This window comes from Rissa tridactyla, chromosome Z (assembly GCF_028500815.1).
Source record: "Rissa tridactyla isolate bRisTri1 chromosome Z, bRisTri1.patW.cur.20221130, whole genome shotgun sequence".
NCBI classification, from domain to species: Eukaryota; Metazoa; Chordata; class Aves; order Charadriiformes; family Laridae; genus Rissa; species Rissa tridactyla.
The window spans coordinates 63,458,574-63,530,662 of record NC_071497.1 but is presented as its reverse complement, the minus strand read 5'-3'; the positions used below and the strand labels follow the sequence as shown (position 1 = coordinate 63,530,662).

The window sequence follows — 72,089 nt, the reverse complement described above, 5'->3', positions numbered from 1 at the left end:
TCAGTACAGCAGCAGTGCAACAGCAAAAGACGCCTTGTGGCCCCAGAAACAACACACCCAAGTAGAACAGGGCAGCTTACCTCCTTCACGCCTGCTTAGGTCTGACAGTACAGAAACCCCCAGCTATGTAAAGCATTCTGCCAATATGAATTTCTCGAATCATAACAATGTCCGAGCCAGCACTGTATATAATACTCATCAACGGGTGGCTGGGAGACATAAAGATATGTGGGCTGTTCCACTGAATGATAGACTGCTCCCAGGAGCAACCAGACACACTCTTCAAAGACAGAGCAGTGTGTCTTCTACTGCTTCTATAAATGTTGGGGATATTGCACCTTCAAGGCGGACCCAGGTTCCTGAAGGGGATTATTTAACATACAGAGATTTGCATTCAATGGGAAGAGTTCCACCAGTAATGTCTGGGCAACAGAGACCTCTTTCTGCCAGGACATATAGCATTGATGGTCCAAATGTACCTCGACCACAGAGTGCTCGGCCATCAGTGAATGAAATACCAGAACGAACTATGTCAGTTAGTGACTTCAATTACTCACGGACTAGCCCTTCAAAGAGATCAAACTCAAGGGTTAACTCTGAGCACTCTCTATTAGACCCTCCAGGAAAAACTAAAGTTCCTCCTGACTGGAGGGAACAGGTGCTGCGACATATTGAGGCTAAAAAGCTAGAAAAGGTAAAAATAATAATTTTAAAGCTTCTCTATCTTTCTGTTACATGGGTATGGAATAAGTTAAATACTCTGTGTTTTGAACTGCTTTTAATTACCAGTGAAAATGTACTTCTGTTACTGCCTTAAAAAGGCTAAACATGTTTGTGATGAACATCTGAGAAACAGTCAAATGGTAGACTGTAAATGAACTTTTCTCCAAAAGAAAAAGTGTTCCTGTTGTTTTTATATCATACTTGCCAGCTTAGTCCGATTACTTTAGAATACATTGAATAATGTGACATTAATGTGACATTGGTCTGCTGGACTCAAGGCCAGCTGTTTTAAGCCAGGTAATTTTTATTGTAGCATTGTATTCGTATTATACTAAAATATTCCCTTACACTTTTCAGTCTTTCTGTTCTGCCTTTTCCCTCCCTGTTTCTTCTCTTTGTGAACAAGGAAAAGAAAATCAGTAAATTCTGCTTGGAAGTATAGGTCTACAGTTTCAGTTGCTGAAGAATTCAAAAGCCATAATTAACATGTATTTGCTTCCAAACCAGTTGCCTTTTGAAGTTGGGTATCTGACAGATTGTTGTATGAATATTTATTGCTGTGAGATAAGAACACTTAAAAATCTTGTTCATTTCAGGAAATCATAGGAGGTGTTTGATATAACTAGAGATGATGAACAGGATTCTCTATGTAATGTAAATGCTATCAAGAATTTGAGCTGATATGTAGAGCTGAACAATTATATATCTTCAAAGAATTTGAGTAGAGACTGGAAGAATGTAATCTATGCTGTCCAGCTAAACTAGTTTAAAGTGTCATCCCTAAATAAAGGGTAGAATATCATTAGCCTGATCCTGTTTCCTTGGAGGGGAAGTGCAGAAAGCAGCCAAAATATATTTTTATTATGCCAGCTAGATGGATTTTCTTTTTTAATTTCTTTTGAAAGAACGTCATTTGGTTTGTCATTATTATGCTAAATATTTCAATATCCTTCATAGCTAAAGAAATTTAATTGGAGATGGTTGCAAGAATTACTTTTAACTATAATTTTTCTTTGGAAGTCCACGTATTTGGAGGGATGGGTTTGTTTTGTTTGCATTAAGTTGCATAAATTCTGCTGATAGAAAAAGGTAGGTTTTGTTTGTTTTTTAAAGAAGACTGCACAAAAGCTGCACCTCTTCTTCTGATCAAACTTGAGTCGCATACAACGTAAAATATTTTAAGGCTTTCGCTGTACTATGTGGAACTTTGTCCCACAAGGCAGTCATGAACTTCACCATGTTCCAACCCTAATAAAAGGTGCATTGTTTGATCTTCCATTTTCCTGGATGCATATATCAAATCTTACATGAAACGACAGAGAAGCAGAGATCCCAGCAATCGCTAAATGCAGAGGGAAACAAAACTTCAGTGCACTGCTAATGCAGTTTGTTTATAGCTTGTTCTCATATTGACTAGATTTGACATGTTAGGAACAATGTTTAATACACCAGTGATACCTGTTCAGGTACTGTAGCAGTGTAGTCACCTTTACTGAAATGAAATCGATTGCCTGACTTGATTCCCTTTATATCTGTCCATACTTTCTATCATGCTTTATATGTAAACCTTAATTTTTGTTTCCCACTAGAGTGATATAGAATAGCTGCTATTGAGATCTTAGCTGTGCATCTGCTTTAACAGAAATCTGTTTTATATGGGCGTGTTTCTTTTGGTCTGGTCTTGAAGCATTTTAAAGTAGCAGTCTGAGACTTATTTATGGGTTTAAAAGTGAATGTGTGTATAATTGTCTACTTTATATTCTCTGGGATATGATTGACTTAAAAATCTGAAATGAGAAAAATGTACATATGATCCTGTATGGATCCTGTATGGGAGCTGGCAAATATGATAATGTGAAAATTGTAGGAATTTAGTGGGTATTTCTTTGTTCTTTTAGAATAATGGTTTCAGTATTTCTGTTTGTAATTAAAAACTAACTGGTCAGGAGGGGGGGGCTTAGTCTATAAACCAGACTTCTGAAATGTTTTGAAGTCTGAAAAAAATTTCAGTAATTACAGAACTCATTTAAGGAACAAGCATTTAAGGAACAAGTTCAATTACAGAGCTCATTTAAGGAACACTTATTGGAAATTGCTTTGACAGAGCTTTCATGGATTTAAAAAGACATTTCTTTTTTTAAAACATAAGACACAACACTGACAGAAACAGGCATACAAAATTAAGCCTTATGATGAATACTTAATTCATATCTGTGGTTACACACAACAGTATGGGTTAGTAGTATTACCTTTGCTGTGACTTTTCTGAGTCTGTTATTGAATTTAATCATGTTTATTATTTCTATCCAGTGCTTATTAGGAAAGAGGGTATAACAGGGCTTTGGGTATTGGTTTTGTTGTGGGTTTGTTTTTTGTGTTTTTTTCTTCTTGCTAAGCTCCTGAAGTACTTGCTTATTTTGGTTTTTATGAAGTTTAGTACCTGGAAAGAGAGAGAAAGAACGGTGAACCCACTTAAATAACAGGGTCTGCCTCTTGGACAAATTGGAAAGCTAGTTCTTGTTTTATTTATTAGCCCTTTTAACCTGATAGAAGTAGGAAAAAAAAAAACTTTCAAGAGTTTACTTTGCATGAGGAGAGATAAAGGGTAGTTTTAAGTCCAGCAAAAATGATTAATAATGGATTCCAGCCAAGTAACCAGCATTTGTAATCCCTTTGACAAGCTGTAAGGGCGCTTACACCAATCAACTAAAATTATCCATCTGGTTAAAGGAAGGTGAAAACAGTTCATGACACCATAGGTAAATAGAAATTTTGCATATATTCAGGAGAAAAAACTTGCTTACCTGATGCAAAGCGTATTTTATTGTGGGGTAGAGAGAAGAGCTTTTTTAAATATCAAGCTGCTCTCTAGTGGCTATGTAAGCTGTTGGAAAGCATGCAGTCATTTCTGCCCCACCCCCAACCTCATAAATTTAGTTTACGGGTGAGTTTTTAAGAGCAGTAATATATTCCAGCATATTTGCCTTTTTGAGTGTGGCTTGCCGACTTTACTACCTGATACGTTGCAGTGGTCTTCTGTAGTAGTCTTGTTGAAAGTTTTCATTGAGGAATTTAAACTAAAATACTGCCTGTGTAAAAACACTAGTGTCATACACATTTTATTGTGTGGTAAAGGAATTTCTCATCTGTAAATTGCAATAATAAATATCTGCAGCAGTTATCTGCACATATCTATTATATTTCAATGTGCTGAGTAGGCAGAAACAGTTACGGGGCCTGGCTCTGTCCTTTCCTTACATATATGTATATTTTCTTTTTTTGTTGTGGATCTCTTCGGAGTTCATCAGATGTGTGTTTACTTTCAATTCTGTTTTAATCTGGAATTAAGTCCTCTATTTTTTATCTACTTTTAAAACAGTAGAGCTTTCGGAGAAGAGGTCATAAAGTTTGATTCCTACTTCCCAATTCAGAAATCAGAATAGGTGGTTTTATTCTCAAAGTTGCCAGTGTACAGTGCCTTATTAGAAGAAAAAAGTCCAAATGTTTCAGTATTGATATAGAATTGCCGTTTTAATCAAAGTTTGAAAGTTTTTCTTGAATTGATTTTTTTACACTATATACCTAACATGTAAAAATATTACAATTGATATGGCCTCAGATTTTCTCCAAGTTAAGGTTGCTTCAGTGTGTCAAGGAAAGTAACTTCAATGGGTCTGTGCACACAGAAAGTTAAGTGCTTAAGTGTTTATAAGATCATAGCCTGAAAAATATTTTGACACTGATAAATTACACAAATGCTATCTATTCACTAGTTGTTAGTTTAAAATTTTTATTTTAGTTTTAATTTTTTTCTCCATTTTGAATGCACTACTGAGCCATCAATGTGTTATAGTGGTATTTTGTGGAGTTCAGAAGTCAACCCATCACACTTCAAAAGGATTAAAAATTGTGTTCATTTGGAGTGTAAATAACAGTACTGACCTTGCAAACATTTTATGACAGTAGAATTTAAATTATATGTAATTTTCCGTATGTAACTCTTCAACAGGAATGCTGTCACTTATTGAAGAGGCGCTTTTTTTTTTTTTTGCAGGGTCAGAGACCTAAATTCATGCTTTTTTTTTTTTTTTACCCCTTTTGGCTGAAGAATAGTTTCATAATATTTACATTCTTCTTTGGTATAAAATGGTATCTTGCTAGAATTCGATCAGATTTTGAACAAAGCTTCCCCCCCCCCCCCGGCTTGTGTGCTTTTATTCCAAAAGGCTTAAAACATTAATTTTAAGCCTTTCAAGTGTTCCAGAATGCCTTAAGCAAACTTTTTCTAAAGAATCTTAGATAGCCAAGGTGGGAATGAAAAGTGAAGAGATTTCTAGGCATTTAATATAGCCTTAAAGGATAACTTACATCCACATTTAGCTGGCAATTGATTCTAGGTACTGATAAATAAATAAATAGGTTAATACTTCGGGTTAGCAGTTAAGTTACCAGTTAAGGCTGTTCCGAGATACATGGAATGCAGACTCATGTTCCCTGAAGGTACTCAAATTTTATTAATTCCTGTTTTATACCAAAATTTCATAGACTGTCATGACAGACTCTTGCCAGTCTTAAAATTACAACGCTGTTATCCAACAGAAATTTTCCTAGGTAAATTCTAGTAGTTATTGTCTTGCACCTAAGTAAATGCATTAAGACACTTCAATTCCCAAAAGACACCTTTTGAAATCTGAAAATGTTAATTCTCTTGTAAGCTGCAAAACGGAGGATATGTTCTGACTCTTAGCATTCAAAAAGAATGTAAGTAAACCCCCAAACTATGCTACTAGCTGCCTGCATCTAAAATGATTCTATTAGAGGCTGATTTTTTGACTACAAATCCTGATTTACATGCTAAATTTTTATTTTTCCATAGGCATTTTCTCCTTGTTGTATTGTAGCTTTTAATATGTGTTCTTCACTGTTGAAAAAATGATTTTTTTCACAAAAATATAGTGGAACTTTGCATGTGTATTGGTTAGTGTATATCAGTTTAGAGTAACTGAAATAAGATTTCTCAAGCCTCAAATATTTGAATTATCATTTTGCAGACCAATATGCCCTAAGACACTGTAGCAAATCAGATGGAGAATAGAGTTGGTATTTGGAATTAACATTCAAATTTAATCTGAAGTTTAGAATACACTTATTCTGTATTTGATTTTTAATAAATTGAAATAAAAATCAGGGGGTTTAATGGCATCTGCATCAGATTTCCAAAAGTGTCTTCTCTGGTGCAGCAGTGTTCAGGAGTCTCGCTAGGAAATGTACGACTTTCATTGTGCTCATATTGAGAAGAGAAATTAAGAAGAATTCTGTTCACACTCCATATGCCGTACTTTTTCTCTTCCCAGCTAAAAATAGGTAGAGGAAAAATACTTCCTAGATTTTTTTACTGGGAATCTCATCTTGTGTTAAACTAAAACTTTCTTACAACTCCATGTAATTGTAAATAGTATTTGTTCTCTACAGTTTGTACTTGTGGAGAGTTCCTTCTAATTTAGTGCTGAGACACTGTGCCCAATGTAGAGAAAGAAAAATGGTGTTTGCAGTACTTCTTGTGGCTGCCCTAAATCAATTGCACAATCATTTTTTGTACTTCAGAAAAAATCTTTACCAAGAAAGGAGATTTTATAAACCCTTGAGTAAAACTACTCTCAGGCTATGTAATCACCTTGAAGCTCACTAAACTGAGCTAACTGAAATCTTAATTCCTGAACGGACAAGTTCATGTGTCTACAACTTTGAGGGAAGTTCTACTTCCTATTGCAGGTCTATCTTAGATTGTAAATATAAATCTGAATTTAGATTGTCACTATTAATTGACCATCTGTTTGGGTCCTTCTAAGAGAAGAGTGAATCTAGTGGATCCTAGGGATCTTTATGGTAAGATGGTCTGGTAGGGATGCTTTCAGAAGATAACTTTTTAGTCTCACCATGCATTCCTTCTATTTTTATCTGTCTTTTTGCCACTTACAGAAGATGGAGAGATATAGGAGCCTCTGAGAGGAGCTTCCTGTAAGGACACTTCAGGGACTTGCCTGTACAAGTTGGGGAAGAAGGCCACCTGGCTAATTATAGAGACTATTTTGAGAAGAGTTGTAAGAAGATGCTTTGAGGCACTAAGGAGCTAAGGAGAACTGGCTTTGTCAGTTTCATCTGGGTGTTTGGCCTGAAACTTAAGAGGAGCAGTAAGCTCAGATTGAATGTTTAGTAAAGAGAGACCTGAGTGCCAAGTACAGTGTTTCCCTCCCCAGAAGGGAAAGCCTCTGGAGACTTGTCTGGAAGCTTTAAAAATCTCTTGACTAGAGAACAGGGAAGGTGTAGAAAAGAAGCACGAAGAAAGCTCACTTTGCCATTGAGTGAGAGGTCGTCCAAGAGTCTTGGCCAAGAAAAGCCAAGTATTGTCAGTAAATACTGTTTTCCAAGGGAGTTTCCAATGACTGTGCTACCAGACCATCTGGGGAGTATGAATATGCAGAGGCATATGGCTGTGATTATTAAACTAGTTTTAGTTTCACAAGATAAAGGTAGTATAAAAGAGTAAATGTCAGCCTGAAGACTAGTGACTATTTTCGAAGTCGGATTACATAGTACATACAGTCAACACACAAACACCAAAATGCATTTATTCATGTAAGAGTTGTTGCAGTATCTTAATCAAATAATAGGTATTTTGAACTTTTGTATTTTCTTTTTTTTTTTAATTATTTGGAAAAATTAGAAACTTTATAAAAAACCAAAAACGTTGAATTTGGTGGGTTTTTATGCTTTGTGGTATATCTTTTACTATGATCATATTTTTTCATGGGTCTCTGTCACCTTTCCGAGATAGGTTTGTTTTATTTGTCAGGTGGCACATGGGGGATTTTCTTTTTCTTCTTTTGTGCAACCTTTTTATTTTGTTTTGTTCTTACAACTACAAAAGTCCATGGTGGCAAGACATTAATGTCTACTGCTTGCTTTCTCTTACCCTTGACAATACTGCAGAGGTCAGGTTTGCAAGGTAACAAAGCTCAAAACCAAACCACTCTCACTTCCGTCGGTGAGCTCATGTTACCTGTTTGATTGCCCACAGTGGCACAGGGGTGGACTTCAGGGTTTCTTTGGAGCCTCTTTTTCTTTAAAAGAGGCTGGTTCATGTTTTTGTTATTGGAATGCATTGCAGAAGTTGACAGTATTGCAATAGTAAGAAAACCCAGTCAAACAGACAAATCTGTGTAAATTTTTTTGTACTGTATCAGTAATGGAGGGGGGGGGGTGCAGAATGAAACAAAATAATAGCTGGTAATTAGATGGTTTTCTATAGCTGTTTATCTTGACTACCACCTTCTCTTCCTACAACATATTTGATATGCTGCAAATTTAATGAAAACCTAGAAATTTTCATAAGCTGTGCACCTCTGTTGTTTTTCCAGACACGTGAACATTTGAATGACTTTATTTACCTGTAATTCTGCATGTTAACTGCTGAGTGCATGCTGATTTACAGTAAATAAAGGTAAATGAGGGTCACTGAGTTGTGTTTTATACATCACGATGGTACTGTTCTTGCATGGTTTTTATCTTGCATGACAATGGAATATGTTTGTATTAGTCTATGTATAACATGTCCTGTGGTTTATGCATGCTGCACTAATCTCTGTGTTAAATCTGTCCCCTCTTTATTCAGAGCATGCTGTCTAGGTCCTTTAATTCCAATTATGCTGCAGTTAGCAGCTTTCACTATGGCAGCTCTAGGGATCTGCATGGCAGCCAGGGTAGTGTTGCCTTGAGTGTTGCAGACGGAAGAGGTTCTGGTGTGCACATTGTTCGAGTGAGTACCTACAGGAGGCTATTGCAATATATAGAGGGGGAAAGAATAAACTATGAAAGGTTTGCTTAAACTGATAGAGTTATCCTTTTACATATGGACAATGCTTTCTGTAAAAAGAATATATGTACTGGAGTTTTTTTATAGGCATTAAATCAAATACTTTGCCTTCATATGCCTTAAACTTATTGCAAGGCTTTTAAATTTAATGTCACGAAGTTGGGTTTTCTTATTGGCTTTTGTAGATGGTTGAACATAAGTAAAACTGTGTGGTTTCATTGTACATATGTGAAAAAAAAAATTACCATTCTGAATTTTACCTAGGTTGATAAAGGTTTGAACAAAATCTTATTATGCTTTTTCCTCCCTGAAAAAAATTCTGATGATGTAAACTGTACTGTTAAGATAATGTAGGCATTCAAGAAAATTAATATTTGTAAGAAAATGTGAGGAAATGACTCTTTAACTCTGAGCATCCTGAGTGATGATGTGATTTCCATAGTGAGCAAGATAAAGTCAACAGAAGACCTCCTTTAAACATATAAATCCTTGAATAGACAGTCCTTATCATTTGTTGACTTTTCTTATCAATTTGTTAGTGATCAAAGACACCTCTGCAGTTACTAGTTACTAGTACAGGTGTGGTGTCTTGGCTAATACGATTTTCCACATAAACAATGTACTAGTTAAAGAATATAAGGAACAATAAAGTCCTTAAAATGTTTTGTTCTGGGCTTCATATGAGAATTTTTTTATTTTGAATTATGTAAAACCGATCATCTTTACTGTTCCATTCTGTTTAAAGCATCCCCAGGCTTCTACTCCAGGAGACCAATGCCAGGATGAGGTATTTGTTTCAGGACAGCAGAATTACTCATCTGCCACACTTAGTCTCAAAGATGTTCCTCCGGACAGCATGAAGAAAATAGCTGTGCAGGTAATTATCTACATGACACCATGTATAGGATACATTTATTATTATTTGTAAGGATTTTTTCTTTTAATTAGTAGTAGAAATGTATATTGGGATAGCAGTTGAAACTGAGGTTTCTTTAAAATGTAATACCCAGGTATTGAAGGTGGCATAAATTGAATAGCTTCCTCTTTTTGGAAGACAACATAGTTAACTATATAAAGGGGGATAGTTCTCATTTTTCGTCAGCAGGAGCCTTGACATAATTGCAAGTGGAAATTGGAATGACAGATGATTTCAGGAAAGCAATCTGAAGTAGATGAAATCTTTTAAAGAACAAATTTTAAGTCTATTGTGAAGATAAACTAGTATTTTTAGGAGACATTCTGTATTCATCTCTAAGGACCATCTAAACTGCCTTAGTAAGGCAGGATTTACTACAATATAACTAAATGGATACTTGTAAATTATTATGATGTAGCAATTGATTTTCTTTTTATAACTTCAGTAATTTCAGTTGCATTTCTATCAACATTGGATATTGGGAATTTGCATAGCTATTGATACATGCTATCTTTGTAAACTACCTCTGGCAGCACAACAAAAAAAGTTTTCTTCTCATACTTCAGGTTTTCAGAAAAGGCAGTAGAAAATCATGTAAATTGAATGCATCTGATTTGTAAATAAGCTAAAAAAAGTATATATATACACAGTACCATTTCTCAGAATCACTTTGACATAAACTCATCTTAACAGAATAGATTCTATTATGTGTCCATTCGCATAGCATGATTAAAGGTTGAAATTTGCACACTTCAATTATTTACAATATTGAGAGAGTATTTTAATATCCTTGTATCCTATAACTATTGGGATAATGGTGGCAGACAGAAAACATTCTGTAACTCTAGCCCATAGCATTTTTGGAATGTGGGAATCATAACAGTGACTACTTAGAGTGGCATATCAGTGAGGAGGAAGAAGGCTGCCCATCTCAACACCGAGCTGCAGACCTGAACAGTAACTCTGAGGTTTCAGTAAGAAAGGTTGTCATCTCCAGCATCATCCCTAGTGACATGGTTTGACATGTCAAGACACTGCATGTCTTGGCAGTTGTGTACCTTACTGCTATTTGTCTTCATTATACCTATCAAATCAGTGACAGATGTGTTAACAAAAGAATAAGATTTGTTGGGAATCTGATTACAATTTGGATATGGAAATCTTGAGCTTGTATGTGAATTTGCTCAGAAGGTTTTGTTGTGGAGTGGTTACCAAAAGATGCTCAAGGAGCACATAATTTCTGTCTGCTGGCTCTGTGGGATTTTTATTTTGTGTATCTTCTACTGGGAACTGTTACAGAATTTTATGCAATAAAAGTGGAAACTATAATGGTATTGACCAGAAGTGTCAATACCGTCAGTTGCACTGCTAGAAAATAATGGTTGAGATAACTCAGTGAAACAAGTGCTAAAAGCAAAGACTGTCTAACCTGTTCTAGTAGATTAGCATCAGTTTTTGAGATTGTTCTCAGTAGGTCAGACCTGATGACTATAAAAAAAATGGAGTAAAATTGTACATGATCCAGAAGAGTAGTTTTAGCAATGCTCCTAAAATTAAAAGCAGTCAAGTATGAGAAATATTGAAATAATAAAGGAGGGATTGCTGCTTATAAAATGTGTGACATTGAGTATTCATGTTTTATTCAGTTGCCTTTGACAAATGGACAAATGTCCCAGCCTCAAAGACCTCAGGCAAACTACAGCCAAGTCCATCATCTCCCTCCTCAATCATCAGTAGCAAGACATCCATCTAGAGAGCAATTAATTGATTATCTGATGTTGAAAGTTGCCCACCAACCTCCCTATACCCAGTCCCAGTGTTCTTCCAGACAAAGCCATGAGTTGGCAAAGCAAGAGGTGAGAATAAATTCTAAATTTATATGACATCTGTCTGTCAGTGGCAGTGAATTGTTAGATTGTTTATTACCATTTCTCTGTAGATGGTGACAGAAATCATATAGGAATTTATCTCAAGCAGAAGATGGTGTTACCTCAGTGCAATTCTGCTACTGAAATCACACATTCCTTCTAGTTTTGAGCTTTTTTTACTTTTTATGTAAACATTTTGAGAGAGAAATATGGTGGATTTCTAACAGAATGTACCAGAAGCTTAAACTAGCATGTTTTTACTGAGCTAGAAGTTTATTTCTTGACTGCATTTATCCATCACCGACTCATTATTTATCTAGTAACTGAAAAAATACAAAGTAGTAGACAATTTAGAGTACTTTGCATCTATTCATTGCTATCCAGAATGGTTCAAAAACCTGCAAATGTAGAAGTGTGCATACGTATCAAAAGCCAGGATAAAAAAAAGTGTGAGCACCTCATGCATGCCTTGTAATTATCGGTTTTATTTATGATAGACAGATGTGGATAAGAAATTGTTATACAATTTAATCGCTCCTTCATTGTGGCAAGTTGCTTTCAGCTCTTGGGACACAGGATGGGTTTTTTTGTTTTTTTGAGAAATTACTGAGGACTACCTTTTCATTCTGTGTTCAAATGAGAATATACACTTGTGTACAATAAGTTTTCTAGACAACTATTCTGGCAAGACAAAGGGGAGACAGTGTTGGCTACGTAGAGCTTAAGAGTGCAAGTAGGAACAAGATTTGATTTTTAAAATTCAGCTAGGGATAGCAAAGAAATAAAGGGAATGGGTTCTTTCATAGGAACATGTATGTTTGCTGGGGGCATTAAATTCATTTACATAATACCAAAATATATCTGAATTTAAAGCCTACATCAGCTGTGATTATAATAATAGTGATTCTGGAGTAAAACCTGTGTACAATGATACATTATAATATTCTATTGGAATCTTGTTCTGAATTAATATTATGAGACATACTCTCTTGAACTATGATAATGCTTTTTTGAGATTTTTTTTTTCTTTTTAAAGCTTTTGTTCACATGTATTTCTTAGTAATAATTTAATTACAGTAGCTTTGAATGCAGATTTTCAGCCATCTAACTTTGGTTGTAACTTCTTAGATTCGAGTCAGAATTGACAAGGATCCAGAACTTGGGTTTAGTATATCTGGAGGAGTTGGTGGTAGAGGGAATCCATTCAGACCTGAGGATGATGTGAGTATCTTATACTAATGCATCTGAAAATCATTATGATTAATAATGTTTCTAGTGTTGAGCAATGGAAAGGGGGAAAGTATATATATTCTCCAAACCACTAAACTCCAGTACTGCAGGGGAGAAAACTGGGGACAAATAATATGGAAAAGGGAGGTGGTAGCTGACCACGGTGGTCAAGTGACAGCACAGAGGATTATTCCAGCTGAGTGGTTCTTGCACAGTTCCAGATAACAGTCAGCATGTTTGAGATAGTGAATTATGGAGCTTACAATTAGGAAGCCTCTTAAAAGAGAACATGATTTAGCCTACAGACTTATTTCTGGTGGTTGATAATTCATCTTGACATATGCATCTGCCAAATTAAACAAAGGCAAATCAGAATTTGCCTTTCAGTACTCCTTTAAAGGCAATTCTCCTGGATTTAACATCAGAAAAGGAAGGCAGTCACAAAAGCCAGTAGACCTGTAGAATAATATGGCATTCTCTTCCACTTAGGATGGAAAATTGAAAAAATCTTTTGAATTAAATCTGTTTCATGCTATCCTACTATTTGTGAAATAAGTTGTCAAAAATGTTTTCCACCTCTCTTTTTCAAGGGCATATTTGTAACCAGAGTGCAACCAGAAGGACCAGCATCTAAGTTGTTGCAGCCAGGAGATAAAATAATTCAGGTACTGTGGTCATCTAATTGACTAGCATCTGTCTTATACCATTTTGTTTTCAGTTTATGCCTTTTCTAACAGCAAAGTGTTTAATTTTTAGATAGATTACCAGTATCTTTTCCAGAAACATTCTTATGTTCTGGGATGATGCTTTTAATATTCTTCTACCTAACTTTAGGATAAGTGATACAGGCTAGAGCATGAATCAGTTGGATCTTTTTTCCAAACTCTGAACATTTTTCACACTTTCACAGACAAAAAAAACAGGACTACTGTTGTCATTCAAGATGGAATGTGAGCGTTTCACTAAGCTTTACTATCATTCAGTTATTTAAACTTGTGGTCGTTCACATGCAGTATGCTGAATATCGTGCTGTCTGAACACAGCTGCACCTTGCACCTCCATCCTGCAGTCTTTGCTGCCTCTCCCCCGCGTGAGAGGCTGGACGTGCCCAGGGGCCGGCAGAAACTGCCTCTTGGCTCTCTGCTACCTCCTGCCTGACCTGTCTGCTGCAGGCAAGCCATGTAGCTTGCTTCTGGGCTGCAGCCCTGCAGTTCTTTCTTGTAGGAAGTCAGTACCTTTCACGCCTTTTCTGTGTCAGATTTGTTTGAAGTTGTCTAATGAGCTCATAAACTATTTGGGGAGGGGTCAGGGAAATGAACAACGGGATTATATAAGCCTTGCTTTCTTAGGGAAGTGGGCTAACAGGGTGTTTGAACAGCGCTGTAGCCACCCTTAAAGGTGCAGAGCTTGTTAAAAGTTACTAATTATTCACCACATTACTGATTGGAGAATGTTCAGTCAACTCTGCTGCATTTCAATTTTCTAAAAAAAAAAAAAAAAAAAAAAAAAAAAAGGCAAAACCCAAAAAAACCCCTCACCAAACAAATGACAAAAAACCCACTAGTATCTCAATTACTCCACAACATCATGTGAACAGTTCTATAAAACAAAGGCAAACTGAAAACACAGCCTCATCCTTCAAATGAAAGATGAAGGCAAAAAGCAGACAAGAAAACTAAACTGAGATCAAGTTGTTCCAACTGAAAGATGGCTTGGTTTTGAGTATGGTAGATAATTCTGTACTTGTCCTTCCTCATTGGAGCGAGAAGGGTCCTAGTTCTCTTACTGATGTAGATGACTTTAAGGGGTAGGGGTAACCCTCCAACATACGGGAACAAGAAGCATGTTAAACAGTTGAAAATACTGGTAGCATATTTGTAACTTATTTATAGAGTGGAACATGTGTGACAGGTGACCTTTGTTTTAATGGTTTATTCCTATCTTTACAGAGTTTCATTTGTCTGCATGACACTTATAATGAAGTTTCCTTTTGTCACGTTGGCACTGGTTGGGTTTTGCTTTTTGTTTGATGAGGAATTCATAGTTTGAAAAAGAGCAGAAGGAGAAGTTGTATTTGCATGCCTAGACAATTACAGGCTGTTTCATTTCTCATAACTAAGAATGGTTTTTTGTGTAACAGCACATTCTTTATACCCATGATAATCCCAGTGATGATGTAACGACAGTCCAACTCTGTCTTGTTGCCACTTACACAACTTCTGCAGTTTTTGACTGAATATCATCTCTCCCAAAATGACTGTGCTATGCTTGATTTTGCAATGTTCTCTGTAAAACATGCATTAGGCATGCATATTATAAAGTGTGTCTAATAAGTATATCTAATAAAAATATTTTACATGACCAGTGACTAGATAATTGCATTTAAGTCTTAAGATACTGTTGCCTATTAGGTTAGGGCTAGGACATTCTGTGATGATTTGGAAGGGTTATTACTGCTTTTGCTCTCTGAACAGTCTATAAGTAAATCTTTCCCTGCAACCCTAGACCAGATTTAAAACCCACTGCCTTTACAACAAAGGATTCAGCTGGTAGCAACAGCAAGTGGCGTTCAGTGATGGGATGAGGAACCGCAGCCCCAAAATGGCACAGCCAAGGCGCAAACCGCACAACCGGTTCTCTCTGTCGCCACATAAGGGGCAGTAGCTCAGGGAGAAAGGTGGGCTGCGCAGCTGGAAGCAGTAACAGTTTAAACTGAATGAGTGTGTCATTCTGCAAGATTTTACCACCCAGACTGGATGTGAATTTGCAGTAGTGCACCCTGAGAAGTTGGACCCATAGCCATGTTTTCCCCGTCTTTTGTAGTCCACTTAGGCCTGCCTATGTTTGCTAAGCCTATCCCAAGACTGACAGTGTTGTTTAGAGCCATAGGAAAATTCAAGCTGGGGTTGACCTCAGGAGGTCTCACACCCTAAAATGGCACACAGTGCCATTAATGTTTTTTGTTAAAGCCTTCAGTTTATCACAAATGCCATTTCTAATATTCTAATATTTAAACAGGGATGTATCATTTATATCACGTTTGCTTTTTTTGGCATGGCTATATTTAGGCTGATGAATTAGATGTCTGATGTTAGTGGTTTAAAGTTCAGTTTTCTCTTCTGTTTATTTGCAATACCTTTGGGGCAAAATTCTTCCAGGACTAACACATCAGTTCGGTTTCTTGTAGCGTACAGGTACATGTTCAACTCACATCAGCAATGTAATCAGCAAATCTGCAGTGGTTTATTGTCTGCATTCATATAGAACTTGGTTATTTTAAACATTAAAGCTTAAATAAACTAACAAGAAATATGAGACGTGGTCCACTAACATGGCATATAAGACTGTCATTTTCAATTTAAATATTTCTTTTTAGGCTAATGGCTACAGCTTCATCAATATTGATCATGGACAAGCAGTATCTTTGCTAAAGACTTTTCAGAACGCAGTGGAACTCGTCATCGTTCGAGAAGTTTCTTCATAAATACATACTGTGGATTGGGGGAAAAAGCCAGCAGGATTCATTGAAGGACTTACGGGAAACTGAATATTTTGCCTATTTTTATACATGAAAGGAACTTGAAAAGAATTATGATCAAAATTTGTACAGGAAATACTGAACTTGTGGTTAAAGGGGAAAAAAACCACTGTATAGAACATACAGGAAGTCATTTTGGAAATGCATATGGTGAATAAACTTGTTTTTAAGCATTATAACTATCTAAGGATCACTCCTCCAAGAACAAACCTGTGTTGTTTTTTTGTACAGATGGTAGGTTTATTTTTGGATAATACATACACATATACTAAACTTTGTGCAAGGCTTTGCGAAGCCTTGGTTGTAGCCAATGGACAGATGGCAGGGCTGTCTGTCCTGTAGCTGTTTATTGCCTTTATTTTTATTCACCAGATATTAATGTGTTATGCTGAAACCACTTATGTAGATACGGATGGGGATATGAAATGTTGGCTTTGCTATGTGCACATTGTATAGGTGAATGGGTAGATGGAAGGTGGTGCTGGTTGGACAGAATAAAGGTCAGGTGAAACAACTGTCTGCTCAATAGATCTGGAATCAGGAAAGAAGAAAAAGTGTTTAGTTCTGGAGTGTACGTCTACCAGTAGAAAATGCAATAAAAGCTTACGGTGTTGTGTTTTTTTTTTTTTTTTTTAGGAAGACTGTAACTACAAATTTGTGATATTTTGGGGGATTTGTTCTTAATGTAGTCATTGAATATTCATTTGCCACATGTGATTCATGGTTTAGTTGAGTTTTCTTGCATACATAATTTTTTCAACCGTACTGTGGAAATGTGCCCAGAGGTTTTTCTCTGCCATGGAAGTCCCCAATTTTGTGCGAATGGTGATACTTCTATCTTTATAAAAAGTACTCCATTTTAACCTTACAGATTTTAAAAATGAAACTGAAATGGCCAGTTTTTAAGGTTGTTGCCTGTAATATGTATTTAAACACACACAAAGTAAATGATGCAGAAAGGGTTATGAAAGACATCTTGATTTTGTTTGGCCTTTGCATTGCCTTCTTAATCAAAAAGGAAACCATACGCATGGAGCTAGGTAACCAAAGCAAGTTTGTGAAACCTTGAACAGTGATGGAGAATTGCTGTGGTGAGATGGAGAGCAAAGGGAGGGTGTACTTACAACCCACCAGTTCGTAATGATGTTTATTAAAGGGCTGTTCTTACAGGTGACATTAAATGTGAACTAGACACTTCAGAGTCATTAAAGGGTTTCTAACTATATTAATGTAATAGTGATTTACCACAGGCTGCCTTTGTTCCTTATTACTGTATAAAATATTCAATTATGCTTCTATTAATTTGTTTACCAGAAACATTAACTTTATTTTTCTCTTTATCCTTTGTAATTGAATAGAGACTGCATAAGCTGCAGTGATAATTAATACACGGTTGTTACGGACCAGGGAAAAGTGCCATAGAAGACCAATAACTGTTTTTAATCAGGGCTAATGATTAGCCTGTCATTGGAGCAATATTCAGTTATTGCAGTTCATTTTTTAATTATGTATACATTGGTAGTTTGAGACAGGTATAAGTTGCTTTTTTCAACCCATGTGTACAAAAGTAAATGCTTTTGATAAAGCTAGCAAAAACACCAGCCTCCTTTAGTTTTGGAACAATGAGCTGAAAAGAGGAACTATATATAGCTAGCAGTAATAAACAGGCAGTACTTTTTAAATAAGTGAACTCCAATATTATTGCACTTCTTTCAAAGATGTTAACTATTGCTTATTGTACTGTGTATAGTTCTAATAATTTTAATTGAAACCCTTTAACAACTCTTTGTATATTTTAATTCTTTTTAGTTGATTTTCAGTAATATTTACATAGAAAATGATTTTTTTGATATATTAGCAGAAATGTGCTGTATTTTGATAAAATTCACTTATTTTCTGTGTGCTGTTAATCTTCAAAGAAAAGAATGAGAAACATAGCTATATAATGGCAGGCTTTAGTGTTCCCCTTCTAAGATGTGTTTTGTTGTTTAGTTTCTATTTTTTTATTGAAAATGCAAAATGTTCACATCACATGTTCATTACTTTTAATCATGTTATTTTTAGCACACACTGCCTTTTAAAGGGAATGCATACAGACAAGTCCTAAATTACCTTGCTCTTCTACGTAACCTGTATCTTTGGGAAGGGAAAAGTCCAAAAAGCAGAACTGATTCTTTACTGATCGTGGACTGACTTTGTATACATTTTGCAGTACATTTAAATATATCACTGAGAAATTATACTGGATCGTATTTTGCTTTAATAGTAACAGAAGTTTTAAATGTTGTTGTGTCACTTAATTTTCAGATTTCTGTATTACAGGAAAATTCTACCAAAAACTGTTTGGATATGGTAGAACTATAGAAGGTAGAGATTTATAGCAAGAAGTTTAGTACTTCTTGTAGAAATACTTGGCCAAAGCTTGTCTTCAATAAATTAGCAAATTAATCATTTAATAAAACATGGATTATGCTGATTTTACTCAGTAAATGGTGGAGTTTTCAGTGGATTGAAATGTGTGTGTTCCTTCAGTGTCTCTGTGTAAATGTAAACACGTGTCAAACTAGATGATTTTGCAGAAAGTGGGAGAAAAATGTCTCCTGAACTAGTCCAGCCGGGATTCAGCAGGAGGAGAGACAATGTCGGCACTTCTCATTTTGAATGCATCTTAAACTACATTTTGAATAGAATCAAATCCATCAGCAGCCTAAGTTACTCAGCATGGCACTGAGTTGATGCAAACTGTTAATTCTTTCTATTCTTAATAGTTCATTAAAGAATCAGTTCAACTGATGTAATGAAAAGATGAAGTCTCCCACATATTTATTATGTAAATATTTTTTAGTTTCATTTTTGGACTGGAGTTTAAAAAAAATGTGTATATACTTGAAAGCATTCTATGAACACAAACATAGCAATAAACACCACACAGAATCAAACCTTTATGATTATTTTGGGTTTGTTTAGAAATATTCCCTTGTCAACAGCTACAAAATGTTTTTATTGATCAGCATTTATTCAACATTCCAAATTTTTGTATATAATTAGACTGTTTCTGAGGTAACACATGGAGAATAGATAATAAACTAATGCTCTTTAAAGCTGTGTGTAATTGACTTATTTAAGTTCTAGGAAATTCTCCATAACACCATTTTATTCTTCTGTAGTTTCTGTAGACCTTAGTACTCCATCTCAATACACATTGCTAAAGTCTTATGTGTGTTTCTGGCTCTGTGCATCTCAGTGCCCCGGCATCTGCTCTAGGTGATTTCATTGCAAGACGGGGTTGTTCAGAAAAAAGACATACTTTTGTGAATAACCCGGTCTTGCACTGAAATCAGCTGGGGGAGACAGTGGCTTCTCTCCTAAAGGGGTGAGTGGTCTTTATCTGATACAAACTAAGTAGTTACAACAGCAGAGTGGGGCGACTAAGTCAAGGAGCAGGGTTAAAATTGAGAGTGTCTTCAGAGTGCTGTGGTGAGATCTTTAAGGGTTATGCGGTCATGAAAGTGAAGAGCTGTTTACATCCAGTTTCTTGGAAACCGCACAACAATGTCATAACACAAACTGTTCAGTGTTTTTTCCTGTTACCTGTCTTACGTACGTGGATCTGGCATATCAGTATCACGTACTGCTTGACTTCCCACTTCCTCTACACAGAAAACTGACGGTAGCTATAGCAAGTTACAGCCCTGAAGGCCCTGGAGTATCGGGCCTCTCCTTATTTAAGGTTTTCTGTATCTGCTCCCTACTTGGGCTTTGGAATTTTTTCTCTCTTCATTTTTTCCCTGTGAGCTCCCTTTTTGAAGACGTTTTTGTTGTATTTTCTGCCTTTTATGTATCAGACTTAAAATTTATTCTTTGCAGTTTCACAGGTGTTATTTGCTAGCTAAGCCTCATTCCTGTGCAACTGAGCCTCCTACCTTATTTCACAACTCGACAGTTTACTTTTTCATCAAGCACCTGAGAATGCTGGGTCTGACTTGTGATTCTCTGACTGGAGGCGCTTTATCAGAGAGAAAGTGTATTTTTGGTTTGTTATTTTGTTGCCTTGGGTTAATTCAATTTTGGAATGTGTCCAGAAGGTTCTGTTGCAGCATCCATGAGACTACCTTGAAACTGGGGTTCCACTACACCAAGTGTTACAACTTCACTATAAAATTGCCCCTGTCTAAATGAGTTGTTGTTATATGAAAAACTGAAGTAGCCAAACTAAGAGAAGTGAAAAATTCTGCTAAGGTCATAGACTGGTCAACTGAAGTCAGCAGAAGAAAACCCAGGCTTAATGATTGGCCTCAGTGCCTCGCTGGGGCAATATGCCACCTATGGTCCTGCAGCATGGATGAATTCTTGCCTGAAGTGTGTAAAATACAGCTAGAAATTGATTACTTGCTCTAGTGTCCGAATACGTCTTGGCCAGTTTTATTTGATTCTGTGATTTCTCACAGTCTGTGCAATTGCAGCCATATTTTGTCATGAACAGGGACACTTTCAATAAGTTTTGCCTGTGTCATGTATTAGAAAACAAAACAAAAAAATCAAACAACAAAAAAAAATCATTCTCAAAATCTTCCTTTATTCAATTTCTGCCGCTCAGTTGCGTGTAGGTGTTTTTTAGGAAACTTTTTTCAAGTTACAGTATCAAATCATTTCAGCTCTTCTGCCATCAAGTTATCTTTCCCAGAGGCCACCTGAGTAAGGAAATGTAAAAAGTTTTTGAGTGCTTGGGAGTAGATCACTTGTTCTGAATGGTCTTATATAGAAAATTAAAGAATTATTAGAGTATGTATAGTTTTAATTAAAAAAGACAAATCTGCCTCTGCCCTCTGAAAACAAATGTTCGAACGAGTATACTTTATGAAATAAAACATTTCTCTTATTAAGGAAACTAGAAGTGTTTTATAACGTTGTTTTGTGTTAGAGGCTTCCTCGTGAACAGCTGATACTGCATCTAAAAAAGCCTATCACCAGTGACAGGCTTTGGTTCTTTCTTTTGAAAACTGTGAGTCTAAGACTGCATCCTGTGAGGTTAAAAAACAAAGACAAATCATGATGGCAATAACTGATCTAATTTAGCTTGATGTAAATGACTTGTCTTTATTCCTTTAAATTACGTTTGGACCTAGAATTCCTTGTTGCTTGAATACTTTTTCTGCAAGAATTGCACTACCTGTGACAGGAGTTTGTCAGATAATGATGGCTGGCCCCAGGTGCGTCTGTGCCACTGGAGAATCTCAGATCACACAAGTGCTGTATTTCTGGGTTTTCAGGGGCTTGTGGTGTTTTTTCACTCTTCACAATAGGATAAACTTTTAAGTTTCAAAATTGCCTTCAACACGAGACAAAAAACCAACTCTTACCTTGAACGATTGGCTAACACCAATTGAAGGTCAAGTTCTGCCTTTTAACTTGGACTTGAAAGTAAACATCCAAAAAGAAAATCTTACCTTATGCCCTGGCAGGTGATTTTGGAAAAGCTCTACTCACTCCACAGAATTGTGCTTTAAGTGACATCTTGTGTGTTCTCACTCCATTTGAGAAATTTTAGGAGTATGTTCACATTTGTCAGAAAGGAATGAACCTAATGTGCAGTTCCACTAAAGCATTGACGCATACTTACCACGGCAGAGGTCATTCAGGTAGTTCTTGCTTAGCCCATATAACAATGAAGGTTCTTTAGGAATTTAGAATTTTATGTTTGAACTGGAAGTTGCTAAATGTTACTGTTTCACTAAGCAGAATGATCTCCAACGTACAAAAGTATTACTGCAACCAGCTGATGGAAGGATTATGTATCTATGAGGCAGTTGCTCTAGGCTTGGGAACCCACTGTTCTTAGTTCACATTCTTATCCTCCACAAGTAAGCAATAAAATAGCTGATTTCATTTTCTGTGACATGACTCCATCTGATTCTTCTTACAATTAGGAAGACTAAAGAAAACTACTACTGACTTTTGGCAGGGAGAGGAAGCTTTTATAATGATGAGCTAAGAGAAAAAGCCACTGGAAAGTGATAAAAATTAATTTCACATCACATTTCACATCGTATTGCTGTCTTTGTAGTTTATTTTTAAGAAATTAATCTACAGCTTTCTACAGCCATCCATGCTATTCATTTAGTAGCCAGGGCTTTCAGGTTACCCAGGGGAGATGTGCACGCAGTTTATATTCAAACGTATGTGAAAATATTTTTAATTTCTAGACTTGACGTGTTTTTGAAAATGATGTCTAAGATATGTGAGAGTTACTACAACCCCATCACGACTTAGTGAGGTGGATCCCATCTCTCCAAGCAGACATTCATCTGCAGAGAGGATTGGGTGTTGACAGAAACCGAAACTGTGTTCCTGGCCCCAGCTCTGCACCCAATTGTTGAGGCTCGGTACCAGTCCCCTCCTCCTCGTGCCTCTCGTGAGCAGGACTGAGGAGAAGAGCACCGGAGACCCCACACCCCTGACTATTCCCCCAGAGACTGGGGGTGATAGATGCTCTCCTGGTTGCCCCTGCAGGTATTGCTAGTGCCCACATGAGAGAATGGCAGGGGGTCATAGTCAGAGGATCGGACGAGCTTTGGCAGTCTCTCCACAACATCCTGGGTGTGGGTCCCCAGCAAGCAGCAAACTTCTGTAGCCAGTAAGTCATGTCAGCAGACGGGTGCCTGTGGGCCCCGCAGCAGGGAGTCACGCGCTACATCACTCACTGCTTCCTCCAGGTGGTCTGTCCTGGCTCAGGGTCAGTCTGTCCAGATGCTTTGCTTGAAAGCACCCTCGGCTCTTCCTCAGCTTTGAGGGTGGCGAACCTCAGGTGGAGCGGGAGCCTCACGTGTGGTGCCAGAAGACACCAGCTTCCAGCCACCACCTGCCACTGATTTTCCACTTGTGGTTCTGCTGACAGACTCTGCCCAGGTCTGCACTGTGGTGGGCATCCAGAGCTCTTGAAACTGTAGGGTCCCTGAGGAGATCCTGTCTCTCTCCAATGCTGCGCAGCCTGCCAACTTCTATAACTCCTGCTTCGCTGTACAGCTCTCCAACAGCAGCTCACCTCCTGCAGGAAAGGTCCAGGAGAGGCCCCAGGCACTCCCTCTGATTCACCAAGCCCTGGCACAGGCCTCTCCGTCCCTACCACCAGCTAAAGAGTGGGAGCGCCACCCTCCCGAGGCAGGGGCAGCTGCGAGAGAGGATCCAGGCACCCTGCGTCAGCGTCAGCGGCTGCTGCCCGCGCTCGCAGGAAGCTGCCAGAGCTTCCCCAGGCCCACTGCCCACCGCAGCAGGTACCCTCCAGTTTCTCAGAGGGCTCCCAGGAGTCCCCCTCTTCTACCGCTTTCTAAGAGCCTTGCTTCAAGCACGGCATCACCTCCCCTTGCAGCCCAGCCCCTCTCCTCTGTCGCATTCCCCGATTTCCAGCTCTCTGCCTTCTTGCATGTGTTTTTTCCTGATATTTTCTGCAAGAACATGACTTGTATTTCCATACTGCAGTTTGAAATATTGCTTTCTATTAAGGATAAGAATTAAGTACAGAAAAAGAAGCGTCTATTCAGCCTAAAGGAAGATAAAACATGAAATAAACATTACAACCTACATATTTTAGACTACATCAGAAATACTCTGCACAGGGTTTTGTGCATTGCAGAAGTAGGTTGCAGCTGCCCCACTTGAGGGAGAAATCTGTTACGTGCTTATGGGTAAATGTTACTGAGCTGTGAGAGATGCTGTTAACATGTAGCTCGTACTGTCGGGAGTGCGGGCCCTTTCGGCCACTCACGTTTATATGAATACCTGAGTAAAAGGTTTAGAGATGTAATAAGAAAGTACGTGAGAACACGTATTACGCGACTGGGCTGGCAAAGTTCCTGAGAAGGCTGAGAGCAGTTCCCCGTGAAAGATTAAACTGATGAAATGACATAGCTTTTCAGTATGGCCCAAACTTTTGAGCATCAGGAATTAAATTTCTGGTTACAGTGGCCTGCAACATCTACTTTCACAGCTGCACAACACGAAGGGGAATATGGCTCTGCACTGCCTATGTTTCATGAGCATGGATGGACACTGCAAATTGCTGAACTGGTTGTGTTTCGGTATTCTCCAAATCAATGAAAAACCTGTGATGGAATATTTACTCTTGTTTGCCAGACATATGAAAATACCGATTTTGACAAACTTCTCAAGGACTGTCTCTTAAAAGAGAAACTGGTAGCTGATGAACCAGGTGCTCTACTGAGGAATTGTTATTCAATTGCTAATGTTGATGTTTTGTGAAGGAAACTTTGGAGAAAAAAGTAACCAACAAACTGACAAAAAGGGGAAAATGCTTTCTATTGAATTATAAGTATGCACTGACAAAATACGTGATTTGAAAGTATTGTGACATGGCTCCTAACATCATAACATTTTAGCATATTTGATTGTTTTTTGTCTGCAGCAACTTCCACTCACAATAGAATAATCAACAACAGGTTTTGAATATGGAGAAGGTATTTTTGCTGAGAATGTTTCTGCCAGAAGTACTTAAATTGAAAGCCATGGCTCCTCTATGGAGAAAGTGAGGTTTACTAATAAATATTGAAATAGATTTTAACAGCCGGTTAGCTGACATAAATAGTAAATCCGGGGAAAAATGAAATAATCATGTAAAATTGCCTCGTTTGCTAACTGTAACGAGAAATGACTGATGAGGTTGGGGTTGATGCATGCAAGGGTTAGAAACCATGCTGAAAAGCCTCCAAACAGATAAAATCTCCAAATATTTTTTTCTGCTGCACTTTAATTTAAAAAGCTATGAAAACACACTTGGTGATTTGAATAATGGGACTGACTCTGCAGTAAGTGATGTGTGGTGGTCTTTTAATTGTACATAGTAGTTATTCTATTATATTATTTATTATAGCATTAATCAGGATGTGCTTATATTTTTTTAAGACATCTTAAGATACCAAAATAAATTTTCAGCTTTAGTACTTACTGAACTTGATTTGTTTTACAATGTGTATTTTATACCACTTTCAAATAAAAGTTATAAATAAAATGTTAATGTTTATTTGCACTGAGTTATACTCTGTATGTTTTCAAATTTCACAGTTATAAAGGTTTTAATCCTTTTATTGCCAGTGGAAGCCTATTTTCTAGTGCCATGAAGGAGACAGGGAACTAGAACTACTGGCAAAGGGTGACTGTGCCCAGACCTCCGGAGCTTGTTGTGCAGCAGGACATACGCGATTAGATTTTTAAGTGTGCGAGTTACCATTATTCATATTTTTTTCTGTGTCTCAGATAACGAGAATGTGGTTGGCTCCTATAAGCAAAACTGATATTATTTTTCCAACTTAAGATAAAAGAAGTATTCTTTGAAACTCAGCATGTGAGAGCAAATTAAAGCAACTACTTTAGCTGTGACAATACCTGGATTATAATCCCCAAAACAATATCCCAAACCGAAAATGTACTACTGTTGTGATTTTTTCAGTTCCAGGTGATATTAGCCAGCTGAAGTTGATACTCTATGAAGTCCAGTTTACCAAACCAATATATATGATGACAGTAATTCAACTATTGCACAAAAAAAGTGAATTTCATATCTAATGGGTAGGCTGGTACTGTGTTTGCACCCCAGAGTCAGGCACTAAAATAGAAAGGCCCATTTCCACAGTTTCTCCACTATATGTGAAATTATTTGGCTTTAGAGGAATGAAACTTTCCTGTCCTAAATGTATTTAAACTTCTTGCCCTGCTCCTACAAGCTCTGGCTGGAAGGGAGAGGACGTTCTTCCCAATGAATTACAGATTTTTTTTATCCAACTCTTTTGAACTATCTTGTTCAGGTAGGCATTCTGGAGATTTAAAAACACCTTCCCTTTATGTAGAATTATATGCTGTGACTCACAGCAGGATGAGCCTCACAGCAAAGGAAAAAGATGCTTTTTTCCCTCCAGAAATAGCAGGGACCTACCTGAACGGTTCCAACAGCACGTCCTGCCAGAAAAACAGCAAGTAGCAGATCTCATCAGGCACTCAACTAAATTAAAAAAAAAAAAAAAAGAGAATAAAGAAAAAAAACAAAGCTGAATTTTAACATTTCCTTCTTTACACATACATATTCAAACATACTGATTTCAAAAGTATATCATGAAACTTTCAGTTTAATATAAACTTACAAAATTGATATGTAGAATTTTACACAGCTTAAAAGAGGGTCTTCTAAAACCCCCCCTTTGAAGAAGAAATGCTTCTGTAGTCCAAGTAGTGTTTTCTGGAAAACAGATACTACATTTCATAAGTGGCTGAAGAAATGCTGCCCTGAAATGGTAACTGGATGCAGAATCTGTTGTCACATCTCTCTCTTACCTGCTTTGGGTCTGTAAATGATGGCAATAATCTTCTTCGTTCATACATGCTTGAAGATTCAGAGATAAAAATCCTATCCAGATACTATTGGTTGTCAACTAAGTCTGTCATCTTATTTCTGAGTAAGTTTAAAAAGAATTGAAAGCTGAGAAAAGCTACTCCATCTTTGATTTAAGCAATTTTATGGGGAGAAGGGGACTTTCATTATAAAGCACACTCATATAGCTGCTAATATGACTCTTATAACTGGTACTGCTATGCTAAATACAACAATCCTAACTTTTTTTGTGTGTTTGCCGTAAAACAGATGAAAAGCAGATGCCGAAATCTCTCAGCTCTTTCAGTTTACCAATGCCAGTTTATATAGACGACTGCCATCCAGAGGCAGGAACTTTGAAAGGGTTTCATCTGCTTACATTGACTATGAGAGTTTGTCTGTTAATTTCATATCAGTAGGGTTTTAAGATTTCTAGATTAAGTTTCATCTGGGAAAAACAACTACCACTAGAGAAATTTCACGCTAGAAAAATCCTTTTGTCATTTTTCTGGGTAGGGACATAAATTTGGTCTTGTGCTTTGTGAAAAATAGGTCTTGTTAAATGCATTTTATATAATTTTTGAGATTAAAGATATGGTGGATTAGGGATTACTTCACAGAAGTAAGAGTTTATTTTCTCTAAGATGCTTTCCTCTACAACACAACAGTCTTACTTAAAAAACAAACAAACAAATATATATATATATATATATATATATATATACTAAGACCTATAAAAAAAAAAAGAGAAGCTACCTGATAAACCTGAATAGTATAATGATGGAAAGGATGGAAAGACCAGGCTGGATGGGGTTTTGAGCAACCCGGTCTACTGGGAGGTGTCCCTGCCCATGGCAGGGGGGTTGGAACAAGGTGATCATTAAGGTCCCTTCCAACCTAAACAATTCTATGACTCTATGATTCTATGAGTGAAAGGAATTTCTAGCATTTGGGAAGAACTCTGGATTTGTCACAGTTTAGAATGAAGTCTATGGTCTGTGAAGTTAACATTTTTCCAATTTGTCTGTATTTGAAAGTTAGTTCAAGTTAAAAACTGAAGTGTGAATCTGAATTGCATTAGATATTTCAAAAATCCTACTTCCATGTGGTTTTATTCCAAAATAAAATGTGCTGAAATAACTCTAGATGTAGGCAAAACACACACTATTGTTTTCAGATTTTATGGTAACGGCCTACTTTGACAAGAAACAGTTCATACTATCAGAACTGAGATTTTGGCCATGCGCAGAACTTGGCAAGCATCTCTGCATGAATTTATACATTGAATAAAATTCCTGACTGATAACGAAAGGCAGAAAAATATCCCTACCTGGTGCACATGTCTGGGCAAAAACTGAGAAAGTAAGAGTATTATCAGAAGCCAACCTGAACAGACAGTGTCCTGTGAGAAGTAGGAGGAGACTGGCATTTGAATATAATGTCTCTTGGTTAATTCACAAGAAAAGGAATATTTGTGTTGTAAAAGACACATTTGTTTCCTATGTTCTGCATTGCTAATCTATGCAAAATATTGGAATTTTGGTTGTAAGATAAGGCAAATGGTGTTAAGGCATTGCGTGTGGAAACAAACTTAAGTGGCAAAAGCTATACAAATACACTGTCTTTTAGCGGCATTCTAGTACTGCTTGTGAAAAAACATTCAGAATAAAAACACTTCATTTTTATTTGGAGCTCTTCACCAGATAGATACATCTCTATTTTAATCACTCTTATATACTGAAAGATTAACTTAAACATATAAATTCATCATCTTAAATAAAAAAAAAAATTAGTAGACTGAACACAACTTGAATGCTTTAATGAGAACCAAAGGTGCTAGTTATGATTAAATAATGGCAGTATTTTAAACATTTGTACCATTCACTCAAAATTTTCTTGAAGTCTCAATAAGATGTCAAAAGTTCCCTGAATTCAAACTGCATTATACAATGATTATTTTAATGTATTTTTTCCCTAAAGACTGCTGGCTTTATTTTCACTTCAGTGCATAATTGCAGAATTATGAAAGCCTGACTGAAAAAACAGAACGAAGAGTGTGTTGTTTAGCACCCTGCAAATGTATTAATATGAGTTGGTATGTAAATAGCCTACATTGAAACATCTAGTCATTTGACAACTAAATTCAGCTGAGAAATGCCCACTGAAAGGTGTATCAGTCATATGGCTATCCAGCCACCACAGGTGCAGTTCTTTCCCAAACAATATACCTATTGTTTTTTTTTCTTTGTTTAACAGAGTGTTGAGCAAGTCAGGTGAGTAACAGGTGCTACAATACCACACAAAGAATAACCTGTCGATTGAGAAAAATATTATAAAAAGTAGGAAAAGCAGTTTGACATGCAGTTTGACATACAGTTTGACAGATGAAACCCTCTGAGATTAGCCGATTTTGCTGACAGTGATGCAGAAGGTTTCTCAGACAAAGCTTTTTGCAGACTATCCTACAGTTGTACTTAGGTTGGCAATAATATGCTTGATATTCTATGTGCTGCTTGGCCAATACAAAGTATTACTTCATATGATCTACTGAGCAACTCCAGACATTGTCTGCTGCAACATTAACTGGGAACGTGGCAGCTAGGCTTTCCTTGCAGAAATGCTCTTTGTTCTTAATCGCATCTTGGTAGAAATCAAGAGTTGCTCCTTTCTATTACATAAGAACAGAAAAACAAAGAAATTCTTGATGCTTGTTCTTCTATTTGAATTAGTAATGCTAATCTCACTTGTCTCACTTCTTGATCTCATTCCATCAAATCCTGTTCAACACAGTTGTAATTGAGCAAAGCATTGCTGGTTCTCTCTAATTAACAGTTTTGTCAATGACAGTAAGAATTAAAGTCTGTTAGATTCTCTCTCCTTGAAGAAGATACATGATTATGGAAAACATCAGTGAAGTAGTTCAAAGATCTTGTAATATATGTAAAGAACAATTGAAGAACAAACCACTCCACCAACTGTAGACCTGCATTGACTACAGACATTCCAAGCAAGGTAGCAATAATGTGCTACAAAAAAACACTTTTAATGGACATTAAAAGACTTCCTGAGATTACTAAAGAATATCTCCATTATTATAGAAAGTTAACAAAAAGTATTATTCTAAGCTTCTTGTCAAATAAGTGAACTCAGTTCAGGAAAGCACTGTTAACTCTCTCACAATCACAGTGTTCCTGAGACTGGAAGGGCCCTTTGGAGATCACCCAGTCCAACCCCACCCTGCTCAAAACAAATTCAACTAGAGCAGGTTACTCAGGCCAGGTTTTCAGTATCTCCAAGAAAAGAGATTCCAGAACTTCTCCGGGCAACCACTTCGGCAGTCAGCCACCCCCATACTAAAACAAAAGCTTTTTTCTTATCGTAGAATCATAGAATGTTTTGCGTTGGAAGGGACCTTAAAGATCCACCCCCCTGCCATAGGCAGGGACACCTTCTGCTAGACCAGGTTACTCAAAGCCCCATCCAACCTGGCCTTGAACACTTTCAGGGATGGGGCATCCACAACTTCCCTGGGCAACCTGTTCCAGTGCCTCACAATAAAGAATTTCTCCCTGATATCCAATCTAAATCTACACTCTGTCAGTTTAAAACTGTCACCCCTCATCCTATAGCTACACTCCCTGATAAAGAGTCCCTCCCGATCTTTCCTGTAGGCTCCCTTTAAGTACCAGAAGACTGCTATTAAGGTCTCCCCAGAGCCTTCTCTTTTCCAAGCTGAACAACCGCAACTGTCTCAGCCTGTCTTCATAGGAGAGATGCCCCTGATCATCTTTGTGGCCATCCTCTGGACCTGCTCCAACACATCCATGTCTTTCTTATGTTGGGGGCCCCAGAGCTGGACACAGTACTCCAGGTGGGGTCTTCATGAGAGCGGCCTAGAGGGGTAGAATCACCTCCCTCAACTTGCTGGTCACAATTCTTTTGATGCAGTCCAGGATGCGGTTGGCTTTCTGGGCTGCGAGTGCACATTGCCAGCTCATGTTGAGCTTCTCATCATCCAACACCCCCAAGTCCTTCTCAGCGCTGCTCTCAATCCATCCTCTGCCCAGCCTGTATTTGTGGATGGGATTGCCTCGACCCATGTGCAGGACCTTGCACTTGGCCTTGTTGAACTTCATGAGGTTTGCACAGGCCCACATTTCAAGCCTGTCAAGGTCCCTCTGGATGTCACCCTTTCCCTCCAGCATGTCGACTGTTCCACACAGCTTGGTGTCAACTGCAAACTTGCAGTGCACTCAATCCCACTGGCCATGTTTCCAACAAAGATATTAAACAGCACTGGTCCCAATACCAATGCCTGAGGAGTGCCACTCGTCACTGCTCTCCACTTGGACATCGAGCCATTGACCGCAACTCTTTGCGACTATCCAGCCACTTCCTTACCTACTGGGTGGTCCATCTGTCAAATCCATGTCTCTAATTTAAAGACAAGGATGTCATGCAGGACAGTGTCAAATGCTTTGCACAAGCCCAGGTAGATGACATCAGTTGCTCTTCCCTTATCCACCAACGCTGTAACCAACCACATTGTAAAAGGCCACCAAATTTGTCAGGCACTTTTTGCCTTTAGTGAAGCCATGCTGGCGGTCACCAATCATCTCTTTATTTTCCACATGCCTTCTGTGACTTGGGTAGTGTGGATGGAGCACTTGCTGGTGAAGACTGAGGCAAAAAAAGTCATTGAGTACCTCAGCCTTCTCCATATGCCAGGTAACCAGGTCTCACGTTTCCTTCCTGTTATTCTTCTTAGTCTTCCTTTTATCACTGACATACCTGCAGAAGCTTTTCGTGTTACCTTTGACATCCCTGGCCAGATTTAATTCTGTCTGGGCTTTAGCTTTCCTAACCTGACCCCTGGATGCCTGGACAATTTCTCTGTATTCCTCCGAGGCTACCTGCCCTTCCTTCCACCCTCTGTAGGCTTCCTTTTTCTGTTTGAGATTGTTCAGCAGGTCCTTGTTCATCCATGCAGGCCTCCTGCTGTTTTTGCCCAATTCCATCTTTTTTGGGATGCATCGCTCCTGAGATTGAAGGAGGCGATGCCTGAATATTAACCAGCTTTCTTGGGCCCCTCTTTCCTCCAGGGTTTTTTCCCATTGTACTTTGCCAAGCAGATCCCCGAAGAGGCTAAAGTCTGCTCTCTTGAAGTCCAGGGTAGTGAGCTTGCTGTGCACCCTCCTCGCTGCCCTAAGGACCTTGAACTCTACCATTCTGATTAAATGAGATTTTCTGTATTTCAATTTGTTCCCATTGCCTCTTGTCCTGTCACTGGACACCACTGAGAAGATCCTGTCTAGATGTCTTGTTTACACTCTCCCCACCTGGTACTTATTCACATTGATAAGAAGCCTCCTGACCTGGGGAGCCCAGCACTGGACTCATCATTCCAGCTGTGGTCTCACCAGTGCTGAGTAGAGGGCAAGGATCACCTTCCTCAAGCTGCTGGTGATGCTCTTGCTAATGCAGCCCAGGGGCCTGTTGGCCTTCTTTGCAACAAGGGAGCATTGCTTGCTCCTGTTGAACAGGAATCCAAGGTCCTTTTCTGCCAGCCAGCTTTCCAGCCAGTTCTGGTGCATGAGGTTATTCCTGCTCAGGCACAGGACTTTGCATTTCCCTTTGCTCAACAACACGAGATGCCTGTCAGCCTGTTTCTCCAGTCTTTTGATGTCCCTCTGACTGGTAGCATGTATGAACTAAGGTATCAGCTGTTCCTCTGAATGCTATATCATCTGCAAACCTGCTGAGGCACTATGTCCCACCGTCCAGGTCATTAATAAAGACATAATGATGATATAACAGTATTGGACACAATATTGACCCTGGGGTACATATTGACTCATTGCCAGCTGAATTTATGCCACTGATCACAACCCTTTGAGCAGGGCAGTTCAGCCAGCTTCCAATGCACCTGACTGCCCTCTCATCTAATCTGTACTTCATCAGTTCGTCCATGAGGATGTTACAGGACTCAGTCACAAAAGCCTTGATAAAGTCAAGATAAACACTATCAGCTGCTTTCCTCTCACTCATGGAGCCAGTAACTTCATTGCAGAAAGATATCAGGTGGTCAGGTAGAATTTTCTCTTCATCAATCTATGCTCACAAGTCCCAATTACCTTCTTGTCCTTAACATGTTTGAAAATGACTTTCAGGATTTGCTCTGTCACTTTTCCAGGGATCAAGGTGAGGCTGACTGGCCTGAGTTTTCCAGATGCTCTTTGTGTGAGCCGATGCAGGCAGGATGCAGGAACAACCACACAGCACAGATGAAGGGCAAAGAACAAGTTTAATCTCGATACCTTGCAGACCAGGGAATCTCCGAAGCAACCCCCGGGCAGAGGCACGCAAGCAGGGACTGTGGGCACCAGGGCGCACGAAAGAGTTCTTGTTAGCAAGAGTCCTTGGCAGCGAGAGAGTCCTTGTTAGCAAGAGCGGGCGCATGGGCTCCCTGTTCTTGTTGGTATTCATAAGGTTCAAACAGGCATAGCTTTCTCACTGTGCTTGGATCTTCTTCCACAACAGGACGGGATTCTCAAGTGGCTAGATACGGTGTCCCCGAGCCCATCACAGACTTATGTTATCTAAGTGCAAGTGTTTTCCTTGCAAGCACCTGAGACTGAATAACAATTAGTGTGATAATAAGTGTTTTCCAGCACCCCAGGTGCGAGTCACTTGAGCATATTCACAATCCTCGCCGATCTTCCATTGCTTTCCCACACTCCTTCTTGCCTTTCTGGAATCTAGGGGCGACATTCACCTTCCCCAAATACTACAGCCTTTCAAAGATAATTAACGGTGGTCTCACAGTGACATTAGCTAGACTCTTCAACAGTCATGGGAACATCCCATCAGGTCCCATGGACTCATGTGTGTACAATTCGTTTAACCTGACAAGGGTGTCTTCCTTGCTCCAGACTTTCTCACTGGTCTCAGAGGCAAGTTTTACCAGTGCCCCAGGAGTAGTTGAATCTGAAGTTAAATTTTACTTTTTGTAAATTGCTTAAAACTTAGAACTATTTGATTTTATTTCAAATAGATATGCTCTGTGGATGATGTTATTTCGTAAGTCTATAAGGCTCCATTTAAAGAAAGCTAATGAATGCTTTCTAATGTTTCTGTCTTTATCTTACTGCATTTGATTTCCATTCCCTACCCCTGGAAGCACGGCAAATACCACACTGATGTCCACCTCTAGCAGACCACACACTGTCTACTCTAAAGGTGTCTTCTTGTAAAGAAAAAGACCTTTCTCCTGATCATCTAAAACAGGTTTTACTGTAACCTCCTTCTGAATTGCCAATATTTTGCTACTGGCACTTGCAATTAACATTTCCCAGTAAATGTTTTTTAAACATTTGTTGTGGAAAGATCAGGAAATACAATCTTAGACAAAAGGTTAATAGTTGCTTTTGTTTAAAGACTTTAACATATTACATGTAGGTAACATGGAATTTAAGTTTCGTGATTTCTGTAAGGATAATGTATTGCTGCCATTTTTCAGAATCTAAAGGAGAGGGAATGATGCAGCTTTAGGGGAAGATTACTTTCTATACACAGGACAAATTCAACTGACTAATGAAACAGAAAAGGTATGTTGTTGTAAGTGTAAGCAAATGCTCCATATTCTGAGGTTTGACCTGTACCCCTAAAAACCTCCCACTTTGTGTTTTCAGAAAGGATTGCTCATTTGCCCCCATGAACATGCACATAGTTCATGCATGGATGGTTTATGATTTACCATTTGCCTTCACAGTGTCTGAAGGCTGTGCTCACCAGGGGACCCTTATGAACTGCAAAGTCCCACTCAGTCTAATTTCTGGAGCAACTTCAAAGGAAACGAAAGAATTTTGACTACACAATGGATGCAGATAAATCAGTTCTCTTCAAAGCAGTTTGCACCTGTTTTTACATATTAAGAATAGGAATTTTTAAGTAATAACTTTCCTCTTCCAGAAAGGTGTTAACACATATTTTTGACAATTCAATGCAATGACTATACAGCTCTTCTCCCAAGCACCCCAAGAGCTCCGGATAACTGCAATTGCAAAGCGCTTTCAGAAATCATGGTTAGAGCTCCAGGACCGGAGCTCACTCAAAACCTATTGTGTGGATTGTCAGGAGACTGATGCTGGGATCCCCATCTGGGAGAAGCTGAAGGATTTCTGCACTGCAGGCATGGAATGCCTTAGTCTTTGATAGTTAATCTGACATCATTGCCCGTACAACGTAAGTGAAGGTAAAATGAAACAATTTATTTATCGAATCCAAGTGCACCAATACAGTTACTAAAAAGTATAAAAACAGCTGAGCAAAATTGAAAAGAAGTTCCTGTATTTATTAATCCACTTAGATGACAACTAAAGTCTTCTCTCGGCCTACAGCTACCCATAAGACATTAATTCAGGTCTGTTAACCGTTGATTAGGGAGATTATGTTAGGGCAGTGCTTGTACCTAAATTCCCCTTACGCATATCTACCCATTTTAACTTTTTTTTTTCTCAATAGCTCTGTTTTTTATTATAGGAGAGGGAGTGGCTCTTACATACTTTTAAATTTTGAAGTCTGGCTAAAATAGAGTCATTGTTTGCTTCTGGCATTTTAACGGCAGCCTGTGTGAACCAAGGCTTTTGGAATTCAGTTTTGGGTTGGTTTGTGGTGGGGCTTTTTTGGTGGTTTTTTTTTTTGCTATTATTCTGAAATCCAAATTAATTTATTTGTATTATTTTCCAAGATAATTTTGTCCTGCGGCAGTGACTGACAAGTAGAAAATTTAGACAGTGTTTTGCCAGTTTTGTTTTTGCGAAGTATTCAGAATTCACATGGACTATTAAAGGCTCTACCTGAAGGAGGGCATCCCACTCTGTTCTGACATAACAGAACTTTTCTATTTGCAAATTTTAGAGCTCGTTTTTCTGGTACCCTCCAGTGAGAGATGCAAGGAGAAAGGACAAGAATGTTTAAAGCAGTAATAGCTTCTACACCTCTGCTGACTGTCTTTGGATGAGATGTACTAGTCAAAACACAGGAAATCTTTAGGTAATGTTCCTATAGATAGAATAATGACAGCAGAGTTTAATTTTGCGCAATATAGAACAAAAGATCTTCAATTTTCTGTAAAGTCTGTAAATTTGGGCTAATTAAAAGCTACCAGGATAGCTGAAAGAAAGGATTTAACTTTGATCTTAAATCTTGCACTTTTGGAATATGGATTCAGTTTTTTAGAAATAGAATATTAGTGCATCGACTATCATCTTGAAATAAGTACTACCTGAAACAAATGCATAGGTATTTTTAAATAAAATAAATCTCTGACAATTGCTTTGAATGACTTAAAATTCTGTAACATATTAACCATCAATAAAGGAAGCACTACCCAGACTTATCTATGGAGATTCTGTAACAACTGACCTACTTGCTCAGGGAAGTATCACAAATTTGTGATCTTTTTCAGCCCGTATACTTCAGTCCCTTCTCAGGGACTTCAGGTTTAGGGTATGCAAAGTCTTAAAAACTAAAATAGTCACATCTGAAACCTTACATCTTTCAGTGCCAAGATGGGCGGTTCTCCACCACCCAAGGAAGACTGCCATTAGATCCTTAGTGATCACCTCCATGGATAATGCTCTCATTTTCTCCAGTCAATTTAATATTTAAAGAGAACTTGAACTGTAAACTCCAGGTACGATCAATTTATATTGGGACAGATTCCAAGTCAAGTTACAACAAAACCATTAAAAACTTACTCCATTACAACTCCTTCCTGTTTAAATGTAGTCAGGGTGTTTTCAAGGGTTTATTCTTTAGGGTAATTAAACTGCCTCTTATTGAACGTGGCTACCAAAAAAGCATTTAAATGGGAAATCTATTTTTTTTCTTCCATTTCTTGTGGGCGTATTTTAATTTGCTGGCGGAGCGTTTGGCAGATTTCATGCCTAATCAACTGAGGGACCCAACCCTGCCGGATGACAGGCGGGGATTTGTACCTAGCCTCGTCGGTACTCCGGGTTTTACACCGAGAACTCCTGAACGCGAAGCAGACCGGTTACGGAGGTGCTGGGGCCGCCGTGGGGCGGTGATCAGCCACCGGCGCCCACCGCCGCGCCGTCCCCACAGCGACGGACCCGCCGCGCCGCCCCAGCCCTCCCCCCGCAGGCCCTGAGGCCCGCTCCCCCAGCAGCCGGGGCGGTTGGCCTGCGCCTGAAGGCAGGCCGTTAAGTGAGGGGACGCGGCCGTTAACGGCCAGGCGCACGCGCACCGCCCCGCGCCTTTTTTGGGGCGGGGCCGAGGCTGAGGCCCCCCAACGCCGGTCCCGCCCTAGCAGCGGCGGTCTGGTCGGTTCTTCGGGAAGCGAGGATCTTCCTCCCGCCGCCCAGCTGCGGGACAGCGCGGCCGCCGGAGGCCGGTCTGCGCGGGACTGGGACGCCGCCTCCCCCCGGGAAGACCCGGCCGGCTGGGGACAGGCGGCCGCCCGCTCTGACGCTCCTCCAGGGAGCAGTAGAGTCCGGCGCTAGAGCGGCCGGCGCGCTGAGGCGCTCTGGCAGGTGGTGCGCGCTCCTCTCTGTGGTCAGGTCCGCCTCCCCGGCTGCGTGTGGCAGGGCGGCGAGCGGCACGGCGCTGAGGGCTCCGCCATGATGAACAGCAGCGGGATCGGGGTGCCGCTGGGCTTCCCCTTGGGCCCCACGTCTGTCATCCAGGTCACGAACCTCTCCTCTGCAGTGACCAGCGAGCAGATGCGGACGCTCTTCGGCTTCCTGGGCGATATAGAGGAGCTGCGCCTCTATCCCCCGGAGTAAGTGGGGCGTACGCCGGCCTCCGGAGCGATAGAGACTTGGGAGGGGGAAGAGGCCTAGAGGGGCCGGGCGGGTGGAGGGAGGGAGAGGAAGAGGCAGAAGGCCATACGTGCCATCTTGAGTGCGGGCACCGGAGCCTCCCGCGGGAGGTGGGGGGGAGGGTCACGTGCTCCCACCCCTTTGTATGGCCGGGGCGGTGGGGAAGAGGAGCTTCGCCCGCACTTAAGATGGCGGTCCCGGCCCGGAGGAGCCGGGGAGCACCGCGGCCTGCTACGGAGCGGCGGGTTTTGTGTTCCTGTGGCGGCAGCTGCCAGGGCCGCGGCCTCCTGCCCGCTGAGGGGTGCCGGCAGCGAGTCACAGCCAAAGGCCTGGCGAGAAGCGTGCTCCCAGGCTGCCCCGGAGCGCTTCCGCGGCACAGGTCTCTTCCTTTCCTTTTCCTAAAAACCTCCTTTCTGGGGCCCGCCTTTCTCTTCGCCCGGACTTAGTGGAGGGGCGTCGGGCGAGAGAGCCCGAAGCCCTCCCGGCTGGCTGCCAGCTGCCCGGGTGGTGTGAGCCGCCGGCACGAAGTATTTTTCTTATTTTTCTTTTTTCTTTTTGTTCGAAGGGCTCTATTCGCCGAGAAAGGGCCGCTCGAACAGAAGCCAAAATAATTGCTCACAGAAGGACGTAACCCTCCTGTCTTGTGGTCAGAAATGGCCCTGATAAGACCTGTGCAGTAAATGAAAGTCAATAACGGACATTACACGTTTCTTTAAATTGTAGCTGTTCTCATTATGTCAAGCAGCATGTGAGCGATGCACTCAGATGGGAGATAGCAGAGGTCTGCAAAATAGCAATATTATTTCTGCCAAGCAGATGATGAAGAACAGAACAGGGAAGGAAAAGAAATGTTTTTTTCTTAGAGCATCTGTTGTACTAGGAAGGGAATGACAGATGTGTTCTTTCAAACCATTTGTCTGTACTTTTTTCTTCTGAAAAAGGGGAGGGAGTCATTCACATCCACATACTTCAATTTTAATACAAAGACGTTCAGATGAATAAAATTTCAATTTTTAAAACTAAATAGGAAAAAAGTTGTCATTTATCCATTTTTATATGTTACTATTTTACATCTGAGTAGATTTGAATGAGGACCATTCAGAAAAATTAAATGAGTTTTAATATGTGTGTAAAGTGTATGTAATAGGCATGCATTAATGTAAAGGTATGCTTATGTTATGATTTGACCCCAGCTGTCAACTAAGCCCAACTCAGCCGCTCGCTCACTCCACGTCACCCACCCTGGTAGGACAGGGGAGAGAATCAGAAGAGTAAAAATGAGAAAACTCGTGGTTTGAGATAAAGACAGTTTAATAGGTAGAGAAAATGCTGTGCGTGCAAGCAAAGCAAAACAAGGAATTAATTCACTGCTTCTGATCAGCAGGCAGGTGTTCAGCCATCTCCAGGAGAACAGGGCTCCATCACACGTAACAGTTACTCGGGAAGACAAATGCCATCACTCTGAACGCTTCCCCTTCCTTCTTTCCCCAGCTTTATGTACATGATGCCATATGGTTTGGAATATCCCTGTGGTCAGTTGGGGTCAGCTGTCAGGACTGTTTCCTTCCAACTTCTTGTGACTCCCTAGCCCGCTCACTGGCAGGGCGGTGTGGGGAGCAGAAGATGCCTTGATGCTGTGTAAGCACTGCTTAGCAGTAACTAAAATATCCATGTGTTATAAACACTGTTTGCAGCACAAATCCAAAACATAGGCCCGTACTAGCTACTATGAAGGAATTAACTCTACCCCAGCCAAAATCAGAACAGCTTAAAACAGCCTTAGTGAATTTTAAACAGTCTTTAATAGATTTATGGTGATTTTTGAACAGTTTTCCAGATTTTGTTTTATTCTTGTTCCACACTTGCTTCTTAATACACTTGAGTTTTCTCCTGACCAAATATATTTTTTGTTATAACGGTTGCTTTTATTTTCCACTAAGTTATACAACAGATTTTAAGGCAAATAGGTACTTTCTTGACATTCATATGCAAATAATGTTTTGCCTATGTATAAAATTTTGGGAGTGTGATAAACACATAAAATATTAAAATCTGGTACCATACTAGGGTTTGACTTGGAAATGTCAAGGTTATAGTGCTGTAAATGTGAGTTCTAAATGATTAATCTGTTTTTCAGAGATAGGATTCAGGATTGTGATTGCTTATTTTACTCTTGGTTTTATGTACAGTTTTTATGCATACCTTTTAGAAATATGTATTACCTTGCCTAATAATTATGGACATTTGACCTGACTTTAAAAAAAAATAATTAAGTATTTTCTCTAATGCCCTTCTTGTGAAACAAAAAAAGATGCTTCCTATTGACTCTCTAAAAATATGTTTGAATAGTATTATGATAAATTCAGAAAATAGTGTTTCTTTGACGACTGCACAGGATGCAAAAAGATGCTACAAGAGATGTCTGCAATTTGTTAAAATTATTTTCTGCTACTGTTTTTTCGTTAAGTATTTAACAATTTAAGGCCTAGATTTTAAAAAATCAATTCTTTCTATTAATGCAAATAAAAGGGAAATTTGCTTTTTGCATTAGAATCAACATCAGACAAAATATAATGTCATCTCAGTCTTATCTTTAAAAACAGTTAAAAAAGAAATCCAAACTTTAGATGTTCTCTCAAGCATGAATTTTGTTGCCTTAATTCAGCATAATTCAGAAAGTTGACTTAGTGAATTACAGGTCTCATGGATATTGACTACTGAACAAAAAATATTAATTTATTTCATGCTGAGGAATAAGAGGAAGGTGACTTTCAGTCATCTGAGAGTATTTGTGTTACCTAAGTTAAGTAAAAACTCTCACTGAGATTGGGACCCCATTTGCTAGCCTTTGTACAGAAATACATAGTTAAAAATAAAAAGCCAACAACTCTTGTTTGAAGAATAATATAACGTCTAATATAAAAAGAGTATTACCCTAACTTTTTTAATAGATTAAGCAATGAGGTGAAATAAAGTTGCATGTTGCGTTGTGTGGAATTGCAACCAGTTTTCTCTGTAACTCTGTGTTGCAAATATTCAGCTTACATACAAAATATTTTTGCTTAGTCAAGCATGAGTTTGCCGAGCAGAGTGAATTTTTTCTCTTCTGTATGTGTCATTTCATGTATATGGAAAAAAAAGGGCATTCTTGTTAAGGAATTTACTGTAATACTTGTAATCCTATTGCCTTTGCTGGGCATGTTTATTTCTAATGGATGTGAACTTCCAGCTCTGTTGTTAATGCACAACACTAAACAGAATGTATGTTTACATGTATGTATATGCATACACACACGTTATAAAGCATATAAACTCCCTTTTCTCGATCATCTTTCGAAATAAAACTATAAATTATCCCTCACCTCTTCCAAGTGAATCATGTCTGTCAGGCTTCTACTTTCTCCCTTAATCTGCTGAAGTCTAATCCATAAAATCTGGTTGTATTAAATACTCAATTTTTTTAATAACAAAACTACTTTTTTTAATTGAGAGGAAATAGAATCATAGAATATCTCGAGTTGAAAGGGGCCCATAAGGATCCTCAAGTCCAAGTCCCTGTTCCTCGCAGGACTGCCTTTGTAAGACTGTTTTGTAAGACATGTCTCTTAAAGACTGCCACAGGTGGCTTTCAGTGCACAAAGACCCCTTTTATTCCGCTTCATTACCAAGCCTTTTGGTCATATGTTCTTCGCTGTCCCATAAACAGTGAAGAAAACCTTGAGAAGAAGGATATTTAGAGACCCTTCAAGAATTTGCTTTCAACCAACTTTATATGAAAGATGCTTAGAAATGAAAGTAGGGGATGATTGTAAAATCCTTTCTGAAAATACAATTTCTATGTTGTTTGGTTTCTTAACTTACTTGTACATATAGTATTTTCCCTTTTGCTTACATCTTGAGGACGGTGAGATGAACGTTGGAGCCCTCAACACAAGAAAGACATGGAGCTGGTGGAGAGAGTGCAGAGGAGGGCCACCAAGATGGTCAGGGGGGTGAGGACAGGCTGAGAGAGTTGGGGTTGTTCAGCCTGGAGAAGAGAAGGCTCCAGGGAGACTTTACAGCGCTTTCCAGTACCTGAAGGGGGCATACAGGAAAGATGGGGAAGGATTTTTTATTAGGGAATGTAGTGGTAGTATGGGAAGTAATGGTTTTATACTGACAGAGGGTAGATTTAGATTAGATATTAGGAAGAAATTCTTTACTGTGAGGGTGGTGAGACACTGGAGCAGTTTTCCCAGAGAAGTGGATGCCCCATCCCTGGAGGTGTTCAAGGCCAGGCTGGATGGGGCTTTGAGCAACTTGGTCTAGTGGGAGGTGTCCCTGCCCCTGGCAGGGGGTTGGAACTAGATGATCTTTAAGGTCCCTTCCAACCCAAACCATTCTGTGATTCTATAATTTTGAATTGCAGGTTTCTAGTTTTACAAAATGAGTTCTGGTTTATTCCTGAAGCTAAAGACTCAAATATTGTAGGGAAAAACTATAGGTGTATATGAAAATGACTTGGAAAATCATAGTTAGATAGGATGAAAAAGTCAACAAGAACAGAAAATGATACTACAATGACAGCCTGTGTAAGAGAATTAGTTTATGCACTAGGAGTTGCTCCTACACAGCGCCTCCATGTGAATTTGCCACTTCTGTGTAGAAGAGGGTGGCTTTAGCAGGGCTTTGCTGTCAGGTACAGTGATTTTTTTGTCAGAAAGTCTGAGAAAAAAACTCCTGAAGCTTTGAATACCAGTGTACAGTCCTGACTTGGTTAGAGACCTGAATTCCCATGTTGGGAACGGAGAATTGCTGTTACTGTTTAACAGGAGCTCTTTGGTTTGCCATTTACAAAACTTAGAGTACTCACTGAGTTTTCTCAAGTGGGAATACACAGAAACCACTAAGGAGGTAGGAAGGGGGCCTCCTGCAAGTCCGCATGTGCAAAGGTCTCCAAGAAACGACGCTTACGTGATGATGCTGACGTTTGAATATGCAAGAGCATGAGGGTATATTGTGTTCTCTGCTCTGTAGAATATTCCCTGAAACTTTTGTCCCTTTGTCGTGTGTTGATTTTAACAGCCTGAAGTTGCTTACATTTAAATTTACAAAATCTGTTGTTCAAGAACGTATTAATTTAGTACTTTTCTGTTGGCTGCTTAGGTAGACTTTTGTGCGAAGATGAAGTATGGCTTTTTCTCAGAGTTCTGAACAAGACCAAGTCCAGCTTTTATAGATCACTTTCAGTTTGCAGTGCAGTTGAAATCTGAAGCTGTTCTGCAGGGTGTGACAGGCCTTGGGTATGTACTCCAGGATGCCAATCACTTACGCAGTTTAGAGCTGTTTTTTTGGCTTACTAGGAGACCAGTGACGTCTGTAACCAGATTCTTAGTCCCAGTCATGCTTTTGTGTTACATTTGTCACCCAGTTTTGTTTGTGTTTCAGAGAAGCCTTCAAAATTACAGTTTTAGCCATAATCCTTCAAATGTGGCTGTCATAGGATTTTTGAACAGTTAAATATTGGAAGGCTGTATTAAGCAACAGTTGGATTTTTACAGAATGAGTTGTTTAAAAGCAGGAAGGCACAAACTGTCTGTATGAGATGTCGAAAGCCCCGCTGTATTTTGCTTCTGGGTGGTCTGGAGTGGTCCGGGAAGAATACACAAGTTTCTTATATCCTGCAGTAACTGCAGTATAGATTAGGCCTTTGAGATAAAACACGCACAGACTTACTTAGATGTGATTTGCACAGTTATTCCAGAACATCTTATTTTGATAAGTTATTAATTTCTTTTGCCTTCTTCACCACCACCACCACCTTGAGAAAAATCTGGACCCTTTGAGGAATGTTTTATAGCCTTTTATTTGATTTTTCACTGTAGATTTCTGAATAGGTCATTCTTATAAAGTATTTTTAGTTGGTTTTGTTGGTTGTTATTGGTAGATTGATGTTACTGTCTCCTTACAAAGGAAGAGAAAAATGGCAGAAATGTCTGAATACTGTTTAGATGCTGATTTCCTTTTTGAGTTTTCTTGCTTTCCTAAAGGAACTGGATTATAGTAACCTTGAATCAGAGGTGTAGGAGTTGCTTTTTTTCATTGGTGCTTTGTAACCTAGGAGGAAGATTATGACTCTACCTCAATTCAGCCTCAGAAAAGGTTAAAAAAATGGAACAAAAGGAATTAAAACAGAATAGGAGTTTTCTGAGAGAAATTTTGCCTCTGTAACCTTCAGAAAGCACTTTGTACCAAGACTTCTTTTCAGAGCCTTGTCTGCAGCAGTGTTCTGATGTTAATATTTTTTAGCATACTTTCCATGTAGCTTTTGTGATTGAAATCCAAGAAATACAGGGGGGAGAATAGTATAAGAGTTACGCTTGTAAGAGCTGGCTGTATAGATGTTGAAATTTATAGGTTTATTTATGGCATCTAGACTGCCTGAGTTAGTAATGAAAACAAAAAAGGAAAAAAACCAGGACACCTTAGAAGTCTTCAACAGCCTGGATCACAGAATCTTCAGTTGAGGCTTCAGCCATTTGGGTTGTAACACTGGCATGTGTATTTAAAAACAAACAAATTCCAAACAATGACAACAAAAAAAGCAAAGCACCCTCTCCTCCCAAGCCACACACAGAGACTCTCTTCCACTCTCCCCCCAATAAAACAAAACAAACAAAAAACTCCTGTAGCCATAAAAAAAGATCTTTGCAGTGAGCAAAGTCTCAAAGTCTGGCTTTTCAGAATGTGTAAGATTAAAAGTTGTATGCAGACATTTCTGCTGAGTACTGAGGAGGTCATACCTCGCTGTCACCCCCGATGTTGGAAACTGTTGTGAACCAATAACTTAACAGGTGGCTCTGAAGCCATTCTATACAATTATTTTCTTCCTGAATGTGGAAAAGTGAAAACTGTGAAAGCATTGCCCACTATAAACAAAATAAGTGGGCAGAAGTGTAGTCATCTTGCAATGTTTTTCTAAACTGTGTAAAGGTTGACTTTCATATTTGTGTCTCTCCCACACCTTGTTTATTTTTGCCTCCTCAGTGTACCTGTTTTCACAGAATTTTCCATCATAAATGTTTCTGAGTGCCATTCTGAAGTTGGCTGGCTCTCTAGATACTTTACCTAGGTGTTACCTTTGTGGTAACCAGAAACATATCAGTCTGCCTGGCTCAGACTAAGTTCATGGTTCATCTGTCTAAATCTTCTGAGCTTGTATTTAAATACTAAAGTCTAATTCATTCCATACAACAGCTTTGGGATTTATCTGCTTGGAACTTGAGGGACTACAGGATGGGTTGGACTAAACTTGAACTGCCTCTGATACTTCCAGGACATTGACAAGTGTTTCTGTTTCAGTTGAAAGAGTGTCAGGATGAAACAGTTTATGCAGCATATTTTCCATGGGTTACTGCTTTGCTAGCAAACATGTGGTCTTTTCAAATGGAAATAGCTGATGTTCCAGCAATGTTGGATTGCATTCTCTGTTTGAAGATTTCACCTGTACATCCTTCATCTGGAAAAATAAACTGCTTTTGTAAAGATTACAAACCTTGACGAGGGAATACATTTTTTAAAGAAAACTTTTTTGGTTTTGAACAAGATTACACTGTTTACATGTTGTGCTTTCTGATGTCTCTATTGGTATACTTTCTAGTGGAAAAGTAAATTACAAATTTTCTTCCTTCTTTTAGCCAAAGCGTGAATTCCTCCTACTTCCTCCTGTTGTCCTGGCCTATACTACACTATGCCAAACTAAGGCAGATGATAAAAAGGATTTTTGTTACATTAGTGAATTGAGACCTAACATTTGAAAGAACTCTCAAGAACTGCTTATATTTTAATAAGAATTAATGAAACTGCTTTCATGAAGACCTAAGATAGAGTATCAGTTATTATGGGCTAATATCTGAGGGAGTCATTGAAAAATGACTGGCCTTGTTGTTTGACTTTCCTAAACAAGGATTGTTTGGAAGAAAAAAGATCCACTATAAATTATTTACTTGACAGGTGTGTCAAGTAAATAGGCTACTTACAATAGTAATTTTGAATGTTCTGGTCAATGGTGTTTAGCAAGATTATAAAAGAAAATTAGCCTGGTTAGTTTGGGATTTTGGCTTCCGTAAGTTTCCATTAAAAAGGAGGAGGTGCTGTGCTATGCTATGCTTTTTTCAGTGACTTAGTAGGTAAATTAGTAAATTTCGATGGTCTTGTCTTTTGGCTAACTTTTCCACGTAGTGTAAAACCTATTTTTTTATTAAGGAGTAATAGTTAAAAATACATGCATACAATTATTTAATATGACTGATTGTTTTTTTCCTTTTATCTTGCAGCAATGCACCTCTTGCTTTTTCCTCCAAAGTATGTTATATTAAGTTTCGTGAAGCATCGAGTGTTGGTGTGGCCCAGCATCTAACTAACACCGTTTTTATTGACAGAGCTTTGATAGTTGTGCCCTGCGCAGAAGGTTGGTATTTTAGACGTTGTTCTGTAATGTTGGTCTTTGTCGTGTCTGCTAATTGTTTTAAGCTTTCCATGTAAGAAGGTGGTGCTCTGTTGTTATTTTATTTTATTGCTTTTTGAAAAGTCTTGAAACAAAATTGAAAATTGAATGAAGAAACATAATTATATAGGCTTAATTGAAATTCAGCACTAGAAAAAAGATAGTTGATTTAAATTAGGATAATGCAATTTTCCATAGTTATTACATATTTTGAGAAAAAATGGAAAAGGTAAAATAATTCCGTTCAATATGGTATGTGTTGGCAAGCTTATTCTCACACAGAGTTCTCACTGAAGTCAATGGAGCACTGTAAAGATTTGGCAATTTCCTGGCACCGATAACATTGCAGTTTGGATCTTAATGTACCACCTTTGGTGTGATGTTTTTTATTTTTTTTAAGATACTGATTATTTTTCTATTTATTTTTTTTGACTGAATCCCGATTTTGTCTTGCAGACGTGCGATATGTGCATTTGGCTATTTTAGATTGATCTAATCTAAAATATTTAGCATTCATGGTGACAATTACTGTTTGAATATAAATGTTTACCTGCTAGTTTAATAAAATTCAATTTTCTTTTCTTGTTACTGTGGAAAATATTACTTTGTGTGCCATGAAAAGGCTTTGTTATGTATACTGGTATTCCTTTTTGGTTTTAGCTATCTCTTTAAAAATGCAGTGATCTGTAAAGAATGCTTCCAGCGTAAAGTATTTTTAAAACTGTTAATAAAATAAAATCCTTGGTGAATATTAAATTTAGAAGTGTTCCTTTAACTAGCTTTGAGGCCATACTTCTACAGATGTGTTGACTACAGGGTAGTTCTTATTATTAGTGTAATATCTCAAATCTGAATACAGTTACATGAAGCATGTTCTTACAGTAGGAATATCGCTGGAGTTAAGCAGAGCCCCATTGACTTCACTGGGATCATTGTGGAACTGAGCATCTGTCCATTTGGTTCTTTAGACTGGAAATATTCTAGCTGGTGGAGTAAATCTGACTTCACTTTGAATATGGTAGCTTCTTTTGGCATGAACAGTATTTGGAATGATTGAACCATAAGATGCAGCAAGTCTAGAAATACCTCCTATTAATATAGCTTTTTTAACTGCAAGAGTCGGGTTTTGCTTCAAAAAATACCATTGACTTCTTGGAGTTTGTTAACAGTGGTCCCAGATTACCATTTTTGGGCACATTGGCCACATCATGATCTAGATAGTAAGAGATTAGTGTTGCCGTAGTAATGGTCTGGGATGTTCCTAGCAAATTCTGACAAGTCTCCAAAATTCCATAGACTTTATAAGTACTTTCACTAAAGGATATATTGACCTACAATACAATATACTACCTATTCTTGTAGCCTTCTTGATAGGAGCATATGGCACATATATTTGTCTTTGTGTGGCCTAGATTTTTTGATTGCTTTTATGCCTTATTTTGGGGGCTTTTTGGTTTTATTTTTGGTACCTGTTCTTAAACCACAAAGAGGATATTGCCAGATCCACATGAAGCTTTGTAGAGGCTAATGGAACCAGAGTCCTTATTATTGAAAATTGCCCCTAAATAGTTGAATACAAATTATTCAGGATCTTAGTTTTACATTTCATTGAAAAGACCTTAACACTGGTTCAGTACTGCCAGAGAGGGAAGAATGCTGCCTAATGAATGAACAACAGTTCCTGGTGTTTTTCTTGTGATGAGATCACTGCCTGACGTGATATGGCAACAGGCAGGTAAAGCTACTTTCCTCTGTCTCTTGATGGTAGACAATGAATGGAAGGAGAATAAAATCAAGTTCTGACAAATCTTGTTCCAACCCCATTTGTAGCTGACTTATTAGGCATTTCTGAGAAAACGTATGACAGAAAAATCGTCACTGTTCAAAATCATTCTGGACCCCACAGAGATTTATGCATAATTAGGTGAACAAACGATTGAGTTGTGAAGTCAGATTTTTTTAATGTCAGAGTGCTGTTTACATGTAACTTTCTAACAGAATCACTAATTTTAATTTGTAAAGATATGAATTTTTATAGGTTTAACTTTGAGGAAATTATTGTGTGGAGTAAGTATGGCTTTGGAGACCACAACACAAGATTTTTGATTCACTGTGTACCATATGATGCATTGTTAATGGAGTCAGTGGAGTGTATCATGGGCTTTAGAAGTAATGATGGCTGTATTCTACTGGGAGATAAAATTATATCCTTGGCCAACGGTGCCAGTAATAAAACATTTCATGCGCCGAATTGAATGTAGAGGAATGTAATACGTAACTCTGAAAATTTGGTTTTTAAAACCAGAATAAAATCTGAAATTTTGAGTGTATTTAAACAGTGGTAAATCAAGGGAGTATGAGGAGGGAATCACTATACAATGAAAACAGTGTTAATTTTGTGACATTTAATAAACAATTTAACAAAAATGTAATTGTAAATGAAGTAACGTTATTAAGCTGTCAAAATATGACTTTTTTGTATGTGTATTAGTAGGTTTTTCCTTAAACATTATACTTTTGAGAACACAAAGGTTGAAAGATAAACAAAGATGCCACCCTAATCATTCTAGATTTTATGTCCACATTATCTAGTAGATGGATTTTGACTATTAATTTGGTTTTGTATGTTTTCTCTGTGTGATATTTGTGCATTATTAGATGACTAGACTGGCCAAGGCAGACCTGTTACACTTGCCTGAGTTAGGCATTGTTTGCCATGCCACTAAACCTGCCGCCAAGTGAAACCTTCATGGGGGAAATGAGATCGAAGTCTGGCCTGCTGAAGATGGACGCCCTGTCTCTGTTTTTATTTTATTTTGCTTTCTTTCCTTTGTTTCTTTTACTTTTATTTTTATTTTATTTTGTCCCTTTTTTGTTTTGTTCTGTTAAATCTCTTTCCCTTGTACTTGTGAACTGGTACTTCAGTTCTGTAAAAATGGTGTTTTGTAAAGGGTTCACAGTGTTTCATTTTGAAGTTGACCTGAAGCTGCTTATGAATGGTGGATGGTATACGCAGAATTTAGAATATGATTAATTTTTATGCTGTGAATTATGGATAAATTTGATTTGGAATACATTTAAGCATCTAAATTCAACAGATGAGCACATTGTGTCTGAAGACAGGAATAGTGAAAAATATATCAGTTTTAAGATACATTCTTTCATATGTTATGCTTTATGAGTTTATCTTGAAAAGGAGAGTTGAAACACTTACTTCTGGAGAAATTAACTTTACAAAGTAAAGTCATGATCTTTCTCTGCTATTTTTCCTCTTCTCAGCAGAGTATTTTATTTTAGGTTGCATGGTCTGTTTAAAAGAAAGCTTACTATTTATGTATAATATCAAGAGTTTAAAATAATTCTTTCTGAAATTGAACTTTCCTGAGTATTGAATGTCATGAAATACATGTTTGGTTCTGATGAAACCTTGCTCCAGTGAGGTCAGTGGCAGTAAGATTTCATCGTTTTGTTTTTGTAATTTTCAGAAAAAAACCTGTTTACCACTCATAAGTACAAATGCAGCCTGAAGTTTTGGTTGGAATGTGTTTTGTGAGGCACATTGTCTTTTAACACTGTTATTTGTGGGAAGATTGAATCAGTTCTCTGTGCGTGTGTGTGTGTATGTATGTGTATATTGTACTTTGACATGCTCCAGTGGTGGTTATTTCAAGAAGAGGGTTTTTTTTTTGAAAAAGAAAAAACAACAACAAGAAAGAAAAAAAAATTTGTCTTTTTGGTCATCTCGGAAGCCTTGGCAGTTCATGCTGGAGTGATTGAGAGGATTCTCATCCCTAAATTATGTTCTTATTAATGTGAAACAGAAGCCCTGAAACAGAAGTGGTGGACCAGGAGGTGGTGTGTCTAGTACTCAGGCATTGCTCTTCCCAGACAGCTGCACTGGGATCGATTGGTTTCATACTGGTGACGCACCAGGCTGTGCGCTGCTGCTGGGAAGAGCTTTGCTTAGTGGCCTCTGTTGGATTTTGCTGTGACAGTTGAGGTAATTGCCAGTAGGTATAATCTCTTTAATTACTGCTGCTAAATCCAATAAGAATCATGAATTGGATCACGCAGAAATTATTTTATATGTAAGTGTACATTTTCCATTGATTTAAAATAGCAGGGAAATAACAATTCCTTTAATTATGTTCAGAGTAGATGTAAACTGTAAGTATTTTTAAAATGAGCAAACTTAATTATTGAAGAAGGCATTCTGGGGGGGAGGATCAACCATGTAGTTTCAGTACAAAGAGTAGGAAATTAATTTCTTCTGAGCACTTGGAGGGGGATAAAAATATTGTAAATAGTACTTGCTTAACACAGATACTTCTGTTCAGCATTTAGCAAAATGGATTCTGGAATGGACTATGTTGACTAGGCCTCTTAAGCACTATGATGATACAAAAAAGTAACAATCATAACTGATATTTAGGACAACTGTATGTTTCCTAAGAAGCATAAGGTGTCTCTAGGCAATGCAGAGCTAATCTACATCTGCTTCCAGATTCCGTTGCAAATTGAAGAATCAATAAATAAATGATCATAGAATCTGTAATTTACTAAACACAAGAGCTTCTAAGAAATCTTTCTAAGGATGTGGTATAGATGTGGCATATTTATTTTGTCTGTTTCCCTAATTAGAAAATAAATATCTTTACATCGTTTCCACTCAATTGTTAAATACCACAAGTTCAAAAAACAAATCAGTTATTCTTAAACTAAAGTGTCGTAATTTATTGTGTCATAACCCACACCTTTTGTTGTATCTTTGTGGGCTTGTATTCCTTTTATAAATAAATTAATGGAGATAAAACTCCAAACCTTAAAGCCTGTAACTGGTGAGGTTATTTGGCCTCACATATTAGTTTGTTTTTAAAAACTGTCTAAAGAACAGGGAAGTAAATTTGCAATGTATTTCACATTTTCTTTTCGCCTTTCCTCCCGCCCCCCACCCCCCAGCAGTTTGTTTTCTATAGAATTGTTTAAAAGTTTGACATGTTCTTAAAAACTGGAGAAGGACCTTTTGAAAAGACAGTATCTTGTATATACAGGCAAATTTTCAGGGGTCTGTCGGTAGAGATAGACTTTCTCATTCTTGAATAAAATAAATGAGTCTTTGTTTGTGGCATGGAACTGACCAACTAGATTTTGTATTTAAATTAAGACTTTACATTGTTGAAGGACCAAAGTATTCTGGAAATAATGCTGCTAACGTTACAATTGAGATATGCATGTTATTCATTCTTTGAACTGCTATAACGGTACACTTAACCAAAAGTGTTCAGTAGATTCCCTAAGCAACATCTGAGGAAATGAGTAATTCCAGTTATTTCAGTAAGATGACCAATATACTTAAGGCTTAGGCTTGTATTTAAATACCTTTCTGAACTTGACTCATTGTCTGTTTAGTTACGTGCCTAACTCGGTTCCTATTTAAAAGGGCTAAATGCCTAAGCATCTCTGAAGTTTTGAAGCGTATATTGAATTGGCTGTATGTGAGCGCATACTTAAATTAGGCATATAGTTATGTACGCTACTGACCAAGGATCTAAATTAGAGTGCAGACGCACAACTTTAGGAGCCATTTCTGCCGTTGGATTTACTCGAGCCATGTCTGTTGATCCTGCAGAAACCTACATGAGTATCCATTAATTGCAAGATGCTAGCTGTTCAGGATAAGGTCTGGTTCATTCATCATTTGAGAACACCTAAGTATTTCAATTTTCAGAAGAACCGGTACATAATTCTATGCCTAATTTGCATGCACAGCTTCTGGAACTATATATTCAAAAGCCTTTTAGTTAGCTACATATTAGGCAGGATGCGCAGCAAAGTACCTGATACTCACGAGCAGTCAGGCAAATCAGGTACACCTCCCATTGCATGCCTGACTTCAAAATGAGATCTGTAAAGAGTGCTGAACATTGTGATGATGACTCAGATTCATGCATGTTTTTTAAAAAGCCCTGGAAATCATTACTGCACAGTTAATTCTTAAGTGCTAATAATTTTCCTATTTTTCTCCTTTAGATAGAAAAATCAAGTGGTTTGTTACATGTTAAGGAGCAAGGTGCCTCAAAATTTAACATAAATAAAATAAGTGTAAATAGGAAGCATGAGGAGAAAATGGGTACTGTTATTTTATCTTCTCTATTCCACCCATGCTACATATAAATTAAGTTTCATTTAGATTTGTTTTGTCCTTTGGTCATATCCAACTGTAACCCAGTCCTTGCTGCAGATCTGTAGAACAGGTTTGCAACACTTTTGTCGTCTTTTTATTTTTTTAAAGTAGTATATTTCCTGTGGGGTCTGTTGGAACTCATATGGCTAAAACTGCACAGTGTTTTGAAACTTACCTCATATTTTGCTTTTTGATAAGAATATTTATATGTTAATTTTAAAATCCCAAAGTTAGGGGTTTTATAGTTAAAACATACACAGTTTGAACCAAAGCAGTGAAAGCCGCTGATACAGTATTTGTATATACCTTGACTTTTAAGACAATGTTTAAATAAAGGCATTTATTTTATTAAAGTGAATGGGGTAATACCAAAGGCTCAGTTGGATAGCATATATACAATTATGCCAGTCATCTTGAGTAGATCAGCGATACCTAGTATAATTAGAACATATTTCTGTTGTTTTTCAGTTTAGCGTTTAATGTTTGTATCAGTTTAAATAAATCCCTTTTCATTTAAAATTTAATACGTACATTTCATTGTAATCGTAATGGTTTAACTATTAAATCTTTTAATTTTGAAGATTTTTCTGGGTTCATTTAGCAGTCTAATTGTGACTAACATTGAATGAAACCTGAGTTTAATTCAGATTGATATTACTTGAACTTTTACCATGATGGGGGAATACAATCTGATTGAAATAGTAGGATATACATATTTTGGGAAAGTGTGGCTTACTTAGTGGATCAGTTGTGATTTTCTTCAGTCTCAGTAAATTTCAAGCTGATTTATCAAAGTTTCAGATAAACTGAGGTGACCTAGAATGTGAGACAATACAAATCTGAATTTTTTTCTGCCCTCCCCTCCTCCACCTCCAACTTCACTTGTAGTATGTATTGTGTGGAGTCACGGTAGTTCAGTAGTTTTTATTTTATTTTTATTTATTTTTTACATACGAAGTAGATAGAACCAGAGGATTAAAAAAAAAAGCACAAATTTCAGTTAGCACATACTTTGTTTTTTCTTTTTTTTTTTTCTTTTACTGATTTGGTTATTTGCCATTTCTGGGGATTAAACTTTAAAAAATGTTCTTCTTTTCTGTATCTGATGTTCTGTGTGCTATTAGTGATGCAGCCAACACGAACGGTTGTCATGTGTAAAACAACTTTCGATCACCGCGAAAACACCGCCCTGGGAAAGCGTCCATGCTTGATATCGTTTGGTTCATGAACATTAAGTTTCCAGTACAGGTGACCCATAGCTCAAAGTGTTAAATAATTGTATACATTATTCAGTTTTTAAAATAATAATCCATTAATGAGATTGCTAGTCTTTGAAGTTTTGCTCACTTTTGTTTTTCCTAGTAGAACAGGGTAAAAGGAAAAACTTAAGTTCTTATTTGTTTCTTTGTAAGGATCTGGTAGATAGATTCGTTGTTATTTATTACATTTTTAAATGCAAGGGTAATTGTAAAATCATAGAAAGAGTAACATCTGCGTAGTGTTCCAGCTCTGTGTAATGCTTTCATTTGCTTCTTCAGGTAAAATCCCAGATGAAGCTAAAGCCCTTTCTCTGTTGGCGCCTGCTCCTACTATGACAAGCCTGATGCCTGGTGCAGGGTTGCTTCCTATACCTACACCAACACCTTTGACTACAGTAAGTAAAATTCAGTTGCTGTTTGATTTCTGGTTTCCTCTATACTCATTAGCCTTTTCTGTGTTCAGAGAACAAGAACTGTCTGATCCACGGATGTTTTCTTCTTGTGCGCTAGATCAGTGAGGGTTTAGCTGTGGTGCCTCTTTTGAGGATGGGTCACAAGGTATTCATGCACTACCTTTCCTGGCTTTTAATTTCATATTATTATTTAACAAAGTAGTGGGTAAGTACTGATTTTGGTTGTGTCTGTTTTAGTTGTCGTCCTTCTGTAGACCCATTGATTTGGTCCAGTGACAGTGTTATCCAGCTCCTAAAAATTCGTTAAAACATAATAGTTAAGTTAACACTGTTCTTTGGAATATTAAAATGCTGCATTAGGGTGCTTTTACTTGATATCTCTACGACAGGGCTTTTGACTGTTTGCCTAACCGTGTTTTCACTACAAAAAGCATAGGAGCTGTCTGCTGCTACTTCTGCTCAGTTCCCTTTTGTCTTTATAAGCCTTTCTTGATATCAGCAGGCTGCTCTGACCTATTCAGGGAGAATTTCGAGTTAAAATGGAGTACTTTTCTCTTTTGTTACATAAAAAAAAAATGGCTTGTGGTTTGTTGAGATTTTCTCACACTTGTTAGAACATTTGTTTGCTGGAAAGGCAGTTGCTTTTTTGGGTGTAGAAAATAAAATTCAGACCAGGAACTCAGCAGACCAATTTAGTAATGGTTTTTCAGTGACTTTTTTTTTGGCAGTATTCCCCAGGAGAGATTTCAATTCCTAGTTCTGAAAATGAGAACTGTATTGTCCTCACTCTTTAGGAAGTGTCTGTGTAGGGAAAGAACTTAGACTTAATATCCTTCTCATTTCATCTGTAATTAATCTTGCTTTGTGCGATGTGTTTGTCCAAAAGGTATGTTATCTGTCCCTTTGATGGACTGATATCTATTACAGAACAAATTGTCCCTGGGCACTGCAAATTTCCTTCTTCCCTCCTCTACTCCTAATACTTGTGGCAAAAGAGAAAAGAATATTAGCAGTGTCTGAAGGCGTTTTAGTCAATTTGATTGACTGTAGGCATTACAAATTCAAGCCTATATGTTTTTTGATTGATATACTGCATCCCTGGCCAGAGGTCTTTGGTAAGATGTTAACTGATAGCCCACAGAAAGCCTTAACTATAGAACGTTATTTATGGGTAGATTTTTATTCTGTAAAAAAAATGCTCACTGGGACCTTAAACTATTGCCTGTATTGATTAGATTTATTGTTATGGAAATGCACAAGGCAGGCAAGTATTAACAAGTGAAGTATCTCCCACCAGTTCTTGGAAAGCTTATTCTGTTTTTGTGTTTTCCAGCTCGGTGTTTCACTTGGCACTTTGGGGGCTATACCAGCAGCAGCACTGGACCCTAACATTTCGGCCCTAGGAGAAATACCACAACCGCCGATTATGGGGAACGTGGATCCATCCAAAATTGATGAAATCAGAAGAACAGTCTATGTTGGAAACTTGAATTCCCAGGTAGCTTTTTTTTTGTGTAATGGAAATACTAACGGAAGGTGTAAAATTGTAATTTATGAATTCTTATCTTATACGTTAAAGAGTTTTTGTTAGTTGATGACAATAGGAATTCAAACAAAAGAAATATTCTTTTTATTTAATAGTGATATTTTTAATTTTGAATGCTCCTGTGCTAGTCAGATCAGACCAGACTGTGGAGTTCATTCTGGCAGGATACCAGAGAAATTACATTGTAGCTGAATTCAAGAAACTTACTTAGGATTGTGTGTGTTGTTCAAATGTCCAGCTGGGGTCTGTTAGCTGGGCAATGCCTCAGAAGTCGTGAGATCGTGGTAGCTGTCCCCCGCAATGGTGTGCAGGTGCTTAAGTACAGTAAAATGGAATGATGTGTCCTAGTGGAATTTGCAAAATTAGCATAAATACCTTCGAGTTCCTATAACAGTAAAGTTAGATCTGTCAGAAGTTTGGTTTTTCAGCAATTGATTGAATTAATTGAAAAACAATTTGGTTTTGAGTTATGGCAATGTAAATATTTTATTTTGTGTTTTTTTGACTGGCAAAGTAGCTACTAGAGTGTAGAAGTGCTATTGATAGCAATAAAATAAAACAAGCTGGAAGCTAGTGGAAAGATAGAAGAAAAACTTGTAATATTGTTTAGATTTTTTTTAGTAATTGATCAAAATTCGCGGTCAATAGTTTGGACAGAGGTATATAAGGAAATTCCATACCGTTTATTTCAAATGAGTTGCCTGAAAAGTGCAAAATCCCATGCAAATGCTTTTTTAACGTAGATATAGGACTTTAGGGCTTGTGGTTGGTGGTTGCACTGTTTTAAAATGTAGTATAATCTTTAGATTTATGAAAGAAAAAATAACTTGTCTTTGTTAAAGTGTACCATTACCAAATTCACGTTGCCTCTATAATATTGGTGACATACCTTTCCAAAATCGGTAGCTCTTAGATTACGTGATATATTGGATAAGTGGTTTTCATTATATATTTTACTTCAGCTAAGCTCTTCGACTCTTTCTAGACTACAACAGCAGATCAGCTGCTTGAATTCTTTAAGCAAGTTGGAGAAGTCAAATTTGTGCGAATGGCTGGTGATGAGACGCAACCAACACGATTTGCTTTTGTGGAATTTGCAGACCAAAATTCTGTACCTCGAGCTCTTGCCTTTAATGGAGTTATGTTTGGAGACAGGCCACTAAAGTAAGAAATTAATTAGCTATATGACTATTAAATGAGAGATTTCTTTGTATCCTTATACATTTATGACTCTGATGTTCAGGAAACTGCTGTGATGAATACTTTTTCAATGTAAGGACCTATTGTTAGCAAACTGGAACATTTTTATAAACTCCAGTTTCAAAGTTGGGCATAACTTTGTCTGAGAAGAATATGTATGGCATTGAGTGAAATATATTTTATTTAATGTTGAGGTAGTGGAAGCTATAATAGCAAAAGAATCTGCAAAGTCCTTAGTACTAATTAAGTTTTCTTTATTATGTGCGTGTAATTAGTAGGTCTTAACGTAGAAATTTGAACTGAAATAGAGAAGTGGATTCCTAGACTTGTACTAGAAGGTATTTTAACATAGAAATACTGTGTCACATTTATTTAGAAGTGGTAAGATTTGAAAGCAATAAAAGACATTTCAGATACTTTGAACAGATGAGTGTTGGGAGAAAGCTGGTGTTTTGCTGAACTTCGAAGTTTTTAGTGGCAGGTGGAAGTTGACGTGTTGTCCTTTCTTAGTTGTTTTTCATTTTCCCTTTTCAAGTGGTTGGAAGTTAAAGGTTTTATTTTTCCTTTATTTAGAATAAATCACTCCAATAATGCAATAGTGAAGCCTCCTGAAATGACACCACAAGCTGCTGCGAAGGAACTGGAAGAAGTGATGAAGAGAGTAAGGGAAGCCCAGTCTTTCATATCTGCTGCTATTGAGCCAGGTAGGTATATTAACGTTGACTACCTAACAGACGTATTCTCTGTGTACCTTGGCACCCACATTCAAGAGCATTTTCAAACACAGGAAAAGGGTACTTCAAAGGTGAACAATATGTGTTGGGAAAACAAAAAAGAAAATAATGAAAATCGTGTTCATGCAACAAAGCAGTGGAAGGAAGAGGACTTTTTATTTCATCGTGTCTTATTTTCGGATATATGCTCACTGAATGTTTTCAAAAATAGAAAGTTAATACTAAATTAATACTTAATGTTGGTGCTTTTTAAGTTCAAAGTACTTACAAACCTTTAAAAGAAAATGCTTTGTATTTTGTTTTGTTCTCCTCTAGTGCTCATTAGTGCTGTAGTTTCATGATCAGAACGAGCTAGGATGGTTCTGAAAACAGTAATATCAAGCTTTCCTTATCTGAAGCATGTTAATTTTTTACCTGTGCTATGCTCTTTTTCATGCTGGCTCAAGACTGTGTGCATCCTCATAGCAAACGGGATCAGAGAATGAATCTGGAATAAAGCTTAACATATTGTAAAGGACATTTTTTCATCCAGATCGGTTCCCTGATCCCTGTTAACGTTGAAATGCCAGGTCAAAGAGGGAGGTGTTGGTGAGTTGAGAGGTTAGACAGACATTTCAGTGCTGATTTATGCTGACTTAAACTGATTGCAAAACCACAGCATAAAAAAATTCTCAATTTGTCAGACTTGCAGTTGAGATCCTCCTTTTTCTTTTCATTGGTGAGATTTTGTCATTCTTACTAAAAAACCCAGACATTGTCTTATGTAGGTTAGATAGTGTGGGTTCTGGAGGGTTTTTTTGGGGCGGGATGTGGGTGAGTATTTTCTGTTGTTTTTTAGTGTTGGAAGAAAAATAGCTTTAACATTTCCTCACTGTTAAGCAGCAGAATAACAGCCTTTTAGAGTCTGAACCAAAATCTGATGAGGTCATTGTGAAGGTTTCTTTTGACTTCCTGGCCTTTGGATCAAACTTCTTATCCTGTCATCTCCATCCCTTCTTCCCGCAAAACTGTGTTTGAGGAATAAAACTTCAATATTTGTACAGTGGTTGAAATATCTAAAAGTATAGAAAGTACTAATTATTATTTACGTTTTATGCTTGTTTTCAAAAATATGCCCTCTAAATTTACTCTATTCTTCTCAGGTTATTTAAAAAAAAAAGTAATTATATTAAATATATAGACCAAGAGGAGAATATGTTGTGATCTTGTGCATTGTGGCAGCAACATAAATCCCATTCCTAATAGAGCTAGCTGTTTATAATTATCTGGTTTATGTGTACTGCTGCAGGATGGCTGCACTCAACGAGTATATGCAATGACTTTCTTGGATGTTTCTGAAGGATATTTGCAAAGAAGGAAGATGTGCAAAGAGTAGGCCCCTTGCACTATATGTGGTACATTCCACTTGTGCCAGATTGTTAACTGGGATCTTTAAATGTTCTGAGCTTACACTGCAAAGTGGTTTTTTCCTCTCAGAGTCTGGAAAGAGCAGTGAAAGAAAAGGCGGTCGATCTCGTTCCCATTCTCGTTCAGAATCCAGGTCTAGCTCAAAATCCCGATCTAGAAGGAAAAGATCACACTCAAAACACAGGTGGGTATGGTTTTTATTTTGGACTAAGAGATGATACTGTTTTGGTTTTTTTTGTAGCAGTGGTTACTGAGATTTCTTACTGAGTATAAGACAAGTATCCCTGTAGAGAAGATTACTAACTTGCACTGAGCAGATTGAAGTGGTCAGGAGCTTTGCCTCTGAATGGATACTCTTTCCCTCTAAATGTTAAATGTTTTAAGGATTACTTTCAGTTATAACACACTAGAAGGCACCTTTTGTTCCATGTGGTTTCATGGCACATTCTGTGCCAAGTACATAATATAATTTTCTGACCTGTATTTTAAAAAGAAATAGTTACCTGTATTTTGTAGATTGAACATGTAGTTTACTGTTAATGCCCTGAGCAGATAGACTGGATGGTTTTGCTAGTAGAAAGTCCCGATGACCTGAACTTCCAGACATCGAGTTAACAAATGCAGTATTTTTATTTACTGCACTGTAAATGTAAAGCTGTGGGTTTTAAAAGCAGCAGAAAAAGGCTTTAAGGGCAGTTTTTCATTCTTCAGATTTTTTTTGCTTTGCTCAATTTGTTTGGTTCTGAAACAGGCTTTGGAATATGGGAGGAAATAAAATTACTAGGTCATCCTTAAAGTATACCCATTAAGATTTTTTCCAAGAATGAGACTGTCTTGCTATGTGAGACTTCGAAACGCTTCCTGAAATGGTTCAGATTCTTTTAGTGTCAGGAATGTCTTCAGAACATTTACGTAATCGAAAGATATTTGTCTACATTAAGTATCAAAAAAAAAAAAAAATTCAAAAGGTATTTGATAGCTTACACTTTAAAAAGGTGAGTGTTACCAGTACTGCAGCAACAGCTTTGTTGCATCGTTTCATACATCATCTTTTAACAAAGCAACTAGAATTCTTTTACATATGGGAAAGCTAGCTAGAAGGAGTTATCATCAATTATACTACCAAACAAATACGATGTAAGTACGGGCTTCAGTTTTGCAATAGCAAGACACCACAGTACATGAAATCAAAATATTGGGTAACTTTTTAATGCAAGAAAAATCATTTGGTCACTTCTTATTGCATGCTTCTCTGCTGTTTCTCTAACTCAGGACATAACTGGAAAACAGTCTTTGTTTTGTATAACACTGCAGTAATCTCAGTACTATTTTGTATTGACACAAACCAAATTGATTTTTAGAAGATAAACTTGCTTTTTTTTTACTGGTTGAAATCATGCTTTAAATAACCATTGATGTTTGTTTATTTTTTTTAATGATTTACCCCTACTCCTGTCAGTTTTGAGAATATGCTGAAAAAGGCTGGTCTGATCTGTTGCGACAACTCCATCCCCAAGAATAAACTATCCCTGCCACTTCCCTGTTTCACTGTTTTATAAAACACTTGAATAGTTTTCATCTCTATGATAGAAAATTTATTCAAGGTCTTCTTTTGACTCAATTGTAATTAATTTGTCCTGTAGTTAGTCTGTATTTCTGGGGTGATAAGCAGAGCAAATCTGTATGTAAAAAATGATTGCATCTCCTCTCCTCCTGGTATATATTACTGTGTGTGTCTTGAGCTGCAGAAGACAGGTGGAGCTGGTATTTTTTTGTACCTCCCTGTTCTTCAGGATTTACTGAGTAATATACATGGCCTTTCTGTCTTTGGTAAGTTAACCTTCATGGTACCTTAACCTCTCAGGCACAATATCCAATGATACGTTTTTTTGAAACTTAATGTTCAAATTCATCTTTTATTTTTGCCTTCCTAGGGAGTATGATCTTCCAAATATAGGGAGTATTTTGAAAAAAAATATAGTCATCTTTAAAAGTCTTATTTTCATCATCAAATCTGCGACTACGCTATCTATGTTTACCAGAAGACTTTAATAGGATTTTTATCACAGTATCTGCACTTTGTTTGGATTCCTTGTTTATCATGTAGTAAATGCTCATTCCTTTCCTTGAGAATTCTTATAATTGAAATCTATGCTAATAAATCCTTTCAACTTGACTAAATGCTGAACCACAGATAGCAGGTTTTTTTTTGTTTTGGTTTGTTTTTTTAAAGTTCATTTAAATTGTAAGGCTGGTGAACAAAGCAAAAGAGACCAGTTAAAGCCATCTTTCTTCGGTGACCAAGACTGCATAAGTGACTGGGCCTGAAAAGAAACAAAATGTAACTGATAATTTTTACAAGCTGCTAGAAATTGGCTATAGTAGATTTTATGCACTGTAATTTACTAGGGACAGCTATCCTAATATGATTGAATTAATATTTTCTGGGATGTTCATGGAAGTTATTAAGAAACACGGGTATTACTTAAATGATGCATTGTTTCAAAGGAGGCATGTGCACCTGGTGAGGCATGAAGTATCCATATTTGCAAAAATGTTGGTAGGCAATATGTTACTGAGGTATAGCTCTGTATAACTTTATGTAGTGAGACAAGATTTAAGGATTTTTTTCCTTTTTTGGTTGACCTAATTTTTATGAAGTTTCAGTATTAAAGTATATTTCTTCTGTCATTGTTCATATAGAAGTAGATCTGGCAACAGGTCACTCTCAAGACACAAGGACAGACGCAGATCCAGAAGTCCCCTGAAAAAACGGTCTAGATCTAGGGAGAGGCGGAAATCAAGAAGTCGCTCTCGTTCTCGGTGAGTTCTGTTCCTAAGAAATGATACTGTTCTTCTTAGCACACAGTACAGAGTTTTCAAAAAAAAAATCTAACAAACTTTTTAGGTGATGGTAAAGGGTGGAATCTCTAAATGTCTAGCCTGTCCCTAGCCTTTGTCTGTAGGAGAAAAGAATAGAAAGTAAATTTTAATGCTGAGTGTACTGGTTTGGGCTGGGATATAGTTAACTTTCTTCATAGTAACTCACATGGTGCCTATGGTGGTTAAACCATCATACCGAGGTACCTAAACTTTAATAGTCTAATCTACATTTATACCAACATGCAAGCTGATTGAAAATAGATAACTTTAATTGCCAGGCTTTAACCAATAGATTAGTAATGTTCTGTGTAGCCTGTGCAACCCACAAAAAAATGGATGTTGCGTGTTTGATCTGTATCTATTGAGAATGTTGGATTCAGGCTGAACTTGATCCCACATTCTGAGAACATGTGTAAAGTTTTTGTGCCTGAGCTTTTATTTTTGCCTTTGGCTACCTCATTGGCCATACACTGCTGTGGGCACATGTGCCTGTGTCTGTTACATGGCATATTTGCATTCCAGGATCTAATACATCTATATTTTACCTAGTCTATTAATTTTTTTATGCCTGATTGTGTAATTATTGAACTATAAAATTCCAACAAGATAATAACCTTATTTTCTGAGGGATGAAGTAGTGAATATCCACAAAACAAAACTGCATGTGAAAGTAGCTTCATGAATAGAAGTCTTGGTACTTCTCTTTTTGTTTCATCTCTGTAATTCCCCTAATTTGTTTAAAGGGAGCTTCATACTTTGGTTGTGCAGTTGACTCTTGTTTTTTGAGGGAACAAGTTTTGTGGGTAAGAGAACTGCAGATCTGTAGACCTCGATGGAAATAGGAATACGCTACGTAGCTAACTGGGCTTTATTGATGGACCATTTTGATTCTCTGTCATTGATGTTTGGAGCTTCTTGAGATATCTGCTCACCGGAAGGGGGAAGTCCAATGAAATCTCTGTGATGAATTAACTGAAAGGCATTTTGTGGGTCATTGTGAGACTTTGCTATGGCAGGGATTGCATGCTGTTTCTTCTTTATGATCTTACTTTCCTTCTTTGAGACATCTAAAGAAGTATTGGCCAAAACCTGATGGGAACCAAAGTTCTCAAGTCACAGAGCATACAACAGCCTACTATTTATTAGCAGTTGAGAAGAAGATACAGCCAAACACTTCTTCCATTGAAGAAAGGTGGAGGCTGTGCTTAGGGCCTTTTACATGTGAAGGAGTCTCTTTGAGAATCTTTTAAAAATCTTAGAATAGGTACTGATAGCAATAGACACAGCAACTTCTGTCAGTCTGATTCTCTTGGGCGTGTAAAGGTCTGCTAATTAATTTCTCCTCTTGTGCTTTCTCCTGTTTCTCTCTCTGAACAATTGTTCATTTTCATATGTCCTAGAGGCAGGTCTAGGAGTCATGTGTCTTCTCTGCTAGAAAGGAAGGATGGGGTCTCACACTTCCAAAGAATCCTATACCAAAATGTAATCTACCAGCCAGAGTTCTGACCTAATCAGTTTTTGTTTGGCTTGACGACTAGATCATCAGTTGGAATTTTCCTCACTGTTCTTCTTTTTATGAACATATGTTCATAAAAACCTGTTGCAAAGCAGCTGACTTGTTCTGTTATCAATGCTTCTGTTTTTACTGTATTAACAATTTTTCAATAGTTTTCAAATATCTGATGAGCTTACAGATGGTTGAATTGTCTTGATTGAGTTTTGACCTTACATTTGCCTTTTGAGGGAATTTGTTTGGTGAAAGTTTATCCCTGTTTTTTTATTTCTGGTATTAATTGTTGTTGGACTTCCGAACAGTTCCAGGATATCTGTGTGAGAGAACACTGTAAAGACTTCTGTCAGACAGCTGTCATTGTACATGTCAGGGTGGTTAATCTGCAGTCCACTTTATGTGGACACACTTTTAGTAAAGAGTGGATTTACAGATAGTAGAGTTTGTCTCACTCCTGACACAAAGTGTAGAACATCTGTGTATGTATAATAACACGACTGTGAGCAGACATGTTATCTCAAAGTGTAATAACATCACTCTGAAGATCACAGTTTGATTTGATTTTGGCCTCCCCTTCTCCAATTTGATTTCCAAATTTTTACTAGCTATATAACCTTTCCCTCATGATGAACAGGGGGGGAATTAAAATATTGAATAGTTACTATTTTTCAACAGAGACGCATACTTTATCTTGAGCAACTAATGTATGCTAAAGAGTTGTGATTTTAATTGGAAAGTTCACAGATGAATTAATGGCTTTGTGTTTGGCTTTTCACAGGGACAAGAAAAGAGACAAAGAAAAGGTCAAGGAAAAAGAAAAGGCCAAAGAAAAGGAGAAAGAGAGAGACAGAGACAAGGAGAAGGAGAGAGACCGAGACAAAGACAGGGAAAGAGAGCGAGATAAAGAGAGAAACAGGGAGAAGGACAGGGAGAGAGATAAAGAGCGAAACAAAGATCGAGAGAGAGTCAGAGACAAAGACAGAGATAGGGACAGGGACAAGGAGAAAGACAAAGATAAGGACAGGGAAAGGGAGAAAGATAAGGAGAAGGAAAAAGACAGGGAAGAGGTAGACCAGAACAAGGAAAAAGAAGATACTGAGAAAGAAGGAGAGAAGGAGAGAGAGAAGATTAAGGACAAGGAGGGTGATAAGGACAAAGGAGGGGACAAAGACAAAGAAAAGGAAAAAGATGGGGATAAGGAGAAGGAGCGAGAAAGAGAAAAAGACAGAGATGATAAAAAGAAGAAAGAGAAGAAATCCAGAACACCCCCCAGAAGCTATAGCTCTTCAAGAAGATCTCGTAGCTCCAGCAGGTTTGTTTAGAATCTTTTCATGTTTTTTTTTAACTTGTCAGTTCAGTGAGGCACCACCCTAGTTTTTGTGTATCAATATCACCATGTCTCTTATTAATTAAATTTGTATTATTTCCGTTTTGTAGATTTTCCTATAAAGTAAAATCGATTACAAAGAGCTCTGTATGATGCCTGATACAACATAGATTCTTGTTGGGCTGCTGGTGCTTGCCTTTCACATAATCATATAGTATAGTTCTTGAGGACAGTAAGTAGATGATTTTTGTGCCATTTCTCTGTGGTGGAGCCATCCAAAAGAGGGGGGGAGAGGTTGGTATGCCAGAGGAGTGTGCTGCCATTCAGAGAAACCTCGACAGACAGGAAAAATGGGCTGACAGGCATCTCATGGGGTTGAGCAAAGAGAAAGGCCAAGTCCTGCACTGGGGAAGGAGTAAATCCATTGCACCAGCACAGCATGGGGGCTGACTGGCTGGGAGGCTGGCTGGCAGAAAGGGACCTAGGGGTCCTTGCAGCCAAGAAAGCCAGCAGTATGCTGAGCTGTATTAGGCAGAGTGTTGTGAGCCAGTCAGGGAAGGCAATTCTCTCCCTCTTCTCAGCACTGGTGAGGCCACATCTGGAATCCTGTGTCCAGTTCTGGGCTCCCTGATACAAGAGATAGTCCAGTGTGAGTGAGTCCAGTGAAGGGCCATGAAACTGATAAAGGTCTTGAAGCACTGTCATACAAGGAGAGACTGAGGGAGCTGGGGTTGTTTAGCCTGGAGTAGAAAAGGCTGGGGGGGCAACTTATCAACGTGTATGGATACCTGATGGGAGAGTGTGAAAAAGATAGCGACAGACTTCTTTGCAGGGGGCCAGTGTCACGCTAAAAGGCAGCAGGCACATGTTGACATATGGGGAATAAAGGCTTTTTTTCTGATGTTTAAATTGTGTTTTTTCTGAGCAAACTGGAACTAATTGCTCTGAGAGATTGTGGAGTCTCCATCTGTGGAGACTGACCCTGAGTAATCTGCTCTAGTTTACTCTGTTTTAAGGTTGGGGAGGGAGACGTTGGACTAGATGGTCTCCAGAGGGCTGTTACAACTTCAGCAATTCTGTTATTCTCTGAAAAGCAATTATGAATAGATTGCGCTACGGAGTCCTAGTTAGCCTGCATTTAGGGTACCTGTTTACTTTGGTGATTGATGTTGACAGTTATAAACCTTTCTGGAGAAGATTATCCAAAAACTAGCATTTCAGCTGCCTGGATTTACAGTGCTGCACTGAGTTTGAATTGATAATCCTTTACCTGATGAGTGTAAAATATTGGACAAATAGTCACCTTTTAGGAGAAGAGGTGAAGTTGGACTAGGACATACAGGACCTTCTAAGAACTATATGGCAACTGACCTTGCTTTCCTGACAGACAGCATGCAGGTACTAGAAATCAGACGGCTATTTGTGAGATTCCTAGCTGAAGGAAGAGACACGGACCAGGGGAAGAGTAGGATCTGGCTCCTTTTCCAACAAACATCTACAGGCTAGCAGAGGAGATAGGTACAGAATGTTAGTTCTGTATGTGATTAAGAGACACAGTATCACTATAAAAGTGTTCAGACTTGTCTGTTCTTGAAGTATGCTGTATTAGTATTGCTTACGAGTGTTAAAAAGCAGGTGCACAAAAACCTTTGTATAGACAAATGTAATAGAGATGGGAACAAATACTGTCAGACACAGCTGTAGTTCTTCAACTTGAAATATGAAAAGCAGAAGCTGAAAATTGGATTTCATGAGTAAACACTTTCTAGTTTGAACACAATTAGTAAGGCACTTGGTTACTCACAGATATGTGTGCTGGAAAGCAAAATAAAGTGGGGATGTACTCAATGTAGCCCAAGTGGAAACACTGGCAAAATAATACATCAGTTTCCAGTATCCTCATTTGAAAAGTGATGATAAATATGAAGATGTTCAAGATGCATCTTAACTAGTAAACAGCTGATCAGTGGTTGTGTTATTTTCTCCATGTTTTTGAGGCCACTTTAGATTTTCTTTACCAAAGATCGAATCAAACTTAAGAGCTTGCTGAACAAAATGGTTAAGAAATCTTGTTCTGGGCAGCTTCAGGAAGTCATGGTAGATGATACTGTCAGAGTATCAATCCAGATAGTGATACTAGGCATATCTTAATATATCCTTTTGTAATTTACATAGTAACTGTTGATTTCTTGACCTTTCTAAATACTGAAGTTCTAAATAACCACACCGAAAAGGTGTGAATTGCAAAAGCTGGTATGCATTAAGTGTAGCTTTTGTGCCATATCTTGAAGTACCCTCTCAATTAGTCTTTAGCTTCCCTGTTTTTCATTGATGGTTCTTCCGGCTCGCTTTTCCTGCTCTGTGAAGAGGTGACAGGAAGAAATCATCTTACTTTGAGAGAGATAGATTCTACATTTATGTTGAATGAAGTTTTACTGGCTCAGTTTTTGCTTTATTTTAACATGTGCCTCAGTACGCTTGCAATCAGTTACATAATATTTTGTTCTATTCAAGATCAGACTCCAAAACAGCAACTTCAGCGAATTCCATATATCTATTTAAAACAGCTGTTGTAAAATACTACAAGCTCTTCTGTGTGTTACGGAATGGTAACATTCCGTTTATTGAGCAAGAACTGCTAGGAAAACAGCAGATACTAACTTATTTATTCTGATTTTGACAAAAACTTGAGCTTCATTTTGCACTGTTTGCTTCTAAACCAATAGGAATGCTAGTTCCTGTATTTAGGAATTAAATTTCAGTCAGCCTGAACTGAAATTACAGTGATCTTCAGGTTGTAATGTTAGGTTTTTAAGTTCATATTGCTCCAGTTACGCCTTTTGTGTTAATGTGGCTTTTCATTCAACTATTATTTTTTTCCTGAGTGAAGAAACTCTAATGTAATAAAGGATTACTGAATTCAGTGTGTTGCCACTGTTATCAGGTGTAAGTACAAATATATGAGGATAAACAAAAAACTAAAATCTGAAAGGGCACAACCTTTTTTTTTCTCCACTTCCAGCCTCTCTTCTCCCACCAAACTGAAACATAGAACGTTTTTTTTTTGGTTTGTAAAGTTCATATATTGTTGGTGGTATATAATGTTAAATTCAGGGATATTTCTTGACTGTTCTGTTTTTATTTGGTTCCTGGGTTCATTATTTCTGTTCTTTGATGATCTTGAATTTCTTGGTCCTGTAGAGAAAGGCGTAAAAGGAAGAGTAGAAGTCTCTCCAAGTCTCCTAAAACATCCAAAACAACAAAAAGAAAGTCTTCACGAACTCCTTCTCCGAGAAGGTCAGTTTGATTTAAACATAAAGGTTAATGAGGAGCAAAGGAGGAAGAATTTTCAGTATTCTCAATGTTTTACTGCCTTTGCACTAATCATCTCAGATGATTTCAGTTGGTCAGCATGATTCAGTTTTAAATTAAAAGAAACCAAACAAAAACCTTCTTCAGTTTGAGTTTTGGTATGCTTTCAACTAGAGAGTTTCAAATCTGTCAACAATGCAAATTTGCTTCAAATCAGTAAAAGTCCTTAATCAAATACAAATTAATTTTGTTTTCTCTTTGCAAATACCTTGTGTACTAAACACATGCACTCTTTATCTCTCTTCAATCAAAAAATCCCCTTGTCTTTATGAAGGGAGTTTTGTTACGTTTTGGCGTTTTTTTTGAAAAACCCACAGGTGAGAGTTTAGTTTGCAGTTAAATGGTTTAAAGTTTGGATTAAATTCTGATTTGAGTAAAAATTTTGTGAAACAGAAACAAGAAAGAAAAAAAAAGAGAAAGAGATACAAATAATGAAAGAAGAGAAAGAGAACGCTCCACCTCCAAGAAAAAAAGTAGTAAAGAAAAAGAGGGAAAGGAGAAGTCTGACAAAGGCGCCGCTACTTTGAAGGTAAGCTATGTGACTAAATGATAAGCAGAGTGAAGTGATGCTAGTGGAGCCATTATTGAAATTCCCTCACCTCTTTTTCTTTCTTTTCCTCCTCCCTTCTTTTTCTCCTGTTTTCCTTACCAAATTATTACCATTTGGGTTTAGCTTTTGCCAGTTGGAGGCCTACAGTTGGTGTTAGTGGGCCAGTTTGATAAGTCTCCATGTTTCAACTTTACTGGACCTATAAGAGCTTGTGTGAGTAGGTTACAGAAAGACTTTGCTTTGGTTTCTCTTTCCGGTTCTGTGCCATATGTTAGGACTTGGCTGGCTGCCTATTTGTACGAGTGGGCAGAAAGCAGACTGTGTAACTAAGGAGCAGCATTCAGGGACAGCTTGGCTGTCAAGCTGAAAAGACTATTCTTTTAATAAACTTTCACTGCTGTTCAGCCTCTCCCTGATTGCTTTGGTCCTGGTCTGCATATTGGACTCTGCAGCAGTAAAGTTGAAGAGTTGGGGAAGAGTTGCCCTGCAAAATTGAAGGTGATGTGATTAAGAAAAGAAGCATCTTCAAATTGTTCAGTCATAGAATTTGAAAAGCAGCATGCCTTTAAAGAGTAGTTTGTTGCACTCAGAATTATTCAGCTGTTACAAAACGTCTGGTTTGGGTGACTTGGTCCACATGCTTAAGTAATTATCTTACCCAAGAACTCTTAAAATGCATGAGATACCTGACAAAAAATATAAAAGAAAAATTTTAACCCTATTTTATTTAGAAAATATGATGAAATTTTGATTTCTGGAGCTGTTACTGATAGGTTCCGTGATGCTGCTTGTTCTGTTTTTTCTGGATGTTGATGATAAAGACAGATCACACTATAGCAATGATTTCTCGGATGGTGAGTTGTTATGAGTGCCTAACTTCAGCCAATTGAAAAGAAAACTTTTTAAAAAAAGAAAAGAAGACGCTTACACAACTATTCTAAAAATCGCGAGATAAGATAGGCATGTAAAAATTGAGAAAATGAAAATACCAAGAGTTGTTTGGAAATCATTTCCTATAATGTTAAGATGATTTTTTTTTTTTGTAAAATAATTTTATCTTTGGTAGGACAAAGATCACACTAAAGAGGATCAGAATTCAGAAACTGACAAGGAAGTAGACAACAGAGATACACAAAGGACAGATGAAGTCAAAGTACAACAGAATGGGAACTGTCAACCAAATGAAGAAGACCTCTCAATTAAAATGGAAGAGGTTTAAAGCAAAGAATGGACCTCTGATTCAACTAAGGAACGCAATCCAAAGCTTTTTATTTCCCAGAATGAGGAAGAAAATGTCAAAGCAATCAACCTGAACATGTTGATAGTACTAGTAGCTCTTCCAATTCTTGTGATAGCTTTGTTGTCTTCTTGCTGTAAAGCAAGAGAGCACGGACCAGTAGTTACACCATGAAAAGGCAGATGCCATCAGAACTATTCATCTCTGAAAACCCATGCATTTCCATGATGGCTGTACTTATTTGTAAAATGATTTATGTTAAGTTTTGCCATAAGCTGTTACAAATAAGTAGAAACTGAAAGATGTAAACCTGTACTACCCAAAAAAGCTGAAGATATGCATTGAAGGTTGTTTAAAATACTGCTTGTTGATGAATTTTCTATTGTTTTACCTTGTGGGTTAAAAAATCCGCAAAAACTTCAATGTGTACTGTTTGATGTGCTTGGAAATGGTGCATAAATATACACACTTTCTTTTGTTGTAAATGACAACTGTAGGGAAAGGGTTTTTAAACACAAACATAGTTTTACGGTTCTTATGTTAAATACCCCCTGACTAGTATGTTTTTCATTTGCGCACTGCTTGAGATTCCTGGGTTTTATTATTTAAAAGAATTTCTTACTAATATCCCTAAAATTAATACTTCTTTTAAAGTATTTGAACAATGCATGCTACTTTTCTGTTCCTAAGAGGAACATTGCCATGTTATAGATGATAGGTTAGCTTACTTAGTTATTTTGGGGTTGTTTTGGTTTTTTTTGTTTTCTTTTGTCCTTCCAGAAGTGAGCACATCTGTATGATATTATCAGAAATTACAGCTGTGTTTTTAGCCATACTGCAGTGTGTCTGTTCAGCTGCAAATAGTACAGGTGCCATTATGAAAATAAATTTTTCTTATTTGTTTAAAAAATACGGGAGCACAAGCAGAAGCTTTAGTGCCTTCTTAAAATGTGGTATTTTCTAGAAAGGTATGTGTTATTATTCATTTTCAGCTAAATCTTACATGATCTCTATTGCTATTTTGCCACCACCATACTGTAGACAAGAATGCAAGTGACTTGCCAGAACGATTGATTCACTTGTTAAAATACTAAATCGCCATTTTTACTTTTATTTTTTATTTTTAGAAGAGATTTATAGATTAAAGATGCAGTTTGGGGACCACCACTGGACAAAAGTAGTAGCTGAATACAAAGCATTTTATGATCACCTGCATCAAAGACAGCCCTTTAGACACGTAACCTGCATTTGGATGGCCTTAATTGTTACCTCTCCATCATCTTCTCTGATAGCTGTTGGGTGATGTAAAAGGAATTGTATGCAAAGAAGGGGGGATAAATAATTTGGGAAAGAAAGTTCTAATTAACACAGGAGTTATATGGTAGAGATTGTTTTTTCAGCCTTTGGGGAGAAAGGATGTAAGAAGAGAATGACAAAGCAGATATTTTTGTCAAGGTAAAACATGGCTTGTGTTCTCTGAATAATTTAATTGGTTACATGAGATTTCGTAAGAGTCATACCTTTAAAACTTACTTATACCTAAAATCGAGTAGATTATTTTTAATACAACTTAATACAATCAAATGACTTAATTGCCTTACCTCATGGGAAGAGTTATTTCTTTCAGTTAAAACCCGAACTTAACAGCATATTCACTATTTGCTTTCCATTTGTTTTCCTTTTCATTTGCATAGTCAATTCTTCAAAAAAAAAAAAAAGAAAACATATTACAAGGAATGAAATATTTGCCCAATTCCTAAGGTAATGAAACACAGTTTGATTGTGAAGCTACTTAATCACTCTTCATTTTCAGTAGGATTTAATGTTCTTGCCACTGTGTACGTTTAAGACTATGGAAGATGCTTTACCATGTAAAGTATAGACAGTCATTTTTGTGATGTTTAAGCCACATGCTGTTGGCTGGTAAACAGCTTATTCTGATAAAAGAATGACAAATCTGTATGCTTACAGGAAGACTGTGAAGGATTGTGTCTTGCAACAACAGCTGTCTTATTTATGATGTGTAAGTAGCATAGAGCAAAGAGATTGTTTGTATACTTGTTATCTTTGGTACCATTTCACTAATAAAATTAAGTATTTTAGAGGGAAATTTCTGCTGGTACATACTTATTAAAGGAATATTTTTAGTTGATCTGGTCTTATTCAGGCAGCTTCTTTGATTTGAAATGTAGATACCAGTGAAAATATACATGTATTATTTATAATATCTTTGAAAAGCTAAGTTTCTTCTTGGGGAGGAATTGGAATTCTTGCAGTGTGTCATGTTTCGGCTGATATTAGTTGATTTCTTGAGTTTTGTTGTCCTGAAATTGCATAGCTCTATTATATATCAGTTACAGAATATGTAAAGGATTGTGTACAGTTAGCTAATAAACATGCCTTTAGAAATTAATAGTTAAGGATGGCAGCATTACTAGCTAATTTATCACATGTGTAAGTCCATATGCAGCACATTGTTACATTGTATGTGAATTAATGATTCCCATACAAAAAGGTTTGGGTTTTTTTTTAAAAAAAAAGGTAAAAAAAGAAAACCCCAAACCAACCAACCACCAAACACACACATTTCCTCCCCACCCCAAGTCATATTT

The 72,089-nt window shown here is 37.8% G+C and overlaps 2 protein-coding genes across 19 annotated transcripts in view; both read left to right on the top strand.

Annotated features, from left to right (window-relative positions):
- The window catches only part of ERBIN (erbb2 interacting protein), a 120,912-nt gene extending 104,148 nt beyond the window's left edge, over positions 1 to 16,764 (top strand). For 10 of the 14 annotated variants that reach the window (XM_054185234.1, XM_054185229.1, XM_054185233.1 and 7 more), the window contains 7 exons: positions 1 to 694; positions 8,396 to 8,539; positions 9,342 to 9,473; positions 11,159 to 11,368; positions 12,509 to 12,601; positions 13,201 to 13,275; positions 15,987 to 16,764. The exon at positions 1 to 694 is cut by the window's left edge and continues 828 nt beyond it. In XM_054185234.1, coding sequence (XP_054041209.1) covers positions 1 to 694; positions 8,396 to 8,539; positions 9,342 to 9,473; positions 11,159 to 11,368; positions 12,509 to 12,601; positions 13,201 to 13,275; positions 15,987 to 16,094 — 1,456 coding nt within the window. In that variant the 3' untranslated portion in view covers positions 16,095 to 16,764. The other 4 variants (XM_054185236.1, XM_054185238.1, XM_054185239.1 and 1 more) reach the window with 3 other exon arrangements.
- Positions 16,765 to 36,812: 20,048 nt separating this feature from the next.
- On the top strand, positions 36,813 to 71,587 carry SREK1 (splicing regulatory glutamic acid and lysine rich protein 1). Of its 5 annotated transcripts, none has more exons than XM_054185245.1 (14): positions 45,686 to 45,713; positions 45,791 to 45,819; positions 48,514 to 49,855; positions 53,164 to 53,287; positions 53,578 to 53,693; positions 55,045 to 55,209; positions 56,243 to 56,421; positions 57,031 to 57,161; positions 58,668 to 58,782; positions 61,302 to 61,421; positions 63,770 to 64,303; positions 67,520 to 67,615; positions 68,084 to 68,219; positions 69,307 to 71,587. In XM_054185245.1, exons 5-14 carry the CDS (start codon positions 53,631 to 53,633, stop codon positions 69,457 to 69,459), a joined length of 1,692 nt encoding a protein of 563 aa, XP_054041220.1. In that variant the 5' UTR covers positions 45,686 to 45,713; positions 45,791 to 45,819; positions 48,514 to 49,855; positions 53,164 to 53,287; positions 53,578 to 53,630; the 3' UTR covers positions 69,460 to 71,587. The 5 variants fall into 5 exon arrangements, with proteins under 5 accessions (XP_054041216.1, XP_054041220.1, XP_054041218.1 ...); XM_054185243.1 differs by having other exon boundaries at positions 48,514 to 52,109; XM_054185241.1 differs by lacking the exons at positions 48,514 to 49,855; positions 53,164 to 53,287 and adding an exon at positions 36,813 to 37,330 and having other exon boundaries at positions 45,686 to 45,819.
- The last annotated feature ends 502 nt before the right edge of the window (positions 71,588 to 72,089 follow it).

Bases quoted from the DNA above. Each gene is read 5' to 3' on its own strand.
- SREK1 (XM_054185241.1), top strand. From the start codon at position 37,170: ATGATGAACAGCAGCGGGATCGGGGTGCCGCTGGGCTTCCCCTTGGGC. The intron at 37,331-45,685 runs GTAAGTGGGGCG...TTTATCTTGCAG, and splicing joins CTGCGCCTCTATCCCCCGGA to CAATGCACCTCTTGCTTTTT. The intron at 45,820-53,577 runs GTTGGTATTTTA...TTGCTTCTTCAG, and splicing joins AGTTGTGCCCTGCGCAGAAG to GTAAAATCCCAGATGAAGCT.